Here is a 65,862-nt window from a genome sequence, read left to right as displayed (position 1 = left end):
ACCTAAGCAGTAGCAGCTTCCGCATTTGCAGGTGGAGGCTAAATGAAGAAAAATCACAGAAAGTCAGAAAAATATACAAATTTTGTAACATAATATTTATAGAGCATGCAGACGGCTGTAAAAACAAGTGCTACATACCTAGTTTCCTTCCTTAATTGAAACGTGGTTATTCTTCATTATACATGAGATCAACCACCCTGGGAGTCGAACCCAGGATCTTGTGTGGTAGTCAGACTCTCTTTTAAAATGCAAATATGTTGGATATTTGGTCAATCAGACGATCCTGGTCCATTGTTTCCAGAGGAAGACAATCTGGCAGCTTCTCATTCGACATTTTACTCGCGATGTAGGAAAACGAGATCACAAACTCTTCGTGATGCTATCTTCTCGCGTTTACAGAAGTTTACCACCGCTCCGACAACAAATCCTACTTCAAACTGACAGATATCAACTGTCCACCAAATCAACAGATGAACCGACCGCTTCGATGTTTCTCCGAATTTTCAGAAAGTGGCCTTTCTCCTCCTTTGCAGGGCAGGTCATTGGCAGGAGGGTTGAGTGAATGTGAGAAGAACCGCTATGTCATTCATTCCCGCGCCGAAAAAGGGACAATCAATAGAATTCTGTTCTTGAAATTTGAAACGCATGGGGATATCTTTCCTGAACCATAAAATAATTAACCCAGAAAGTTCTAGCCACCCGTTGCTAAATCTTCCTGTTTGTGTCATTTTTTCGGCATCCATGGTGCCAGTGCAGGGCCAGATGAAGAGAAAGTGCGGGTTTTGGATGGATCCTGGATCTGGTGTGCAGCAGGGAGGAAAAGTGCATTTTCAATAGGTCTCAGACTTCCCTGACCGGGCCGGACCACAAAACCATTAACTGCATCCCCTCTCAATACATCTGTTTATGTTCAACAAGCAAGAAACAGGGAAATAGGAAAGAAATGCCTTGCTCTACTGAAAATTGAAGAAGTGTTTCAAACTGCAAGCAAAATTTACTGAAGAATTAGTTTGCAATATTTGTCATCAAAGTAAAATTTCCAGCAAATACAGAACAGTTTCCCGGGGCCACGTGGACGTTTGCCGGGGCCAGTGCCCCCGCGTGCCCCCCCTAACGACGTCCCTGAGTTGTTTGAATGTCAACGATCTCTTTTTCATCTCGTTTGCAAGCGTTCAATTATGCTCCTGTCCCTGCCATATGCCACACTTTCCCATTGCCTGCGATATATTTGGCTTCAAAATTCCCCGTTCATGGGGAAATTACATGCTGGGAAAAATTGGTTTGCAGAACTGATCGGATGATCCTTAAGATAGGCCTGTCAATTGAACTATATACAGGGTGTCGCAAGACAACTTCAACAACGCTTGCGTGCTGGTAGATATTATAAAAACAAGTAACTTTTCCTAGTAAACTTTACCTCGAAAGCGCTTAGTTTCGTCGCTTAAAATCTATCCTGTATGTATGCAACCCAACACACCAAACAAGCGCTCTGACATAACTTCCAGGGGCGTGCGGCAGGGTTGCCACAAGGGTCACTTGGCAGTTTTACCTGAGCAAAATACGAATGAATAATGATACTTGCGATGTTCTGAGAAGTATTTACAGTACCTACTTACAAACTTACCAAGGCAATGGTTTTCAATAAGTTGAGACTGAAATTCAAAAACGCTCATTACAAAAAGTCTCCATCGTGTTTCGAGTGTCATGTAATATGAATAATTCCAAGAGAGGCTTGCGACAGATGTTAATGAAATCGATGAATGAGCAAATGCTAACGTTATATGCTAGCCGCCTGGTTTCGCAAAACAGATCATCGAGTCTCCACTTTGCACTACACAGTACTATTTGATGTAATTGTGGCATGTTAGATAAAGATAAGAAATAACTCAGGATGGGGAGTATCAAGTGAAGTGTTCATTAAAACTAGAAAGAAAATGTCCTAATTAAATACTTTATGGGGACTATGACATGAACTTGAGGAGGGATGCTTGATTAGCTTTTGGGGGGATGCATCATTGTTTTCTGGGGGGAGGGGAATTGCGCCATTGGCACTGGGGGGTATGGAGTTCAAACCTAGGACTTCCAGCCTCGCAGCGGTTACGTTTACCACCTACACCCAGTGGTCGGAGCTGTATATACTTGGTGAGTCTGTTAAAAGAGGCCCCGTGGAAAATGTGCTCCTTGCATGTCAGCAACCCTGGTACACCGAAGAGAAGAGCGGGGTAGAGAACAGTCCAGGATATCGGTGCCAAGCAGTTTCGACAACATGACATAGAGGGGGGTTAAACAGAAAGTGTCCAGTAGTGACCTTGAGACAGGCAGCGTGCAGGTCAGTTGAGTGCAGTTGAGCGGCGAGGAAAGTTGCGAGTGTGGTTAGGTGGGTCAGCATGGTGTTAATGGTGCAGCAGAGTATCTTTGTTGTCGAGAGCGAGACGTACGCACGGCTCGGTTCTTGGAAACAGTGTGCACATTTGTTTACAACGGAGTTTGCGGTGAATGGAGTTCCAGCGAAGGCCCCAACCAAATCAGTAATGCAAAAACTGATTGCAAAATGTCAGGAAACCGGATCCATGCTGAATAGGCCAAAAGTGCGTCCAAAGACTGTCCGCACTGAGGCAAAGGTGGGCGACGCAGGGCAGCTAATGATACACAGTCCACTAAAATCATCTTGGCTTTTGGCACAACAGTTACAGGTGTCCCAGTCAACCGCTATGCGGATCGTGAAGCAGAACTTGAACTTGCACGCATTCAAAGTTACCGTGATGCATCAGGTGCGGGATGTGGAGAAGGCAGCTCGCGTGCAGTTTTGTGAGTGGTTTCTGTCCAATATTGCTCCGGAGGTGCTGCAGGATGGTTACTTGTTCATTTCCGATGAAGCATGGTTCCATCTGTCAGGCTACATAAACTCCCAGAACACGCGACACTGGTCACGTGACAATCCACACTTGTTCATGGAGGTTCCACTGCATGCCCAGAATCTCGGTGTCTGGTGTGCCGTGTCATCATGCCGCATCATCTCCGTGTTCTTGCATGAGACTGTGAACTCGGTAACATCAGTAACATATTCAACTTGTTTGTTGAACAACTGATTGAGGATGAGTGAAGGAACGCTTACTTTCAGCAGGATGGAGCCACGGTGCATACAGCATGTGCAACGATCACGTGCATTTAGTCAGTGTTCCTGCCTGATCGCGTCATCAGCCGTGGCACGAACCAACCTTGGCCACCTCGTTCTCCAGATTTATCACCCTGTGATTTCTTCTTGTGGGGAGCTCTAAAGGGACAGGTGTATAGCAACAACCCTCACACACTTGAAGAACTCCAGAACAACATTATCACAGCTATCCAGGCCATCCCGCAGGAGTCCTCGCCTGTGCTTTATAGAACATGTGGTATCGTCTGCACACGTGCCTCGAGGTCAACGGAGGACATTTCCAGCACCTCTTCTAGGTAGGTTGTTGTCATACTGTATTGTATTTACAGAAAAGATGTTTCATTCATTTACGCCTATGTCAAGTTGTCTAAACTGCTTGGCACCGATATCCTGGACTGTTCTCTACCCCGCTCTTCTCTTTGGTTTTGCCAGGGTTGCCTACATGCAAGGAGCACATTTTCCATGGGGCCTCTTTTAACAGACTCACCCAGTATATTTAACCTGTATGCAGAGGGCTGCACAACGGCCAGAATCGCTTACTAGGCCCGCCTGGCTGGGTTTTGACCCGTCAGGCATCGAAAGCCCACGGGTAACTGGAAGGCCTTGCAAGACGAAGCTCGCTATCTTCAGCGAACGCTCTTTCCGGTTTTGAACATTCTCCAGATACATGAGTCACGCAGTCACCGTTGCCAACTTTTAGATTCTAAACTGATCTAGGAGCACTTAAAATGTTCGTCACTTTTATTCCTTGGTAGAAAACATTTGTATCACTCACACCCAGTGGCGGCGGTTGGGTTCCAAAACTAAAGGGTTAAGGTGCCAAGTGGGGGGGGGGGGGAGCAAGGACAGTTTAATTTCCCTTGATACATGAGATTAGCGTGGTGCAAAAGTGTCAAAACGTCGGGAGGGAGGCAACTGCACTCTCTCGGTCCCGACCCTAATTGCCGCCACTGCTGACACCTGTAAAGGAGTACGAACTATAAGTTTGGCAAAAAGTGCTATAGTCTATATTTTGGAAGTTTGTTTTACTGGTGGTTGTTCTACATTATACTTTTTGGGGGGTGCTCCGCTATGGGCCAGTGGTAGTGTCGTCGCCTTGTAATCAAGGGGTCCCGGGTTCGATACCCAGTGGAGGCACATGTTGTTTCGGATCCCACTTTAAACTATAGGTCCAGTCCCGATTAGCCTTATTGTGCATAAATTGACCAAATAAATGAATCAATCAAACAAACAGATTTTCTCTCAGATGTAATTTTGCCAATTCAATATCCGAATTAGTTGCTCAAGATCCCCCTCCCCCTGAACACTAAGGCACGATGTTCCATAAAATGGAACATGAAATCCGAATTTGCATTATAAAAGGTTTTTGAATATTGTCAATCGTCGTTCGCTCGTATCAACCTCATGGGACACGAGGCCCCTACATGCGCAAGGCCCAGGGTGGTCGCCCACTTCACCCACCCCTTGCTACGCCAATGATTATACAACCTCAAGGCACCTGCACCTAGCAGAAATTCAAATATTTCCATGCGTAGTGAAATATAATGGCCGTTGGCAACACTGACAGCAGTGCTCGCGTCTACTTGCAACAACTACATCGAGTCTCACGGGTCTTCCTAAGACCCGGGTAATAGAAAAGCCTGGCAGGCATCGATGCCTGTGCACAACTGTGACGTGAAGCTCGCTTGCGCGATGTCGAACACCTGGGCTTGACGTGCGTGTTGCATACTATTGTAGGCGCGCCTCTTCGCCGACGGGTTTTTCCCGGGTCTTGTGCAGGTCTCTACCTGTATGCGGTCTCGTAAAACACGTATGCAACATTTTTCCTAAGGAGGGGCAAGCAAGGTAATTTTTTTCAGGAGTTTTAAAACCAGGCCCGTAACTAGAATTGATCTCCGGAGGGGAGGGCTCATGGGTTATCAGGGGGGCTTTTTAAACAAAGTTCATTTTTCAAAAGTTTAACAGTGTTAAATGAAGATAAATTAAGTGTGTGTATGTGTTGGGGGCGGGGTGTCATTATATTACATAAAATTTAGAAATATACAAAAACTACATTTCTATATATCTTTTAAAACATCTCTTGAATTGTTAATTGACTGCTAATGAAATCATCCCTTACTATAGTGGAACCACAAGCAAAGAAACCTGCACAGACCCGCGACTCCTGTGCATCGTACACCTGCGTGGAGGGGAAAAGGAGTGCTTCCTTATGGCCCGAGCTGAACGGAGGAAGGGAAAGCTGCCTGGGGACTTTTTGTCCAAGATTTTTTTCCTTGTGGTCGCTCTATACACACTCCATACTACTTTTGATGATACAGATATTTATAATCACACAAGAAAAATGCATAGGGCCTACTGTACATTCCACCCCCGGTAGAAGCAATGAAACTCCCCTTCGTTCCCAAAACTTGGGATCCATTGACCTTTGACACAAATGCGGAGGGAATTTGCATGATGACATCAAAGTCACAGATTTCTGTCTAAAAGGGAGGTCGCAGCAAGGGCAGCAAAGTACAGATAAAGAATGTAATAGCTGCTGTTCACGATATGTGAATTTATCCTTCATCAAAGTTGTCAGCAAAATAATGTGGTCTACATTTTCACTCTTCACTGCAAACAAATTATAACTAACTAACTAACTCTCTAGCCTTCTTAAACCCGAAGGTTCATGACTGTAGCAACACAGGCCTTCCATCTGTCCCTATCTTGAGCAAGATCTATATACTCTTTTCCATTCCTATCAATTTCCTTTAGGTCCATCTCAACGTTGTCCCTCCACCATCTGGTTTCCCAACAAGAATCCTGTGAACTCCTCTTTCCTCTCCCATTCGTGCCACATGGCCTGCCCACCTAAGTCTTCTTGATTTAATTATTCTAATAATATCTGGACATGAATACAAATTATGTAGTTCTAAATTATGTAACCTTCTCCACTCACCTGTCTCCCCATCCCTCTTAGGTCCAAAGATTTTCCTAAGGACCTTATTTTCAAATACTCTCAATTTATGTTCCTCTTTCAATGTAAGGGACCAAGTTTCACATCCATATAATACTACAGACAAAATTACTGTTTTGTATATTTTAACTTTTAGTTTCTTAGATATTAAACGAGAAGACAAAAGTTTATGAAGAGAGAAGTGACATGCATTTCCTGAATTAAGCCTACTTTTTTTTTCCTCTTTAATATAATTTTCATTGGTTAATATTACACCCACCTTCGTGTCAGAGTGTTTTGCACAGCACGCCAAGACGCCAGAGGTTTCCGGTTCGAATCCCGGCCAACGCATGTTCTTTGTGAGTGTCTCTTCATCAATATCACTCATATTCATATTTGCAATTAGCCAAAAGTGTTAGAAAGTGAAGTAAAATAAACCAAATCAATCAATAGTTGTATCATCCACAACAATGAAGTCTACTGTTGTTCTAGAGGCGCTTGTGATTCAGGTAGGTTTTTTTAATTACTTGCGTCATGCCGAAAATACTGTTTTGCTACACATGTGTTACGTGTGGAGCAAAATACTCTGAATGGTGTACGGTGTTTCTGACTTGTGAATCTAATTAAAAATGGTATAAAACACCAGTGCTCCAAGCATTTATTGCACACTGAGGCATCTTATTTTCTAGATAAAACAAGCATGGATCATGTTTTATCAGAACCCGTCTGACTTAATGTAATAAACACAATGAGAATTTAAATAGACAATACATATGTTGGCTAATTCCATAAGTAAACTCTTAAGCAAAAAAAGAAGGCCCTTCCTTCTAACTTGGCGTTCCCATCCGAAATGCTCAATCGAAGCCACTGGTAAGCATATATTTAGTTTTCTCTTTGTTAACTTCCAGACCTATCTCTTTAGCAGTTTTGAAAAATATTAACATTATTCTTAATTGTATTTATATCATCCCCTAATAAGTCTACATCATCTGCATATGCTAACAACTGAGTCATACCATTTAATTTTAGTCCTTCTTTAGTTTCTTTTACCTTCCTAACAGCATATTCTAAGGCAAATTAAAGAGCAATGGAGATAATGCATCTCCTTGTTTTAACCAATCATGAATTGTAAATTTGTCAGACACATTAATACCCACAAGAATTTTACTTTCTGTTTCACTGGTGCATACTTTTATCATACTAACAAGCTTCTTAGGTATTCCTAACTCGACTAATATATTATATAATTTATCTCTTTTGACCGAATCATATGCTTTTTTGAAATCAATGAATAGCTGATGGACATTTTGATTATATTCCCACTTTTTTCAAGTGTCTGTCTGATGTGAAAAATTTGATCTGTAGTTGATCTGTTACCTTTAAATTCACATTGATAATCACCTATAATTTCATTAGCATATGGGGTTAGTCTTGTTAAAAGAATGTTAGATAATATTTTATATGTTGTTGAGAGTAGAGAAATTCCACGGTAATTATTGAAGTTCATTTTATCACCTTTCTTAAACACAAGAACAATTATGGATTCTTTCCAATGTTGAGGGATTTCTTCTTTATTCCATATTAAACAAATTAATTTATAAATTTGACATATTAACGAATTTCCACCATATTTAATTAACTCAGCTGGTATTAAATCAATGGCAGGTGCTTTGTTATTCTTTAGCCTTTTAATCTTTAACTTCAGTCAAGTTAGGTTCTGGAACTAAAGGTTCTGCTGTGTGGACTTCATTTACTTCTGATTTATCTCCTACATGAATATTTAAAAGGTCATTAAAGTACAAGGGTCGTTCAAGGTTGACCGGGACTTTTATTTCTGCAGAGGAGATAGGTAGCAGAAGAAACACCAAACTATGTCAGTTTTTCAAAGTATTCTCCGTGCGCGCCGAGGCACCGTTGCCATCGTTCTGGCAGCTCCCGAATTCCTTTGCCGTAGAAAGAACTTGGTTGTTGTCGTAGTCAGTGGAGGACATCGCTCCGCAGTGCTTCGTCTGTCATGAATTTCTTCCCTCACAGATGGTATTTAAGGGGTGAAAACAAATGATAATCACTGGGGGCTAAATCCAGACTGTAGGGGGATGGCCAGAACTTCCCAGCGCATGTCGGCCAGAGTTGTTGTTGTCACATTGGCCGTGTGAGGGCGGGCATTGTCATGGAGAAGAATGACATTTCCAGACAACATCCCAGGTCTTTTCTTGCGAATGGACTTTCGTACAGCACCACTCAACAATGTGGATTAATACTGGGCATTAATCGTGCTCCCTTTGTCCAGAAAATCCACATGGATAACGCCATTCATGTCCCAGAAGACACTTGCCATGATCTTTCCAGCGGACGGCTGCGTTTTGCTTTTCTTGGGGGGCGGGGAACCTTTATGCCGCCACTCCATGCTGCGTCTTTTGGTCTCTGGGGTTGAATTGTGCAACCATGTTTCATCACACGTGATGATGGATTGCAACAATTCATCACCTTCTGCTCGAAACCGATTCAGAAGCTGTTCACAGACCGTCCTGCGTGTCCACTTCTGATCGAATGTCAGCTGGCGGGGAACCCACCTTGCCCAGATTTTGTGGAAGCGTAAGTGGTCGTGAATGATTGTCTCAACACTCCCGACACTGATATTCACCTCAGCAGCAATATCCCGCACTGTTACTCGCCGGTTCTAAAGAATCATTTGCTCAACACGTGCGATATTCACTGGTGTGACTGCAGTTGGGCGAATGTGTCCATGCGCTTCATTTGTCACCAGCTCCCGTCCTTCGCGAAACTGCTCACACCATTCGTACACTCTTGTCCGCGACATCGTTTGTTCACCATACTGTGCTTGCAATCGTCTGAAAACCTCAGCTGGTTTCACTTTCTCCTTCACGAGAAATTTGATTACACACCGCTGCTCCACAGCCATAGACACGCTGCTTGCCGCCATGTTCACTGCAACTGCTGTGCATGCGCGAAATACTTCATGCCGGGCGCTAGTTACTCGCGAAGGAATACATTACGTCACCCGCACGTTTCATCATGATCCGGCTATTCATAGATTTTTTACGTACGAAAATCCCGGTCAACCTTGAACGACCCTTGTAGTTCTTCCATCTATTTAGAATATCACTTGGGTCAGCTAGAAAATCACAGCCTTTATCTTTTATCAAGTTTACTTTAGGTTGCCACCCCTTTCTAAATTCATTTACACCTTTATATAAATCTCTGATATTTTTGTTTTTGCTGTTTGTTTCAATTTCGTTAATTTTGCTTTTCAAGTAATCTCTTTTTTTACTTCTAAACTTGTGGTTAACTTCTCGCAAACAAATTATACAAAATAGTTTTACCTAATGTTAAGTGGGATGACGGCAGTTCCGGGGGTGGGCTCAGCCACCCTCCCCGGTTAAAAAGAGGCACATATTCTACCGTAATAGTGTTTCCCAAAAAAAAAAACATTCGGTTTGAAGTTTCATGTTCCTGCAACACCCATTCAATAATTGACACATGTTACTGTGACGGAAATGAAATTATATGTATAAAATATATAATTTCGGTTGATTTTCATTTTCCAGGTGTGCACGCCTCCCTCACCTTCTGGACGTCCATGTAAATGCTGGGACACTTATGACATCGGAACAAGGTCCATACTCCTTCTTGGAATTGGCATTGATTATTTCAAGGTACAAAATAGCACAAAGTTTGTAATTTTAATTTATAATTACAGAAATGAAGTTCAGTTAGTTAGTATTTGAACAGAATAACCAAAGCAAAAACTGCGTTAATTCAAAAAATTGAGTGTACAATCCCCGGCAATAGAAATCACACACCTACGTAAAGGGGGACAATATATTTCATGCTTCTGGTCAGTCGCTACTGCTCAATTGACTGCTTTTGTGACTATGGCTTTTAGGCATTTCAAAACAGAAGAAGAGCTAATGAAGATAATTTTTTTAAAAGGGCATACTAGAGGAAAGAACATATATTCAAAGATTAAGACATACATTTCCTCAGAGAATATTTGTATGTGTAAAATGGTGGGTTTGAACAGTTGGAGCTTCAGGCATGGTTTGGCTAGATAAAGGACTCGTGGCATTGTTCTACAAATGTAAAATCTTTCTCCGCCCCAGTGTTTTATACCACTGCATTATTCAAGTACCGTGTGGTGTGGTGTGGTGGATATAACAAAAAAGTTGAAAACTTAATTGTCAATTGCAGGGAAAGGATAAGGACTTGGGACAAATGATTTCCAATGTGTAGGCACTTTCGAGGAAGCTTTAGTTGTGGGAAATGAATGTTACCCAAGGTGTAAATTTCCTGTTTGAAAGACCGAGCTGGAAAAACAGGGGCCATCACAGCCCTACTGCTGATACTAATAAATTTTCAATATGTTTCACGCATCATTTTGAAGAACAGAGACTGCAGTGGCGTCGCTAGGCCATCTGCTTTGGGGGGCTGCAACCAGATACATGACTTACTACTATTGTAAATATTTTTAATGTTTGAAAATAGCAAAGTGATTAATAAGACAATAATATATAACAAGCATAAGGAATTAAAACTAACATAGACTTACTGCATTAATTTTTATGAAAACAGATGGATATTCTTGTCCTGTTTTTCTAATGCTGATGAACTATGTCTTTATGTATCAGCTGTACTCTGCAGTTCGAACTTCTTGCAAAATTATCAATAACACAATCCACACACAATTCATGACACTCTTCCTTTTCTATGGCCAGTATTGCAAGTGAGGAAAGTCTGTCTTGGCCCATACTATTACGCAAAAATGTCTTGATTCTCTTCAAACAGCAAAACTCCTCTCACACGATGCTGATGTCACAGGAATTGACACTGAAATTTGCAACATTCTGCATAAGTTCGGAAACATGTCTTTGGGAATGGCATTCATTAAATGTACTATGGATGTGATGGTGTATGTCAAGTTCTTCAGGTAATTTTTTGTATCTATAGGTATGTTCCTGCATTAACAATTGTTCAAATATGTTTTCTCGAAATACTGTATGTAATAATAGCTAAAAGTTGGGGGGGATTGGGGAAGCCCCCCAAAAAGGGCCTAGCGACGCCACTGAGAGACTGGCAGCAGAAATGAAACTCTTAGCTTTCCCAAGTGATTTGTTATTGAAATCTGTCAAGTTCAAGTGCAATTTGGCTTTTGTGTCCAAAGAAAAGTTCCTTGTTTGGTTGGGATTGTACCACTAGTGAAGATGTTATTCTGCTCTAGTTGTGTGAGATTTCTTTATTTCCAACATGAAGGTAACTGAAAACAGGTTCAGAAACACTAAAAAAACTGCATTTCCTGTGATGACTTATGTAGTCAACAAAAAAGTGTATGAAATTGTCATTCTTCTTAGTACCATGGTATGAACCAAAGAGACAATGATTATAAGCAGTAACTTTTATGATTTTGCTGCATTTTGTGAGAAAAATGTTTACATGTTTTAAACCCCTTTTATGTTGCAAATTGTATGGAAATTAAAAGGAAATATTTGTATTAAAAGCTTTTATAAACCAAGAATTAATCATTAAATATCAATACACCTTGGTAGCATGTAATGTTCTATAAAATCTGAGTAGTAGCTCAATGGGTCTGGGAGTTTGGAGACCTCCTGCTTTATGAGAACCTTCTTCAAGCACTGCCATTGGGTGCTCGCTTCTCCAGAAAAGTTCTACAGTATTTGGTAGTGATGTGATGTGTCCATCAAGATCTATCAATGGACTTTGAGACTACCATGATGGCCAGGGAGCGAAATCCTGGGGGACAGGGATAACACCAAGAAGTAAATCATGTATTGATCAAGTAATAGTTAACCAAGATTTTTTGAACATTCCACAAATATTTTACCTTTAGCCTTGTCCAATCATGAAGCAGTTTTCATAAGTTCCCATATACCAGAGAATATAAAACAAAAAAATGCAAAACATATCACTACTGTAGAAAGAATAAAATTCACCAAGGAAAATATAGGAAACTTTGTATATTCCTTAAAGAAAGAAAACTGGACTGATGTGCTCACGGAGGAAAATTTAAATACAAAAGTAAGCCTATTCACAAAGACAATAAAATATAATTTTGAAGTAGCATTTCCATACAAGACATACAAACAACCCCTTAATCAAACCAACTCAACTTCCTGGATAACTAAAGGGATAAAAAAAAAATCCTGTGAAACAAAAAGAAAATTATATAAAGAAATCCAGAAAAACAAGAATCCCATACTTAAAGACCACTACAAAAAATATGTAAATATCCTCAGGAAGATAATAAACAATGCGAATAAATTAGCCATTGCAGATAAAATCTGCAAATCTGCACATAAATCAAAGAAACTATGGGAAATAGTTAATGATGAAACCGGTAAGAAAAAAAAGAACGTGAATGAAAAATAGAAATCATGTCCGATGGAGAGAAAATAAGCAATCCCCTTGATGAAGCACAAATTTTTAATACATATTTTGTGAACATTCCCAATACCGTAAATAAAAATGCAGTAATCTCTACACCTACATTAAGAACATATTAAGCAGTCCCCAAAACACAAACACTATGTTTCTCACCCCAGTAACTGAGGGAGAAGTCGAGAAAGTAAATATAAATTTTAAAAATAAGTGTTCATCAGGGTCAGATGAATTTTCAAGTTCTCTACTCAAAAAATGTGTGAATAGTATTTTACAACCACTAGCAAGTATTTGTAACACATCTTTAGAAACAGGTATTTTTCCTAGTGAGTACAAAATAGCAAAAGTGAGACCACTATTCAAGAAAAGTACCAAAGAGGAATGATCAAACTATAGGCCAATATATCTTTTGTCAGTTTTCTCTAAAGTAATAGAGAAAATTATGCTAAATAGATTAGTAACTTTCTTATAAAAATACAAAATTTTATCCAAACATCAATTTGAATACCAAAACAATAAATCAACATCAGAAGCTTTTTTCGAATTTACAAATAACATACTAAAATCGACAGACAAAAAAATGCATGTGTATTTATTATTTCTAGATTTTTACCAAAGCATTTGATTTGGTACAGCATGACATTTTACTAGATAAAATGGACCATTATGGAATCAGGGGTTTAGCAAAAAAAAATGGTTCACTTCTTATTTAAAAGACAGATGTCAGTATGTAGTATTAACAAAATCAAATCAGTCAAATTGTTCCTCAAAACAGGTGTACCGCAAGGTTCAATTGTAGGACAAGTTTTATTTTTACTTTACATAAATGGTCTTCCAGAAACTTTATCAGTCTCTCAAACAATACTTTTTGCGGATGATACAAATATCATAGTAAAAAGCCTGGAACATGAGCAACTTCAAAATAATAACGTTTTAACGACGACACAACTAAACACCTGGCTAAACAACAACAAGCTTTCCCTAAATGTTAATAAAACAGTTCTAATAAATTTTAATCCAGTAAAACAAACAAAAAAACTTAAATGTAATTATTAACAATGAAGTCATCAAAGAAAGCAATGCAATAAAATTCTTAGGAGTATGGATAGACACAAACCTGTCGTGGGACATCCAATTAGTATTTTAACTCAAAAGTGTAGCAGGCTCTGCTACATGATGAAAGTTCTGAGAAATGTCTTATCTTTAAATGATTTAAGGACAATATATTTTGGACAGATTCAGCCTGTACTTACATATGGTATCTCTTTCTGGGGCAGTTCACCCAAAATGCAGAAAATCTTCATTTGGCAGAAACGGATATTAAAATTTATGGAAAATGTAACAAGCTCAACGAAACAAATTTTCAGTTAATTTCAAATATTACCTCTTCCATGTTTGTACATATTAGAAACATTGTACTTTATTCATACAAATTCTGAAATCTTCTCAAAAAATCTGGACATATACAAACAGCACTCGTATGCATAACTCCCTCCACCTATCTACTGGCCGCACATCCAAAACACATAATGGTCTAGGATTTCAAGGTGTAAAACTTCATAACAAACTGCCAAAGGAATTCAAGAATCATAATCCAACTAAATTTAAAATGACAGTAAAGAGCTTGCTAATGAAGTATTTGTTTTATAGCACAGAGTAGTACTTAGATCATATTTTTCATTAATAGACAAAACCTTTGATTTTTCTTCTCATTAATAAACATAACCTTGATTTTTCTTCTATTTTTTATGTTATTTTATACTCCTTTATACTTTTTAATATGCATAAGTGTGTGTTAATTCCTTTGTACTCAAAATTATACATGTAATTGACCTATCCCATATCATAGTGCTATTTGTACTTATATGATCAAGTGGATGTAAATAAATCAAACTATCACACAAGAATGCAAGATTAATATAAGAATGAAATCTAATGGATTTATATTAATAGAAAGCAGAAACTAAACAGAAACCATTTCAACTGTTACATAATAAAACTATTTCAACTGTTTTGCAATTTATTTAAATCTTTAAGCATCTAGTAAAGGAATTAGTTTGCTACTTTATAAATATCTGATATACATAAAAGTAACAAATTAATTACTTTATATGCATTCAATAATAATGTATTTTTACTTTTATATTTAATAGCATTTAATATTATATATATTTATTTATTTGCGCAAGCTTGTAGATTAAGATCTTCCTCCCCCCACCAGACTTCAATGATTTTGCACTCTGACCATGACATTGTGGATCAAACCACAATAAACTAATGTAGCTCTGTATTTCACTGTAGTCCAGGTGGCAAGCCTGTTATGAGGTTCCTTTCATATAAATTCTGGCAGATGTGGGAAAGACTGTGGTATTGGGCTCATCAGAGAACAATGCACTTTCTAAAGTTCAAGATCTGCACTAATGAAATCAAAGGGAACATTTGACACCGACACTGGTGAATGAGGGTTTGGTTATAGCAACTAAACCATGAAGATTGACACAGTAAAGCTCCCGATAAACAGTTTTGGTGCAAACAGGTGAATCATCGAACATAATCAATTCTTCAGCAATTACAACATCTTTTGGGGGTAGAGGGATGTATCTCGCACTACGTTGTGTGGATCACAGTATTTCATGATGTACAATTCTGCTACACCAACAAACTTCACGCTAGATACTACTGGTCACTGTGAAATAAATTAAGGTCGACGTGGCACTTAGGGCAATATATTCAATTTGTATATATGAACCTCCAGATGGTCCAGAGGTAACGTCATTGCATTGCAATCAAGGGCTCCTGGGTTTCATAGCTGGTGGAGATATGGTGGTTCAGATCCCATTTTAAACTGTAGGTTCAGTCCCAATTACCCTTTCTGTGCATAAAGTGGACTTAAAACAAAAGCTTAAAGACTCCTGTATAATATAATATCCATGATGATATCAGTAAGGAACATGCATGTACAGAAATGTCATATGGAAGCAATTTTTACTTATTTTTAGTAATTAGTGCTGTACAGTGGCAGCAACTGGGTTCCAAAACCAGGGGGGGGGGGGGGGCAAGGAGCCAAAACTGGGGGGAGAAGGAAACATTATTTTGGTAGTTAAGGTTTAGCATAGTGTGGGGGCAAAAGTGGTCCCCTAATCACCGCCACTGCACAGTGATCCCGAATGCCAAAAAACCTGGCAAAAATCTAGAGCTCGCTATTTCACCCCGAAATCAATAGAAATGTGTAATATTAGCACTTTTAAGGTAAAATGAACACTTTGCGTCCACATAATTGACATGAAATTGATTATTTACATTATTTATAAAAAAGTATGACTTATGACCTATTTCAATAAACACTTAGAAGCACAGTAATACTAAGGAAGGCACTTGAAGACTGAAATACATTCCCAGAAATAGATTAAATAATAATAATATGACATTGATAATAATTATATTATTATTATTGTGAAAAGTATCATTAAAATACATTTACCCACAATAAATGTTTAATGCCAAGAAAACAAAAACTTCCTATCAAATCACTTTCCAAATAAATTAATGTATTTTAAGTCATTAAATAATAATTATTCACTATGCTGATGCCTTTCCTTCTCCTTCCTCCTTGAAATACACTTTGGTTATGAATGTAAGTTCCTTGGACGTACTTTCCCAGCAAAGTCTTCACTTTATTGCTCTTTACTTCTCTCCCTACTTTCTTCAAAACTGACACTCTGCTTTTCTGTAGAAGAAAAAGCAACTACAAACACCTCATTCTTTTCAATCCAACTGAAATTATATTTAAAGCAACTTATCTTCTAATCAGCAACAATTTACATATCTTTACAATACTTTGCTGCAGAACCGTGACACATCAACGTTAATCTCCTTAACACAGTCTTCAGATATTGTCGCTATTTATGGAATCTAACATGAATGAAATTAATGTTTAATTTAATCATTCCTATCTTCACCAGATTTTTCACGGAGGACGTTTTATGGACTTCCATAACAAACCACAGCTAACACGTAAGGATGCACGTATGGGTAAAAATTATCTAGAGGAAATTTGGAAATATATTTTTAAAATCATTTCCAATTAGTGCCTTAGGCCACCCTTCTTAGTATCTTTCCAGTGAACCCTTTTGAATGTCGGAACCTTAGATCAGTATTGGTTCCCGGCGGCACCCGTGGCAGAGTGGTTAGCACATCGTGCTATGATGCCAGGGGTCCCAGGTTCTAATCCCAACCTGGGCATGGATGTTTGTGAGTGTTCATTCATCAATTTAATCATATCATCACGCCAAATGTGGAACAAAAAGCGAAGTAATATAAAGCACATCAATCAATCAGTATTGGTTCCGCTCACAGGGCCTTAGAAACAAGACATGGTAAATTTCACCCACATGCGTGCTCATACACTTCAGTTTGGTTTTCCAAGATGTTCTTCTTTTTCATTTTTATCAATTATGTAATACATTAAAGATGATCAAAATTAATACAATTAATTTAACCAATAAAGACATTGTTATTAAAATGCTTTATAACAATTACAATTTGGACTTAGGGAGTGAATTTGCTTGTCAGTAATATTTACCCAACGCACGTACTTGCAAAGAGCTGGCATCCTGGCAGGTTCATTAATTACACACCAGAGCTTCAGTCGCATTACACTGAAAGGGTGAAAGTTCGTATTTTGGAGGGTGTACATCCATTGAAAGCCAAAATTATTAATTTAAATTAAAAAGAGAGGTACATATTATTACGTAAGATGAATTACAGTATATTAAATTAAAATGAGTCTTTGTGAAAAAATGTAGGGAGTATCGTTGATGAATTTATTTATTTATTTTCTTTGGCGGGGGTTAGAGAATTTTTGGGTGTTATTACACTGCACTGCTCCTATGTGTATTGAGCATTGGCTGCTGCAAAATTGGGGAATTTTCACTTCACAGCACCCACACACATGTTCACGTTTGATGCAAGGCTGCAAAATGACACATGAACAGTAGAGCACGCATTCACAAAGAAGCTAAATTAGCCAAAAATAGCAAAACTTTTCTCCAGTGTCGGTTTCACGATACTTTAAATTATCCCTTGCTTTAGAAATCATCATGGGAAATAGCGGTGAAAGCTATCTTAAGTCAAGACAACTTTTATATTTGCAAGTCAAAACTAAAAAAAAACATTATATTTTATTTTAATTCAAATATGTTTTCTTTTTCTGTGCATTAGTGATAAGTTATGAGTCTATCTAGCACAATTATATTGTTCGGCAAAAAAAATTGCTACAACAAGTTTTAAAAACAAGTACAAAATATAGTATGAAGATTCCACTTTCACAAACAGTCACTTGTGGGGTCCAAAAATAAGAACAAATAATCAATTTAGAGAGGAACTTCTGTGGCAATTTTATGCACCATTTAGTTGTTTAGGGAACTGTTCAGGTTTCATCCCCTTGCTGAAAAGTAAGAATTTATATTTTTCCCGACTTTTTTGGCATTCTGGATAAATGTGCCCTGGTGCTGTATTTACAGGTTTTTGTGCGAGAGCTAGTCCAGGAATCGACAAATGGGGAAAATACATGCAGAAATTAATGTGTAGTTCCAAGTACCATTAATTCCTACATAATTCATGGAAATCAAAGAATTCCCAGTGAACAGACACCCTGTTTGGCTTACATCCTACTTCCCGACGCCTTCAAATACAGAAGAAAAAAAATGAAAACCTCCTACCTTATTAGTTCCCTGCACCCCATTTTTGGGGCAGTTCATTATACACGATGGGGCTTGCCAAAATTAAACAAGCTGTACAAACAGCATTATCCCTAGAATGTCGAGCTCCAGAAATTCACAACTTTAAATTATCTATTCCATGTTGCCCCCTACAATGATGATGGTTTCTGTATCTTTCAGCAACTTCCTGAGGAAAGTGCCAGTGTAGATAGCTGCTAAGCAATTTTCTTCTTTAGTTTTTCTCAACAACCTGTTCAGGAAATATGCAGTCTTGAAATGCAGCTCGACTATTTCCACTCATTATGTGTGTAGTATCTTGATAAATTATTTCTGGTGGATCTACTTTGACCATGATTCCTTCATGAATATTAATAAAATTTAACCTCATCAAAAATTGTGAGAAATATATTTTTCATGAATGGACATCCTTCCTAATCAAGCCATGTGCTCAATTTTTTTCATATTTTTCTCTTACAGATGATTTTCATGATTCCAAGTCAAGATGCCAGAGCCTCATTAGTCTGCAAAACAGTCCAGGGAGGAGAGAGTTTGACAATTGTGTGCCTTACGAAAGAGTCGTCCTTAAAAACATCCCTCTTGTTCATTTTAATTTTAATTTATAAATTAAATTAAAATATAAATTCTGATACAACTATTCATTCAAAATGTCACAAATCCATATTAATAAAATTAATTGAAAGGTCAAATATTTATTATACTGTCATGGGTCTTCCAGACTCAGCCGAACTGTTTTTGTTTAGATGTTCTGTTTGAATGTAAAGGGAACACACAGGTTACTCACCATAACTTTATTTTCACAGCTAAATAATTACAATCACATCATTCTCATATTTATGTACAATATACATCCTAAAAAATGTATAAGATTATGTCTACTACAATAAGTTATTTTCTGTACCACATTTGCACAGTTTTCATTCTTTTCACTTTCTTTTGAAGTTGCAGAACTCCATACAAAAGTGCCTCGGCTGTTGGTGGACAACCTTGAAAATAAAAAAAATATGCAAGTTTAATGCTCAATCTACAATCAAAGACAATTAGAGCAATTTCATCTCAATCTCATGACAACTCACAGTTTCTCTCATTGTCAATAAACTGAGCAACCAACAGATTCAGGAATGTTTAAATTTCAGATGTCTAGCCTTCAGAGATGAACTATTTTCATGTAGAACTTATAGAATGATCATATTGATAAAATATCAAAGTTATTACCTCAGGACAGGCTCAGAGTTTAAGGGAAATCAAACCTGGCCAGTGTACAAAGACAAGGCTCTGACTTGTGCATCACTCCTGATCTGAAAATCTGACAGAAAACAAGCCACTTGCAGTGTCACCTGCACCCAGTTTACTCTCCAGACATGGAACCAGCAGATATTTTCTCTTTCCCAGATTGATGAAAACCTTGAACGGAATTACAGATGAGATAGGAAAATCTAAAAAGGGGTTGTGCCATTCCAGAAAAATCCGAAGCTGTATGTTGACAGAAGAAGGGACTACATCGAAGGGAACAAGGTGGGAAAAAGTTGTTGTAGTAAAAGTTCAGTGTTTGTATTATCTTATCTAGTTAGGCCCGTCATTTAATGAAAATACAAATGATGCTTTTGTAAAAAAAAATTGCAATTAACTAAGGGTGGAGATAAGTAACATACACAAATTACCAAGGTTACATTCTTACATTACATGAAAAATTAATTTGTTATGAATCAATGAGAGTGACAACAAGAAATTCAAGTACAATGAGGTTTTCTTTTGTTTGTTTTGAGTAGTTTATGCACAAATAGGCTAATGGGACTGTATCTACATCTTATAAATGTATTAGGTGCTTCCACAGGGTACTGAACCTTGGATCACTTGTTAACAAAGCAACATTGTTACCACTACACCATTGAGGAGGCCTTAGAAACAGTGCGAACATAAATACACGAATTAATACTTATCAAAACAAACAAGGAATTAAAGATACAAAAAAGCTTCAAATTAAATTGTATCCTGGCATGTAGCATTTACAAAGAAATGAACACAGCACTGCTCTCTCATAAGAGCTGATTAAAACATTGCCACCAATCTGTTGCACTGTTCCACATATTAACATGAACTTAAAAAAGGGAATCCAAATAAACAAGACACAGCGGCACACCTCGTAGCAAATGACTCACATGACACATACACCAGAAACACATAGTCATGAAATAATCAAACTTCCGCACAGGATAAGGCATCAAGAGACTACCTACAAAACCTAAATTTATGGAGATGAGAAGATTTATGAGGTATTGTTGTAATTAAAGTTATGAGAATTATATTCTTGGACTTACCAGGCACATAAATATCCACAGGTATTATCCTATCACAGCCTCTGACCACAGAATAAGAATAGTGATAGTAGCCACCTCCATTTGCACAGCTTCCCATAGATATCACCCAACGTGGCTCAGGCATCTACAAAACAAATACTGTAGTAAAATACCGAGAAAAATATATAATAAAATGCTCTGTGTACGTCTTGATTATTTGTGATGTCTTGCTAATCAGGAGAGAATCTATAGTTTAAAGTGAGATCCAAACAAGTATGTGTCTATACTAGGTATCGAACCTGCAACACCTTGATTGCAAGGTGACTACGTTTCCACTATGTCAATGATTGTGATGTCATTCTGGTGCTCTACATCAATACATACAGAAGCCATATGCACAAAGAAATAACACATAATAACTACACATGAGGTATTGCCAATATATTGGTATCAGAAAATATAAGATTCAAATTATTTATTAAAACGACCAATTTCTTGAGAAGACACAAAATACCGACTAACTTTTGTCTTGAGTTAAAACTGGGTATTATGAAATGTGCACCTATTATTAATTCCATGATGAATAAATAGCTGTTACATCATTATTGTGATTATCTCATGTGTAAATTTACAGATATTTTAAAGCAAAACACTGATACTGTATAACTGATATGGAATAACATTCACAATGAATCTGAAGACCATTACACTGTTACAATGCTTAAATAACACTACCAGCAAGATACAGGATCACCTAAACCTTAACAACATCTACTCTTGCATGGCTGCTAAAGCACAACTTTATAGTACACATATTCGAATACTGAACTTTTGGAAGCCTAGCAATATCATTGTAATAGTATGTAACTAAGTGTGAGGAATTCATTCCAAAGCAACAAATAAGGTGAAAACGTATGGATAAAGAAAGATGGAATTTTACCTCAGGAAGGATTGGTAGATTGGTGATAGGTTTCCACATGTGTCGAAGATTACTTTTCACCGAATTCTTCTATAGTAACTGTTCTTACAAGTTTTTAATACCACACGAGTTAGCAATGATTCCAACTCAACAGCCTGAAATAATTTTTAAAAACTGCTTCATGAAAATATAAATAACAAATAAAAATGTGATGCACACTTTCATTCACACTAAATTAGATCACAAGGATGGGATTACGACAGGGCCGCAAACACAATTTTTTTCGAGGGGGGGGGGAGTGCCAGGAGTACCAGGATGATAAATGTGCCAATAATAATAATAATAATAGCTGGCCCCTGTGGCAGAGTAGTTAGCACATTGTGCTATGATGCCAGGGGTCCCGGGTTCGAATCCTGGCCTGGGCATGGATGTTTGTCAGTGTCCATTCATCAATCTCATACCCATCTTCGAAAATTAGCCAAAAGTGGAACAAGAAGCAAATTAATAATAATAATAATGTCATAACTATTATTATTATTATTGTCATTTCTTCTGGTATTTTTTCAACACGTTCAATTTCACATTAGCTAACAAGCACACAAACTGTATTTTTGAAAGACAAAAATGACGAATATAATTCCTTTTGTACATATGACATGTGTAACTTTTATGTAAAACGTATGTTTTACACATATGCAACATGGAGCAACGTAAAATAAGAAAATACGCATGAAAAATGGTAACACAAAATTGTGCACGTTTTCAATGTTTCTTTAATACATATGTATTATTTAAATACATTACATAATCAATTCATCCACCTCATAAACCAACAGCAAGACTGATATAAATTGTCTCTCACATGTGTGTGCTCCATTTCCTCCAAACGATTGTTCATACTTTTAAAACAAAACTGTTTATGAACGACAGTCTGAAGTACACATTTGGTCTTACTTCTCTCTCTCTAGTAATTTACAATGCATTATAGAAAAATTTCAGATCGAATTTTTGCAAACTTAAAACAATATTGTTTTAATAGGGTGTAAATAATTTCACGGGGTGCCATGGCATTCTCTCTTTTACAATTTCTTTTGTTTAGATCATTGGTGCCCAAGTCTGACTCCTGCCGCCTTCTAGCTATGGCTCCATGATGAGACTGTAAGAAAAGCACAGAATGCGAGCGATGCAAGCAAGAAAATTTTACGAAATATATTTTTATTTACATAAAATTTGAAATCGAGGGGGTCAATTGCCTATCTGTGCCCCAGCTGGTACTCTTGGCACTCTGTAAGAAAAATGCAAGAAACATATGAAAACTAATTCCATCTCGAGTATCTTTTTGTCCTGCTACTCTTAGATTCTGTTAGCCTTGCTTTTCTTCATTTCAATGTTTGCCTCCCCCCCCCCCACTAGAATTGGCTTCCCTCCAAGGTTAACATTCTCTCTTTTACAACTTTTTTCATTTACATCGTTTGGCACCACCTAGCTACGGCACGGAACTTGATAACAGTAAGAAAAGGAGGAATTGCGAGCGAAGCGAGGAAGAAAATTTTATAAAATTGATTTTTATTTGCATAAAATTTGAAATTGATGGGGCAATATTCCCTCTGTGCCCCCTGAAGGTGCCTGCCCTTGGTCGTAAAAGTTTACCCCCTTCCCCACTAAATTGATTTCCTTCCAAGGTTGGGGGGGGGGGGCAATGCCACCCTCTGGTTGCGCCACTTGATTACGATAATAATAACAGAATATAATAACTAATTATTTCAGTACTGTACCAAACTGTGTGCAATGTAAAATAATAATAATGAACAGCTGTGGTGGATATTTGCTCATATGGTGGATCGAGTGGAAAAGTCTCCCCAAGGATCTAATAACTTTGGAATGCAATGGATCAAAATTTATTAGTTTATAGCAGTTATAACTTAAAATAATAATAATTATTATTATTATTTCTAGTTTTATCACTGGCCTGGCACCGCAAGAAAATTTCTGGTGATGTCCATGCTGGCTACCTTTAATCCCCACCCACCCTCCATCCTGTACGATGGCTACAATGCTTTTCTTACACATTTTTATTTTATTCTTTTCCCCAAGAAATGACTCCCTATTTTCAGTGTGACTTAGCATGGTTGGAATATACCACTGCTACATAATACATTTTTTGTTAACTTTGGTCTATTGTACATGCCATATACAAATGTTTGTGTAAAAATTTGATTTTCTTCTTCTTTTTAAACTTTCATGATTGGGAAGCAAAAATAGAAATTCAGAAACGTGTTGTGACTTTTGACACTTGGGGTGGCACGCCCAAGGGGTGTTAGCGTTGATGGGTGTCAACGCCCTTCCCTTTAGGGCCCAGTATTCCTAAAAAAAAAGAACATCAAAAGTGGGAATATATTGCAAATTGAGGAATGACTACTAATAAAAGTAGATGTAACTCCGCCCTTTCCAAAATCAAAAAAACATTTGATTTGACTACAAAGCCAGGAATCGCAACATGGCCATGGGTGTTGTTTGTGTGTCCTTTCATCAACTTTATCATATCATCTTCACTATTAGACATAAGTGGTATAAAAGCGAAGTAAAATAAACCAAATCAAACAATTAGTTAATGATTTGATTTGATTTTTGTTTCTTAGCGTAGCTTCTTCCAACATTTGGTTAATCATGAAGATATACAATAAAATTGATGAAGGGGGACACACAAAGAAACTCCTTGCCCAGGGCTGGGTTCCAACCCGGACACCATGCTGTCATAGCATGCTGTGATAACCACTCCCCCAAGGACGTTTGCTGATAACAAAGACAAGAGAAAAACTGTAAACAATCAGATACGTGGGTATCAGTAAAGCAAACTGCATTTTTCCTCAGTGGAATTTTTCAATTGGATTTTTGAAACACCATCTTTATATATGATTAATGTTTTTTGAAAGAAAAAAATGCTTTACTAGATTTCCCTAATTCCTCCATCTCACGATGTCGTTACTGAAGGATCCGGGTTTGAGGCCTCACCTGTGCATGAGTGTTTCTCTTGTATCGACCCTTCACCTGTTCAATTGAAATTACATTCATCCTCATGGCAGAAATTAGGTAAAGAGATGGACGAGCAACATTTAAAAAATACAAATAATTTCTTCCCAGTGCATCTGCAGGGCACTGCAAAATCAGGAGTGCGGAGTTCTCTGTTCATGATTGTCCCTCATGACTTCCATAAGCTCATTAGCTACTTTTTATGGTGAATAAATAAAATCGATATAGAAAAAAATGGGATAAGATGTGGCAAAAATTCAATATATTAAAGGGGGATAAACTGGTAACAAAATACATTCTTTCTTTGTAGATCCTTCTTAAGTTCTGGGATACAGTTTTCATTCCAAATTATTTCATTATTCACTGCAGAGTACAACACAGGAACAAGAATTCGGCTTCGTCATGGGTTTGAATTCCGGCTTGGACATGGATGTTCTTTCCGAGATCCCTTCATCAATTTCATCATATCATCACTCATTTTTGCGATAACCAAATGTGGCAGAAAAGCGAAGTAAAATACACTAAACAAACAACAACAATAAGAACGCATGTTCTCTTGCCCAAATAAATACATCCGTATTTATGACCGTTTAGCTAACCACCTTCTCTTTATTATTATTTGGAGGCCAAGAGAATAGTATATTTAAATAAAACACTACTTAGATGAGAGGAAGAGAGAGAGCGTGAGCAAATATTTGTTATTTAATCATTATATCTCCATATTTAAAAAAAATAAAATAAAGCATAACATTTACAAGTATTTTTGTCTGCACATAATACATTCCAATTTCATAAACAATAAAAATATATTCTTACATCCCACACTATACATACATATTATACAACGTGCATAAAGTTGTGGTGTAAATACAGAGAATGTTAAGTACTGCAGAAATTCTCCCCCCCCCCCCCCCCGAGGTCTTTAAGAGGATTTACAAAAGAATCATAGGGAAACCAAACCCCTATCTGTTCCTATTAGAGATAAGACTAGGGTACCCTAAACCAAGACCTTTCAACCAATGCAGCGGGGGGAAAGGGAGGTAGAGGCACAAATCTTCCCTTTCCCTTCCAGTGGCTGTCTCTACCTGGAACTAGTGAGGTGGATGAAAAGTCAGCTAGAATGGTTCCTTACGGCTTTGCCCACTGATCTCACAGAGGGACGAGAAACGCGTGAAAAAATAAGTGTTGTATGTGAACTGTGGCTTCAACAAGACAATAAATATTGTGATTTGAAAATAACTAGAGATTTCATGGTGGTTGCGGTAAACGCGGTTTAAAATTACTTACGTGAAATTTAGAAGATTTTGTACTTCCGCGTTGCACAATTTAATAGTTTGATTGAACTATTAAATTGTGCAACGCGGAAGTACGAAATCTTCTAAATTTCATGTAAGTAACTAGAGATGTGAGATTCATTGATCTATCTCTGATAAGACTAGCTACTCCTCAGTACACGTCACTGCATAAATTTCAACTTCACCAAGTGTCCTGTCATTCTGCAAAAATATAAAACTGATTACATGTCTAAATACACTTTGTTCCAGGAGTCTGTGGAGCAAATTAATGAAAGCAAGTCGTCTGCGCAAGTAAGACTCAAGAGGGCTTGACCAATGAAAGCATGAGTGGACAAGTGAGTTCACAGAAAGAAAAAAATGCAGCTGCAACTGACAGCCGTTTGCAGCAGCATGCACTGCTTTGCTCCACCCACTCACTTTCTCCCCCTTTCTGCCATTATGCTCGGCCTTGCTCCACAGATTCCCAAGACAGAGTATACTTCTCTTGCTACAATTCTTTTGTACATTGTACAAGTTTGAAAAGCGTGCACTTGAAAAGTCCCTATTGTTCTGAGAGGCTCTCACCTGCTAATGGTTAAAACAAGCAAGATGAGGGAAACATTTGGAACTTATACAAAAGGAACAAGTATGCCTAAAAAAACGTCAAATGCATTTAAACAAATATATACCTGATCATAAATCTTCCGAAGAGCTGGTGCCATTTTGTTAGTGAGCGTACCAGCAACAATTATACAATCAGCTTGTCTGGGTGAGGCTCGAAACACTACACCAAACCTATCCATGTCATATCGTGGGGCAGCAATGTGCATCATCTCGACTGCACAGCAGGCCAAACCAAAAGTCAGGGGCCATATTGAACCCTGAAAGTAAATAAAGCTCTCCATGAGGAATTATCTCACATACGTTAGGAAACATGAGCTTCAAGAAAATTCTTTAACACTCAGCACTTACAAAGAACAAACTGTACACAATCTAGTATAAAGTGTGTTTTAAAAGTCTTGCAGGATTCTAAAAAGCTATAACTTTAAAGTAATAGGTTTATTACAACGAAATATTATTGTTTTTTTTTTTTTACACAGACAGGGTGGCTACTCAGGACCATGATAAAATTCAAGTATTCGGTTTTCAAAGTGAACTTTCCACAATTCAAGAGTACAAGCAGACGATTTCTCTATTTCAACCTTATGTATTATCGAATCTCGCCACACATATATTATCAATATAAAGGGTCTGTGTAATTCCAATGTATCCAAAAATTCTAATTCCATTCAATTAAGCAGTATATATATTTAAAATATGTAATTTAAGGTGCTGAGTTTACATTTGCCATTTCACACACTCAGACTCGAAATATATCTACAAACATAAGTGACAAATGTTGCGGGATATACAGATCTACTAAAATTGTTCATTGTACATGAATTTCAAACTCAAATTTACCTAATCAACTTCAAGATACCTTGCAATAATCTTCTGTCTCTCATACAGATTGTTCTGCAAAGGACACTAACAAAGTAAACGGATGGGAGAATTCTGCTTTATTTTCCATGCAGATTTCATTTCCTTCTTCGATAAAAATAGAAGCTAAACTGTAAAAAAAAATGCTTCAGGGCATTTATAAATATGTATAAATTCAATAGGATTTGGATTAATAAAAGTTGCCACAGAGAAAAGTTCACGCAGAATTCCCAGAGCCAATAATTCAGGCATAATTCCGAGAATTCCCGGTGAGTAGCAACCTTGACACAAAAATTTACAACTTTGTTCTGCCCACACTGCTGAAAGGCGTGTGTGCAGGTGATCATGTGCGATTCCAAGATGATGTCGATGGCTCAGTGCATGTTATGGCTTGCCTAGTTAAAATTTTGTGATTTGGTGCAGAGAAGGTTCCAAACAACGTTTGGAAAAACATGTCCAGGGGAGACAAGTATCCAGAGATAGTATGAAAAGTTTAAGGCTAAGGGAAGAGTAGCAGATTTGCCACATAGTGGGAGGCCAAGAACGAGTGACGATGTGGTGGATGCAGCGCAAGAGAGTGTGCAACGGAGTCCAATGAAATCTCTTAAAGAAAGATCTTTGGAACTGGGAGTGGTGAGGTCTGCGTTACACAGTATCTTATGCAAGAAACTGAAAGGCAGGCCTTACAAGTTGAGATTTGTGCACGATCTTATAGTAGAGGACTGTGACACGAGGAAGCAATTTTGTGAATTAATGTTAACTCAATTTAATGGTTTATAGTGGAGATGACCATCAGTTTCTCATTATGTTCCATGTTTCAAGAAAAGTGAATAGATTTCTTAATTATTTTTTCTTTGGGGGTGTTTGAGAATCTACATGAGTTCAAGACACATAAGCGGGATAACCCAAGTCCAATGTGTGGTGCACACATCACCTTGTGATTACTGGTTGTGGGGACATGTCAAGACCCGGATGTATGAACAGAAACTTAACAGATCTTGGTGACCTAAAATTTAAGATACGTGATATGATTCACAACATTCCAGACGAGCACCATCAGAATCCAATTCTTGGATTCAAAAGAAGATTGTAAGTGTGTTTGGACGTGAATGGTGCCCAGCTGTAGATCTGATGATGAACCAAGCCACATCAAACATTAATTTTAAAGTTTCTTCCATGTAACAAACAATATTTCATTACTTTAAAAGTTATAGGTTTTTAGAATCCTGCACGACATTTAAAACACACTATTTGCTTAGTGTATAATTTTCCCTGCTCTCTCCAAACCTAGTATTAGAGTAAGTACAGGTAAAAGCAAAATTAATATGAAATGCTAAGGAAGCTCTACCTGCCCAGAATACAAGGTTCACTATTCATATTTTGAGCCTTGGCAACACTGATTGAAGTTAGGAGCTATTTGACGTTTGCACCGAATCGTCTGGCATTATTGACCATAACATACTTCAAATGTTTTGTCAATAGCTTGATTTGTGTTGTTTATGTTGCCTTGGAGATTGCGCGACAACAATAAAATGGAATTAACTCGTGAACATTTTCGTGCGATGATTTTTAACGATTTTCGACGTGGATTATCAAGACAACAGTGCATCGATCAACTTACTTCCACATTTGGTGATGAAGCCCCATCCTTTGCCACTGTGAAATGCTGGTATAATGAATTTAATCGTGGCCGCCATTCGCTCACCGACGAGATTCGCGAAGGTTGTCCAAAATCAGTTGTTGTTCAAGAAAACATTGATGCTGTGCAAAACCTAATACTGCAAGACCGTCATGTGACATACTGTTACATGTAAGATTGAGGCAACCATAGGCATTAGTTCCACCAGCATATATAAAATATTACATGATCATTTAGCTGTGAGAAAGGTATGTTCTCGTTGGATCCCACACAATTTGACAAAAACTCAAAAAGACGCTCGCGTCAATTGGTGCAAACAAATGCTCAATAAATACAATCGTGGTGCTTCAAAAGACGTATATAAGATTGTAACAGGTGACGAATCATGGATATATGCATATGAGCCGGAACGTAAACAGCAGTCGACTGTATGGGTGTTTCAAGATGAACCCAATCCAACAAAAGTTGTTCGCGCTCGAAGCACATCGAAACAAATAGTTGCCTGTTTTTTCGGGAAAACTGGTCATGTGGCAACTGCCTTTAGAGGAACGTAGAACGGTCAACTCTGAATGGTACACAACAATTTGTTTGCCAGAGGTCTTCGGTCAAATACGGAAAACAAACAAACGCTGTCGGATCATTCTTCATCAAGACAATGCCAGCTGTCACACATCTCGTCTAACAACCGACTTTATGAACAGTCAAAAAATCGAATTGATGGGTCATCTGCCGTACAGTCCTGATTTGGCACCCAATGACTTCTTCTTGTTCCCGAATGTCAAGAATAAATTGCATGGACAACGATTTTTGTCGGCGGAAGATGCCGTTGATGCGTTCAAAAACCATATTATGGAGGTGTCTCAAGAAGATTGGAAAAACTGCTTTGACAAATGGTTCGAACGAATGCAAAAGTGTATTGACCATAAAGGAGAATACTTCGAAAAACAATAAAGCAGTTTTCAATGCCAAATTCCTGTTTTTTCATTATTAGGCTCAAAATATAAATAGTGACCCTCGTACTAGATAAGGCAGAGTTTTCGCCACCACTAAATAACTCTCCCAGTTAATCCACTCATGTTGACCGGTTTCCCTAAAAATCAAACACATCCTGTGTTTAGGGACTAAATATGTACACGATAGATGCAGTTACAATCTCTGAAATGTTGGTGTTTATAAAAAACCAGTAAAGTGATTAAAAGTAAAAACAATTAATTATGAATAATAACTACAGGTAATGTAGCTCTTATAGTCTTATTAGAAAATTACTCGTTTTGTATAAATGCTTCATACTTTTGCAAATATTTTGGTAGTTTATATGTGGTACACTTGACACGTCCTTTCTCCTTGGACCAATATTTATTGTTATTGATTACCTTCATCTTCTACAAATATTTATTGTTTATAATTATTTTTCTCGTAAAAATGTTTATTGTTATTAATCTTAATTTCTGTAATTTACCCATCACTGATAATGTCAGGATAGTGACTGACCTGTATATACTTATCTTGTTAAGGGCTGCTACCATGAAAATTACGATTGTGTTTGGTCTTGTATTTGGAGTTCCGGCTTGGAGTTTCTTGAATAGAGTGATCAAGTTGAATTATCAGAAGTTAAATTTGTTTGAGTGAAATGGATCTTATGTTGGGCACATAAGTATTTAGTTTGCAAAGAAGTAAAATATACTTCCTTTCTCTTAGTGAGAACTTAACTTTGATTTTCATTTGACAAACTAATAGAGATATATTACCCAATACCCTGAGGGGCATCACGTGAATGCTTTCGAGTCTTCATGTGAACTAATTATTTGGTCCCTTAGTTAAACCGTGTTCTTGTGACTAAAAGAACGTGTCACACTTATCTGATAATATGACTGATTGATTGATTTGCTTTGTTTTACTTTGCCTTTTGTTACACTTTTGGCTAATTTGCGAAGATTGGGATGAGTGACGGTATGATGAAATTGATGAATGGACACTCACAAACATCCATGCTCAGGCTGAGACAACCTGAGACCCGTGGTGATGTTTGCATGATGTGCTAACCACTCCACCACAGGGGCAGGATAATATGAATTTACATCAGTAAAAATTGCTATAAATACATTTTCCTAAGCAGCCTGCATTGTAAAAAATATTGAATAAAAAGGCATGCATTCTTGTTTGCAAATAGTCATGGACCTGTGTCCTAGTTGTTACAATAACATTAATCATAATACATAAAAAAATACTTCTTGTCCTTGTAAGCAATATTTATAAAAAAAATAATCGCTAGCATTCTCTCTACAAATTTCAGTTAATTGCTTGTTTCTTCTTTCTTTCAGATGATGGTAATTTGAGAAATATTAACCCACATCATAATGATATTGGACAGTTGTTTCCAGTTTTTATACACCAAAATATCTTTAACAATGTCTGGGCTGCCTTTGTATTTGCATGTTTTTACATACCAAGCTCCACATTTCAAAGATAGGATAAACTATAGGCAGACAATAAAAATAGTTTTTCTTTTAAAGTTCTTACCTTTCTTGACTTCTTTACATATTTCATCAAATGCACACCAATTTCAATATTTATTCAAAGGTTCTTAATGCTCAAACACACACACACTGAAATAATATTAATGACAATAAGTCATGTTTTCCATAACAATGAAAAATAAATTTTCAACTATCTTAACATTGAAATGTTTTATATTTTCCTTTCTTCTCGATTGGTACTCACCTTTCTACCCCAGTTCATTAGATCATCTAGTCTTGCAACAGCATATTCTGCCCAGTTGCTTGTATCTTGAAATGGAGAATAACCCTTCCTGCGCACAATTTCTGTAAAGTCATAAATTAATTTAGCAAACTTCAAATGAGAATTTAGCATTAACTACTTCTATACCAAAACCATAAAAGTCAATGACCATTCTACTCAGATCAAATACATTTTCAGTTATTAGCTATGATTGTTACATAAATATTAACAAATTAAAATTGTCTGAATTTAATGTGTAATTCAAGTTAACTAAGCTCTTACTGTTCCTTCTGTAATATTATTTATTATTATTATTATTTATTATTTCCATAGGGTTACAATTAAGCCATACAACATTTCATTTTGAACAAAATTAATACAAATAATGACTTGATGCCCTATATAGTAAAAAAAAATATGCAAAAGCTACATCTAAGGAAAATGTGATGAATTTACATTAGTATATATAGTGTTCTATAGTAGCAATGAAATAAAGAAAGTTTGAGAGTTATACACATTTAGAAGAAAAGAAAATTTAAAGGTGTGTGAGTTTGGATATGAGTGTGTATGGAATTGCTGTTCGAAGTACAGGGATGAAAATTTTAAAATATATGTGTGTGGGTGGGGATGGTGAGGAAAGGGGGGGGGGGGGTAAGCACTGAAAATAATATTACTGGAGTTAGAATTTATAGACATGTGAACGTAGAAGATGACAGAACTGCGCTTTGCTGGTACTGAGTTTGATCTTTGTCGGGAGTGAATTCCAGGTTACCGCTGCTAAGTACGAGAAAGACTTCTGACCAAATCTGCTTTTGTTGGGTTTGGGGATTACAAGGTCTCTAGGTAAGGACGATCTGGTGTTTCGGGTGCTGAACTCTGAGCAGAGCTTAATCCTATGATGCAATGGAGATGATTTGTTATGTATGCTATGGAATACCTTATTCAAGTAGATGTAATGTATTCTCGAAGTGACTGTAGGTATATTGTAAATCTTGTGCAATTGTTGGGAATTATATTCTTGGGGGTGCATGTGTATGATTCTTAAGCAATTGTTTTGGATAGTTTCAAGTTTCTTCAGATGAGTTATGTTACCGCCAAAAATAAGACTAGCACCATAATCGAATACGGGACGAATAAATGAAAGGTAGAAATGTCTACTCAGACTTCTATTAAGATATTTACGAATTTTTCGAAATATGTAAATATGGTGATAGATTCTACGAATATAGTTATTTATTTGATAATTAAAATTTAGCTGATGGTCGATAATGATTCCGAGATATTTTAAATGATTGCTCAAAGGTACTCTGGCGTCATTAAGGGTAATATCTATCGTGTTAGCCGGGATTCCCTTACCGGTGTGAAGCACCATGGCCTTCCTCTTTGCAACGTTAAGTTTCAGGTTGTTCATGTTGTACCACGTTAATACTTTGGGGAATGAGTTTTCCATTTTCTCCTTTACATCCTGGTACATATCTCCAACATGGACGAGAAGGCAGTCATCTGCGTACAGAGTAATCGATAAATCTGAATTTATTAGTGTGATATCGTCAATAAATAGGTTGAATGATTTTAGGCCAAGTATAGAGCCTTGTGGAATGCCTGCAGACACTGACTGCTCCGTGGAAAGTGAACATCCTACTTTCGTTGATATTTTTCTATTTGCGAGAAAACTTTCCATCCAGAGAATTGTTTTGCTATTGAAACCAAATCTGTTCTTTAATTTTTCTATTAGCAAATTGTGATCAACGGTATCGAAGGCTTTGCATACGTCCAGGGAAATTAATCCAACTAGGGAATTGCTTTTTTTGTCCAGTGTCTCGTGCCATTCATTAATTAAACTAAGTAATAACAATTCCGAGGATACATCCTTCCTGAATCCATACTGTCGATCAGACATCACATTGTTGGCTTCCAGGAAAGTTGTCAGTTGCTTCTCTATTACTTTTTCCATAACTCGGCTTAATGTTGAGGTTAAGGAAATCGGCCTGTAGTTACACGCTAGGGTAGGAGATCCAGATTTGTGAATTGGGGTTATTATGCATTGCTTCCAGCTCGTTGGAAATTGGCCACGTTTGAAGGACGTGTTTATTATGTCTGCGAGGGGCTCCGCTATAAGTGGGGCCAAAACCACCAGAACGCTGTTGGGAATGCCGTCCGAACCTCCTGCCTTTTTTACGTTTAATTTATTTACAATTGCCAAAACTTCATCGACCGTAACAGATTTTAATGTGAACTCTTCAATTTGTTGGACAACAGCTGAATTGGGGTCTTTTCTTAGAATAGTTATGTTCGAATTGCGAGGATTAATGTGCGCCGATGCTTTGCATATATTAGAAAAATTAATATTTAAGTAATGAGCTATGTCGGACGGGCTCGTTAGGAGGACATTGTCGACTAGTAAATGATTAATTGTAGTTTTTTATTCTCTACCCGTGATCTCATTGATAACCTTCCATTTGCAGTTGTTATTGCTAGTGGTCTAGTTCACCATATCTCTGTAGTAATTTACTTTTGCCTGCCTAGTAATTGTTGTTTCCTTGGTGTTACAAAAGTACATCTTTTTCCAGGAGATGCAAGTGATTTGTTTTGTATATTTTTTTTTTTTATCTTCTGTTGATTTCCAGCACTTTCTGGTCAATTGTGATGATGAAGAAGAGTGTTGATTGGATTGAATGAACTGATAAAGGGATATTCACAAAGGAACACCCATACACAGGCTAGATCTCAACACCAAACTTTAGGAGACAGTGGTGATATTATGTATCTACCCAAACTGCAACAAAGTTCTATTGCAGCCAGGTCACATAATAACTTTACACAATGGCAGATATACTGTTTGGCAGTTACACTATGCATATAATGTGTGCTACAATCGTTGTGTGAGAACTAGTGGGACATACCTCCAATTTATCATATTTGCAGGAGAGGAAATAACATATTCTTAGGATAATTGTCTAACTCTTAAAAAGAGTCAGTAAATTGGAGATACGTGATTCCACCACACTGCTAAGGATTAGAAGTGGAGATATATTGATCTCACTCCAAATAGAGCTCTTCAGAGGCAACACGTTAAACAAAATTGGAAACTGCATTTTTGGAGTTACGTTCCTCTGGTTCTCATACAATGAATTCTATCACAAATCATAGGAATTACCTTTTGTTTCAGGTTGAGCAGAAGCAGCTCTTCTCAAATTCACTAAATTTATAGTTCCAGCTCGCAGCAGAGATGAAAGAGGTGCAGTAATCAGATGGCTCTGAGTAAGAGCAGGCTTTACTGTTAAATGAAAATCACCATTAGCTTCAGCTCAAAACAGACAAGTGTTACAACACTGAGAATCTCGCATATATACCATAAATGCTATCAGAGATAAAGTAAATCACTGAAGAATTGAAGGACAAATGTAAACTTGTTTCAGGTTGAAAAGAAACACAATTTCAGAGAACACATTAAAATAATTTACCACATTTGACTCGCTTTAAACCATCAATAAATTTACAATAAATATAATTATTGTATAAAATAAAGTAACTCAAACATGAAGGACTAAAAACTTATGAAACCAGATTAGAAACGAAGCTATCGTTAAAGAGTGGAAAATTTATTTGAGTGTGCATGTATTGGGTTTTACGAGGAAAATTTTATTATTTTTTAATTAAATGGAACACACTTTGGAATCAAATATCCCTGTCATTTGTGATCTCCATGCCCTGAAACACACCAAGATCTATTGATTTAAAAAAATCAATGTCATTCTCAAGCAGGACAATCAGCCAAGGGCCTCTTCTTATCTTCATATGACAGATTTCAATCCTTGAATATTTATTTATATTGCAATACATTTTTCTGGATATCAAGGGATGAATCTGTCCAGTCCCACACTTAACAATGCACATGCTTGGGCATAAAGCACTCTACCACCTACACTTTTTTCTTATTGGATATACCTATATACTGTTTGTAGGAAATGTGTGTCAACTATAGACTGTATTCCGACAAGGGTTAGTTGGGAGAACAGCATACACTGAACCTCACCCACTAAATAGATATATTATTATTATTAACAAATGCAAAAAATATATTTTGCTATAAAATAATATGGGATAAAATATATCATGACTAGGGGCAGATTTTTTTCCTTAGAGAAAATTAATATGCTTTAAACAGATTCATTCATTTCCCTTGACTGGGAATACTCTGGTAAAGTTTCATAATGCATAGTTGAGCTTAATGTGCATTATTTTTTGCAATCATTGATTTCAAGTGTGCGCCTTCCATTTTATTGTCCTGTGTGTCAAGAGTAACCTACATCGCCCAAGTTGAATCAAGGTCATCCAGTAACTGGAAACTACAGTTGTAGTAAAGAACCCCCCCCCCCCTCCCACCAACCAGCAACATCTGAAAAAGAAATGAGTCATAGTTCCAGGCTCGAGTGATAGCAGGGTGGTAGTATTAGTAGGTTAGCTCTTGACACGTTATCTTCATAAAATCTGAGTGGCTGTCTGAGTGATACTTGTTTGAGTTGGGGATAAAGAGTGAATTTCTCTTCTGGTCGCAAATGTTCAACTAATGGGGGGGCGCTACATAAACATGCTTATGTTTCCACAGAATTTACTGGAACCTCCTCTCACAACCTGAAAATATTGGAAGTACTACAGTGTGTGATATTCAGTGTTAAGAATGAAGTAAATGTAAAAAAAAGCACGTGACTTGTAAAGCTCGGACTTGATTCCTTACTTCTGAGATTGAAAAATACTTTAGTATCTTCTGGAACAGGTGCCATCGGAAATAATCAATGCCATGTGCATCTGTTTACATCCACTCCATGCTTACTGTAGAAGGACGATAGTTAAAAATTTGGGTAAATATTTATTATAGCACAAACACATTTCTTCATTTTTACAGAAGAAACTACCTACGATGAGTTTCTATAGCATTGTATAAGTTCCTTAAGGATGAAAAACTGACCAAAAACAATTTTTTTAAACTATGTTTGCCTAACCTAACCGAACCTAACACTGCGTGAATGGTGAGTGTGGCTATCTTTTTTTTCTGTTTATGGTATGCAGTGTTTCTAGTTTTAACCATTCAAGATAGCCACACTGACCATTCACGATAGCCCCACAAACCATTCACGTAGTGTTAGGTTAGGTTTGGTTAGGCAAACATAGTTAAACAAATAAATACATAGTAAAAAAAAATCATTTTTGGTCAGTTTTTTATCCTTAAGGAACTTGTACAATGCTATAGAAACTCATTTCCATAAGTAGTTTCTTCTGTAAAAATGAAGAAATGTGTTTGTGCTATAGTAAACATTTCATCAATACATAAGAGACGATGATGTGGTTACTTCTAATGCTACAGTTATTTAATGTCAAGTCTACTATGAGCCACGTATGCTATGAAGTAACTTGCGAACAAGCAGCCAATTAGGCCTACCGTCACTCTCTGTTTGAGCAAGAAGCTGCAACCTTAGAATCCCTCCTCTCTAAGCAGCCAGCGGGAAAACAGGATTTTGACAAAATAATTGCTCTGAGCTGTGAATAGGGGCAGGGAAATAACGTGGCCGGGGTTTGAATTCTTCGAATTTCTGGTAATTGTTTGGACTTCAGAATACAATCATTTATCCAAAATTGAAAAAAATAGACATCTTTTCGGTCTGTTGTCCATGTATTCCCTAGAAAAGAACACAGATTTCATGGCTTTATAAACTCTGTGCAACAATGTATTCAACAATATTTTTTGACTGCCTAAGACTAGTTGTTGTGGATATCTGTGGAACATTATTAATTGCTATTATAAATTTTGCATGTAAAATGTAATGAAAATTTTACTTTCATTGTTGTTTACCTGTTAAGATCTAGTGCATGATGATCCTGTTATTTGAGGCAAAATAATAATAATAATAAGTTCTAACAACTAGTCATTTCCTGCTTTGTAAACAATCTTTATCCATAGAAATACAAATAACACAAATGCAATATTTTTCACTATCCATGTTTAGCAATTATATTAGTGAACTACGCTCGAAGTATGTGCCTACAAGCGGAAATTGCTTCAAATCTTCGAAGTATGCACGCAGTGGTATGCCCCAGAAATTGAGAGGATATTGGTGCAATCATAAAGCATATGACAATTTTTTAAAATTTATAGTGCATATTTTGGCATTTTTAGTGCATATAAATCTGCCCCTAATCATGACATATCATGTAACAAACACTAAGCATCATCTCAAATATTTCTGAATATGTGGAGTCTCTCGTGATCATGGCCTACTCTAAATGCTCTACCATGTAGCTCATCTATACAAATAATTTGGGGTCACCAATAGTGTAGTGACTTATGTTCTTGCCTTGTAATCAAGGAATTGTGTGCTTGATTCCGAATGGAGGCACAATGCATAGTGGCTTGGATCACTCTTCAAACTTTAAGTCCAATTGGTTCATCTGAGCATAACGTGGACTTTAACAAAGTTGCAGAAATGAGAAGAGAATTGAACCTGTAGTAAAAAGGGGATGCTGAAAATACTAAATATGACCTCCCCAACTTACACACAGAAGCATTGTTATGACAAGAAGTAAATGTAATTGCAATAATTGTAAGTTAGGTAGGTCAGAGAGGTACTCCTTGCAATTTCTTTGCATGCAGAATATTGTTGTGCAAACAGAAGAAACATTAGCTTGACACATGACTTGCATGCAAAAACAGTATCACACAAACCACTTGCTACTTCACTACAATAATCACGGCAAGTTTGTATACAACATAATCTTCATAAAACATACAAAGTATTCCCCTTTCTGGCCCAAGTTCCTTTTGTTTTATTCCGATTTCATCATGCTACGAATGCAATTTTTACATGGTTCGATTTCGTTGTATGTCTGTTAAGACATACTGCAGAGCTATAGCGATTACTTAAGATTTTGTTCAATACATGCTTTCGTGGTTAGCTTAGGGAGGTTAGGTTTGGTTCTCTTAGCATTAAAATAAAGTCTGCAAATACATTCTACTAAGGTAGTTCTCTTAGCATTAAAATAAAGTCTGTAAATACATTCTACTAAGCAGCCATTCTTTTATAACATACACCTCATAGCGAAAATTGAAAACTGTTTAAAATATCATATAAACTGCATAGCTAAGCAGCAAATAATCCAGAATAACTATTTCAAGCATTTATTTCTTATTTCATTTTATTTTTCATCACATTTCCTTACATTGAAGTTGGAACACTGAGATGTGATCAGTTGTTAGTTAAAATCAGCTGCTTTGTAAACAGCTGAACATAATCAAATCATCCAGTGAGCTGTTCTTCTGAGTTATATGAAGAAATATTGATGTCTGGAGTATTGTTTACACTCAAGAGTTATTGATTTATGTAAGTATTAAGCTGTTTATTTGTTTATTAAGAAGGGGAAGAACAAATGTGACGTCTGTTACAAAAAACATGAATAAGTTTATATCACACCAACCCTAATAATGTGATGTAAGTGACTCTTGGTAGAAGTGGGGGTATGTGTATTGTTTATTGATTTCTAGTGTTTTCTGTTTTGTATAAAATAGCATTACCTGTGAAAATCCTGTAACGGACGTGACAAACTTTAGTGTAACGGACGTGACAAAAAAAATACTATATTTCTTGCTTGTTTTTCATATTTATTTTCCTCTCATTTAATTACTTTTAGAGCAGGGTCCATATTTCTGGCCTGATTTTCATATTTCTGTAACAGTAGAACTAAATTTTCTTTATTTATGTAATTCAAAATTTATTTGTTGATGGGAGATAAGATTTAATTCAGTTTTCAGACCATACAAGATAGGACTAAAATGTCTCATAAAATAGGTAGGCCTACCTAACCTAAAAAATATTTCTATAAATTAAAATGCAATTATATACTCAAAACTATAAGTTGTTTAATAAATAAGGATACAAGAACTAATGAGGCTGAATTAACAACACTCAGATATAAACACCATGTGCAACTAATAGCAGAGCTTCAGATTCCATTATGCTACAAAGAAATAAAACTTTCCACATACTTCAAAATGGTATTAAACTGTTAATGAAAAGCAATAGTACCTATTTTTAACATGTTTTGATAATAAAACAACCTTTTATTATGTTTAAAATCTATTTGAAACAAAACCAGCTGGAGCTGAGCAACTTCAAGATGTTTTTTCACAATTCTAACAGAAACTTATTAGCAAAGGCATGACAATAATATAAATGTTCAACATTGCAACAAATGTTTATGTTAAATGTTACTTTTAGGTTGTTTGGCCCTAAATTTATTTTTAGGTTATTTGGCTCTAAATTTATTGTTTTGTTTCAGATTATGGCTCCCACTCCCAACAAGACAAGAATGGCTAAATGTAGAGAAGAGAGAAAAAAGAATCAAGAGCAATGAAAGGCTTATTTGGAGAAAGATAAATTGAGGAAGAGGAAAGTAAGAGAGAAGGAAAAAAATGAATTGACCAAAGATAAAAAACTGTTAGCTGAAAAAAGGCAGAAAGATAAAGAACGACAGCGGTTGTATAGAGCAAGAAAGAAGGTGATTCAAAATGGTGGTCAGAGTGAGCTCGGTTCATACAAAAGTCCAAGAACAAATGGCAAAGCAGTAAAGAGAATAAAAAATGCATTACCTAACAGTCCTACTAAGAAGGTTGCAATATTTAGAAAACTGGTAAGAGAAGACTTAGGTTCAGAATTAAAAAAGGATATTGTGAATGCTAAGAAAACTGGACCAAGAAAGATTCAATCAGATTGTCTTAAAAGGGTGAATGAGTTTCTCCAGTGCAATGAAATAAGTCGTCAAGCATCTGGGAAAAGAGACGTGAAATCAGTGAAAGACCCTATCACTGGTAAATGCAGTTTATACCAACTGAGACACATGGTAATGGGTATTGGCGAGGCCTATGAAGAATATAAACTGCTGTATCCACATGACCAAATTTCAAAAAGTAAGTTTTATAGCTTACGTCCAAAACATGTGCTCCCGGTTAGTGATATGCCTCACACAGTGTGTGTTTGCATTAAGCATGCAAATTTTTATGACTGAAACACTGTCTAAGGTAGCAGCCTGTTTTCCCAAAAACTAACAAGGAAGTGTTGAATGAAGTATGTTGAGACACAGAAAAGTGATAATTTACGACCTGTGCTGAGAAAAACATAAATAGTCTATAGACCAAGTGTCCACAAAGGTGTAATGTCTTTTTTGTTACTCAACGTGCTTATTAAATCAGAATTAGTCCATAACTAGCAGAATGTAGCCTAATCTCTTTTCCAGACCTGTTTCTTTTATATTAATTAATGTTAATTCACTAGAATTGTAGTATTAAACTTTTGCAACTATGTATAACTATATTATTGTTATGTACAAGATTGTATTACATAATATTAGTGGTTTTTTTTTCAAATAAAAACTGTCATTATAAATGATGCACTTTTTTGTCACGTCCGTTACAAATCCTTTGTCACGTCCGTTACAAAGTTAAAACATTTTTCAATAAGACATCGAAACTTTTAACAGGTCATACTTTATAGTCTTAAAAGAGCATATATTAACTTTACTATATTTACCAGTTAATTACCAATTAACAGAAACTATGGAAAACCCAACCCTATGTTCATTACAGGGTGTTTTTCACGTCACGTCCGTTACACCTCTTTCATATCAGATAAAATCAAATACAGTTGAGTATTTGGCATGACAATTTTTGTGACTGTACATTTCAGTGAGTACAACCTTTCTCAATAATTAAAATGGATACAAATCTTAATTAGTGTATTTTTTAATACTTTCACGTTGTGTACGTGTCACATCCGTTACAAAAGAATGGCTGTAAGGTAGTTCTCTTAGCATTAAAATAAAGTCTGTAAATACATTCTACTAAGGTTCCGATTTACATCTACGATATTTACTGTCGCTTGTCGACGGAGAATATCTTGTCCATGGGAAGTGCGCATGCTTGCGTAACCTAATTTTTAAGTTGTATTTTTCAACATGAATAAATTTTTTCTCGAGTCCAAACAGTGCTCATTACTTTAAGGAAGGTTCAAATTTCATGTGACAATGATTTCCCAAATTATACGATAATTAGTCTTTGTGCTAGAAGAAATAATAAAACAATCGGAACCATTACCCACTTTCTTATCAGGGAGTATGCAGGTCACCAGCAGACTTACTAATGATCTGACTGTGAATCAACGAAACTGTTGGCTCATGTTACTATGTCTTTTGTGTACCAAATAAAGCTTAATTTTTGCTGGTTGTATGTAAAGGATAATAAATACAGTGTTTTGAAGATTGAAAATAAGTGTGAAATTAACTTAATACGACTCTTAGCTACCAATGTAAGAGACTCCTAAATTTATGTACAAAGAAACAAACTGTTTCTCACTTATTGGTGTCCATCCAAAGTATACACTTCCCCCCATAATTATAAACACCACAGGCTAATGATGATTTTAGAATAAGGGTAATGGTTCCAATTGTTTTATTATTATTATTTTTCAAATTCTCCTAGCAGAAAAAAATGTGAACCTTCCTCAAAGTAATGAGCACTGTTTAGATTCGAAAAAAGTTAGTTGTATTGGAAAAAAAAGGTATAAATTGACAATACCGGAAGTATCTCAGATTACTTTCAAATTCGGCATACTCACTAATTTTGGCCTCGTAATCACGAATCTGCAGTTAAAAATTGGCGGTCACATCTAGAAATTGCAAAATTACCTTGTCAATTACCGCTATGATTCTTCATACACTAACATGCAAACGATATGAAGATGTCTTCCTTTCCGCACAACAGTCTTTCTACCAACGTTGCTCAAGTGCAGGTTCGTCTTTGTGTCCGCATTGTTAATGTGTGTGCTTTGCACGTTTGCATTCTGCGTGGTGATTGCTTCATTGCGTTTGCGGTGCGTGAATAAGAACAGGTTCCAAAAACTTGTAGTTAGTGTAAAATACGTTTATCCCCAGTAATAATTAAGTGCATCATTCAAAACCGTGCTTGCAGACAGCCGACATCTCTTCAGGTAAGTACCTTTTTCTTTTTACACTTTCTGTTCACGATAGCCGCACTTACCATTCACGGGTAGCCCCACGAACCATTCACGATAGGCCCACAAACCATTCACTTCAGCCCCAAAAATCATGCACAGGTAGCCCCACAAACCATTCAAATCAGCTCCAAAAACCATGCACAGGTAGCCCCATAAAACATTCACGTTAACTCCAAAAACCATGCATGGGTAGCCCCATGAACCATTCATGATAGCACCACGAATCATTCACGGGGACGAGGTTAGGTTAGGTTCCATTAGCACTCATTTCACCCCTAAATATGTGCTTCATCATCGAAAAATTTCCTCAGTACGTTCAATTACGCATATCCGGACAACATCGGTTTTTATCGATTTCCTCCTCCAGGTAATATTTCCTCGCTTTGGGATTTACGTTGTTGAATTCCTTATACAATAACCTTTCCAACGATATGACACGTATTCCTTAGGAAAAGGACGTAAAGTAGAGCCTTACCGAGCGTTGATTTGCATGTGAGGAAATGGCATCTTGCATAAAGGTGGAAAACATGTTTGCCCCACGAACCATTCACGACAAGGTTAGGTTAGGCAAGCATAGTTAAAATGGGGCTGTTTACCCACTGTACCCCCTCGAGAATTACGTCGAATTTTCTTTTAATCGACAGACTTCAATGTTTTACGAAATGTAAAAGTGGTTCCAGCTTTTGGAAAGCACAAATAACGGAGATACTTGATCCCAAAGAATGGCCCACGTAAGTTAAAACCGGCAATTTCACAGTATTTTCGCCGCTTTTTGTTAGTAAAAACTGCTTGTATGCACACTAAAATAGTGAAAGAACACGTCGAAAATAACTATTAGTACCAATCCTAATCTAACTACGTAAAATTATAGCTGCTGTTGTGGAAAGTCGTTTTGGGTGCTAGCTATATTCACTTGCGCGAAGCCTTCGGGCTGTTCTGCTACACGGTAAAGTAAGACGCTAAGGTAACAGACGTACTTTACTTCACAAGAACACATTTCCGAGAGCTAAAATCAACTGAAAACGTTCATGAACAAGAAAATGTTCATAAACCATGTAAAATATTTCACTCTCTCCAGGGGGTATAGAGGGTCAAAGGTACCAAAAAAAAACACAGAGAAGTACGTTATCATGAAATTGTTATTCATTTCATATTGCAGTAATTATTGTCACGACGATTAACTTAGAAGCAGACGTTAAATAGCAAATGAAATTAGAATTGTGCTATTTCAGAATCAGAATAGTGAAATTATTTTCAGGTAATTACATCTGGACGTTAAATACGGAGTAAGCAAATATCTAGCTACCAAGATCAATTATATTATCACTACGAAAAACCCTTACATGGAATCATTCTTATATCTTGTGATGGCAATCCACAATCAACAAAACTTTTCTTGTTTTTCGTGGTTGTGCTGAATGTGAAGTTCACATTACAGACAGTGTTGCTAACTCAAACAAATTAACTCTAGGATGCATATTTTTTTGTTATGTTGTAAATGATTAAATTTATTGTACACATTAGTCACAAAATCCATGTTAATTGGTACTTCGTAGTACAAGATAAAGCGAAACACAAAACATTTTCTTCACTACAGTGAAATTAAAATTGGTTGCCCGCTAAGAAATGCAAATTTCAAGACGACTCCATTTTGCATTGCGCAGCTGGCAACTCTGATACTCGACCGGACGGCGAAATTTCTTTTTCCACATAGGACAGGACTAGCACCGGAAGTGATGATCATAGACATACTACTACAAGATGTTACAGCTGCGGGTTAAAAATGGTTGACAGTATGGCGGCACTGGAAGGTCGTTTCCTCGCGACCACCGACGGCAGCACCGTTGGGGAAAAGACAGAAGACGAACGCCATGCGCAAGGACTCGCAGATTGCTCGAAACGACAAAACACTATCGTGTTCCGTACCATTAGCGTTCCGATACTTTCTAACCGCGTTCAGCCGATTCGCGCGTATAATAAATTATACGCGCAAATTGACTAAACGTAGTTAGAAGTGGCGGAAATTAATTATATGCAATGTTTTCGTTTAAGTACAAACTTTTCGCATTAAAATTGATTTCTATCACAAAAATAAAAGTATACGAAAATTATATGGAAAACGTACTATTACCAAAACTTCCTGAAATTGCACTCTTACTTTAAGCGGAAATATATAATTTCCTCTAAAGGCATTTTTAAAAACATTCTTCATCATACGAAAATGACAGTCTTAAAATAGGTGACTTTTTTTTCTTGGGTGGAGAAATGGAATGAAATAAGAATACAATAATTCAGAACGATTTATGTCATGCTAATCCATATTTGCAAAAAAAAAAAAAAAAAAAAAAAAACCCTGACTGATCCTTCCGCTATACAGGATTGTATTGCAAGATATTACACCGATCAATAAAACATTTTGTTTACCACATATTAAAACGACAAAAATAACTGCCTACAGCAACTACGCTCCATTCGACAATAAAAATTTCAATACTGTCAGGGATCAGTTCACATACCTTATGGCCATGGACGTCCGAAAGGGGGGCGGGGAACGCCCTTCCCCCTGGATAATGAATGTCTGACAAAAGGTATATATTTCACACATAATTTTATTTGTCAGTAATTTATGTTAATTATTATAAGGGCGTTGAAGAACATGATAATTTCAGACTGAAGCAGTGTTTTTTGAAGGGACATCACTATTATGGGGGAAAATATGACTCCTTTGCCCCCTGGAAAAAAAAATTGCCTTACTTGCCCCTCCCTGGAAAAAATCCTGTGGACGCCCATGCTTATGGCACTGATTAGAAATAGGTTAGTCTGCACAGAAACGATATAATAATTACCAAGAGAATGCTCGGAAGTTTTCTCAAAAATCAAATCAATAAAAAGTACTAGGTTGAATGCTACGAAAAGGTTCAGCCTCTTAACACAAATTTACTGTCATGACACTGACCATTAAGTTGAAGTGAAATTTCATACCTTATTGTAGCAAGTGCAGCAGCACCTACTATACATATATGCTTTTTACACTGAAAGAAAAGTATGAAAATATACTTTGGAAAATTAATAGTTGTTCCTTCTTTCAGCATTTAAAGCAATTGAAAGAATGAAACCTCCTAATATTGAAAATTAATATTTCTACTTTAAAAAAACAGAAAATATTAACAAAAATAATATCTACACACACACACACATATATATATATATATATATAAAATGATATCTACAATATCTCTTACATAAAACAGCTTATTTAAAAACCAAATACTCATCATTTACTAAATAGCTGAACATGAATGAAGAAATGTTGATTTATTTCCCTCCACGATGAACTTTGTGCCAGCTGATACGAGACTTAAACAGAGAAGTGCCATATTTATTACACTTCCCACGTCCAAGTCCCATACCGGACTTTGCATTTGTATCTCTTCTATCTTGATGTGTGCATAAAACACGCACACAGGTGGATAATTCCTAGAAATTAAATAAATGCTCTACAGTGCCGTACAGTAGGATTCATTTTCTTGCATTTTCATCTTCAAATACTATGTACTGGGAATTGCCCAATGGGTAACATAGTTTCCCTGGTGACACTAACATTTCAGTAGCCAACATGCTAGAATGCTCACCACATAAATGAGAGTACACTTTGAAAAAATAAAGTTGACCGACGCTATGGCAAACAAACAAAAATAATGTACTTAATGTACTCACTTTAAGAAATGCATGACTTAATTATCAACTTTGGCTGCTTTTTCCTAAGGACATACGAGCACCATTACAAAAATGAAAAATTCATATTGGACCTTGCTACTCCATACCTCCTTTCTGTAGTTATTACGCATAGTTTTATAACATGAGCAACTAGTATTTAATGAAGTACAGTGTGCAGCAGACTACTTACTTTCATACATCTCACTGGACTTGATTAATCTGTTATATCAGTAACTACTGTACTGCGTGTATCATGATACATGCATGTTACTGAACACAAAAATGTTCATCAAAATGAAATCCTAATTAAGGGGCCTCGCGCAATCGTCATGTAAACAAATGAAGATCAGATACCGAAGCGTGTTGTTTGTTGTTGTCTTATTCTGTATATCAATTGAATATATGTTAATTATAAAGAAGTGTGTGAATAATTTGTCGGATTGATATCATTTTCAGGTGAAATCCTTTTACAAACTCCCGAAAGTTAGTAGACAGTTGAATCAATAATGATAATAATGCAATAACTGGAGTATAAAATTATATTGAAAACTGCAAGATACAAACTCGCCGAAAGTGAGTAGACAAGACAGTTGAATCAATAATGCAATAACTAGAGTATAAAATTATGATACTGAAAAATGGAAGAGGAGCTGTGACGAAAGAAATGTCTGTAAGAGAAACCTTAGCATTGGCGTAATGATTGTTTAGTGCAAGATTCCAGCAATATGCAACATGCTAATATGGGTATGTACTGCGAGGCAGTGATTTATCAGCACAAACCCCACATTTTTTCACAAATGCCCATTTTACAGTTACTTTGGCTGTAAATTTACCCCTACACCCCTTTAAATGCAATGTTAGACCTAGCCAGATTAATATTTCTCAATAAACCTCTTCTGTGAGGGGTTGTAATTAATGCACTGTTTTTTTTACATTAAATAGTTAATGATATTTTAGTGCAAGCTTCTTGAAACATGTTGATATGGGTGTGTTATGTGAGGCAGTGATATATCCGTATAACCCCCACATTTTTTCATAAATACCCAATTTATAGTGATTTTGGGGCCCAAGTTCCTTTTGTTTTATTGCGATTTCATCATGCTACGTATGTAATTTTTACATGGTTCGATTTCGATTTACGTCTGTTAACACATACTGTGGAGTTTGGCACCCTTGACCCTGTGTACACCCTCTATAGAATGTGAAAGGTTTTGCATGGTATATGAATATTTTGTTGTTTGTGAACGTTTTCAGTTGATTTTAGCTCGCGAAAATGTGCCACTGTGAAATAAAGTGTTTCTTTACCAATAAGAGCCTGAAAGTTTTGCGCAATTGAATGTAGCACCCAAAACGACATTATACAACAGCAAGTATAATTTTACATAGTTAGGTTAGGTTTGATACCAATAGTTATTATCGACTTGTTCTTTTGCTATTTGAGTGTGCATACAAAGGGTTTTAATAATAACAAGCGGCGGAAGCACTCCAAAATGGCAGGTTTTTGCTTTTGCTGGTCATACTTTATGATCGAATATCTCAGTTATTTGTGTTTTCAGCACGCTGCAACTAATTTTATATTATGCAAAACATCAAAATCTGTCGATTAATATAAATGTCAATGTTATTCAGGAGGGGTATGGTGGGTAAACGGCCCCATGTGCTTGACACCAGTCATTCGTGTATCAAAATGTTTGAAGATTTTGTTCAATAAGCTTCTACAGGTGCCATGATTGCCAAAATACTGCAATTTAAAGGTGTTGAAAAAATTGCACATTTTGCACTCATACTTTCGTAGTTAGGTGGGTCAGGTTTAGTTCTTTAAGCATTTTCACATGGAATGACCCTGTTTAGAATTTGATGATAAATTACAGAACACAAAGTTAAAATGCCATTACGTCCATGATGAAAAGGACCAAAATATATACTTTAGGAAATGAGTTCATGTTAATGCTAGTATAAATTCTGCTTTTGGTAACAGTTAGATATAGTGAAAACAGAATTCTTCAAATTTACAGGAGAAATGATGGGAAAGTACTTACGGAATTGAGTTCCTGTGGACTTTTGGAAGCTGGGAATAGTGTTCTTTCAATTCGTGCAACTTATTCGGCCGGTAAATAATGTCATTTTCGACATTAATGTATCTCCGTTGCACGATAGCTCGTGCCACCATTACCATCGACTACGTGAATCAAATGTTCCGTGCATTCGAATATGTAACCCCCTGTCAGTGTAGCAACCACGCAGTCGTTTTACAAGATGACGTATGAGCGAGTTTTTTTTTTCCATTTTAATTTTCTATTTTTGCCTAACCGAACTGAACCTAACCTAACCTTCTGTGAATGGTTTGTGGATCAGTGTTAGCCTAAAAACTATCTTTTTTCGGTTAATAAGTGTTAGTGTAGCAACCACACTGTAGTTTTACAAGATGACGTGTGAGCGGTTTTTTCCCCCAATTTAATTTTCTATTTTTGCCTAACCTAACTTAACCTTCCATGAATGGTTTGTGGATCAATTTTCGCTTAAAAACCTTTTGTGAATAGTTTGTGCGGCATTTTTCGGTTCATAAGTTTGGAAACACTGCATATCAGCTGACGATAGACAACGTGAGTCAAGATTTGCCCGCCATATTGTGTGTAACGAAAGCGAATTAGCAACGACCAATAAATACTTGTAATCTGAAAAATTACACTTTTTTCAGTGAAAAAAAACATAATCCCAAGTTGAAAAATGTTCCGCTATGCATATAAGGTAAGTACAAATGTAAATTATTCGGAGTTAAATGTGTTTTCACTATATCTAACTGGTACCCTGCTTTTTATACAGTAACGCACAGGTTTCTGAAAATTTGATCTAGTGTACCAGATATAGGCCTATGTAATAGATGTAATATATGTAATAGAAGAAAAACACTAATGAAGGCATGCAAGTAAATAAAAGAAAATGGAAATCCAACAACTTCAAATTTTCTGCTTTTTTAAAATTTTTCATAAAATTCAATCTTTACCTACAATTGGACATAGGTTTCCCTGTAGCAAGATAAATTTCCCTTCACATAACAACATTGTCTCTGCCAAGCACCCTGAAGCCTCATGTTTTTAAATAACCACTCTCCTACTTTCTTTTCGTCTCCCTTACCTACAATCTGGGAGGAAACCTGGTCATCAGAAGGGTGTGATGGAGGCCAGTTTTTAAGTTTTTGTAAATAATTTACTTAAATTCTGGTTTAGAAGCTTGTTTTCGTAGCTTGCAGAATATATAATGAGCAATAAACCATACTTTAAATGAAATACAATATGAAAAAAGTTGGTTTACTAGCTGTAATCGTGGTAATTGGAGAATGTGCCACTGTAATTTACATACACAGATATGGACATCCGAAAGGAGCCAAGGAAAATGACTGTCCACTTAAAAACTACATATTTCACACATAATTTCATTTCGGTCACGGTAATTCATGTTATTTATTATAAATTCATTGAAGAAACATGAAAATTTCAGACTGAAATAGTGTTTTTTGAGGGGTAAAAATATTCCTGCCCACCCCCCTCGAAAAGATCCTGGAGATGTCCATGTACACAGAAGTAAGACAACTTATATTAAAATTTATTTATATAAAAAGGCTACGCAATACCAAATTCAAAAAGTTACATATATTTTCAACCAGATATGATGCATCATATACATAGCTTAAACAGTTTTTAAATATCAGTAAAGTAAAGTGCTCCCCTGTGTTATGCACCATGCCATGATGGCGTATAGGGGGTGTGAGGTTAGGTCCCCACAATTTCTTGATCACAGCCGAAGGTGGAGGTGATGTGATCAGCACCATGCCCCTGGCTGCCTTTACCCCCCCCCCCTGAGTTTTCTCTAGGTACCAACTTTATACGATGCTGGGTGGGTACCGGAGCTGCTTGAACAGGTGGAAAAATTCCTGGTTCTCCCCCGCCGGTGATCGAACCCGGATCTCTCACATGGTAGTCAGACGCCTTAATGACTGAGCTACCGCAACTACATTTAAATATCAGTAAAGAAATTATATGGGTCATTCCTTGTCAGACCAATTTCAGAAAGTCTTGGATATTAGGTTTCTCTGAGAAATAGTTCTAAAGCTATAGCCTGTGGAAGAAGGTGGTGCACAACAAAAATTGTGACCCATATTTGATCAATAAGTATTGTAGCTAACTGCAAGGTTCAATAACTTTGGAACTATTGATCAATCACAGCTTGTTTAGCAAATACAAAGTCAAAATATGTGTTAAAAGGTCTTGCATGCCATAACAGGCATATTTTGTGTGCATAAAGTTACAACTGTGATCCACCCAGGAACATGGTATTAATAGTAACACTGATGTCGGCTGAATAGACACACATTAGATTATTTCAATATCTATCACATGTGGCTGAATGTACTAGAAATGGAAGAATCACTGGAAACTGTCGTATTTTCAAAGTTGATGCTCCGATCCCATCAATTTTTCTCGCAGATATCATCCTATTTTTTCAACTTTAAACATTAATTTATATGTACCCTTGAAATTTAACATTAATACATGAATTATGGAATATTCAAAGAGAGTATCAGGCCGTGTCCAAAAGATGCAAGACCATACTTGAAGCGAGTATACTTCGAGAATAATCTTGCAGTGTGGTCTTGAAGGTGTTGACTGGAAGTGTAAATCTTTCAAACTGCACTTCGACTGCAGTGCCAAATACGATCAGTAGATATAACCGAGAACACGTTGCTTTTCCACATTTTAAACACTTGTGTTTCACCACAGAAATCACATAGCAAATGTTCTTATACATACATTTCCACACATTTGAAGAACTGCAACAAACAACTTGCTGGCTTTCTACCTCTGCAATTTCTAACAAATGAACAACAACTCCACTTGTCATGTGACCAAGCCTGTAACTTGGCGTGCTCTTTAAAATCTCTGTGTACGCCACTTGCGGCTCCACCTTGAATAACACACAATAGGTTATAAATGATGGTATTTTCCCTCAGGTTTTTTATCACCCTGTCTCTGAACCGCCCATTCCAATTCTTCCATCAGGCATTAGTACACGCTCCGAGCTACCCACATATAAAATTGGTGGGAAATTGAAGGGGGGGGGGGGTATTGCACGAAATTCGCTATTGAAGTAAGTAATTTAGTCTTCTAAAAATTACATGGAACTATACGTAAAAATACATGGTTATTAATACATTCATCTGAAACCTTATTTGAATGAAAGCTTGCACCATTTTTAACAAAAGAAAAGAAACTTGAAGTTTCTACAACAAACCTGAGGGAAGATACCATCATTTATAACCTAATGCGTGTCATTCAAAGTGGATCTGCAAGTGGCGTACACGGAGATTTTAGAAAGTGCGTTAACTTCTGAACCCCTAGACCAATCTAAAAAAATATTGTTTTTGTAATCAGCATTAAAAATTGTATAAGTATACTGAATTTAGTCAAAATTGGGGATGGTGGGTGACATGACCTGGATGAATTGACATCCAATGACCCCGAAGCAAGTGTCACTTGTTACTTGGCCTGTACTATTTTCTCAGGGAACTTTCAGACCAAAGCAACAAGTGACATGTGTCAGTCACTTGGAAGCAGACTCTCAGTAAACCATTCAACCTTTTAAAACAAAGTGTGACAACGACCTAAACATGTCACTTGCATGTTGCTCGGACTACACTGTTTTCTCAATGGTATGCACGGTGAATGTTTTGCTTTATACTGAATGAGACTGTGTCGCTCGTCATCTGTGACTTCAGTCTGAAATCTCCTTCAATGGCGCACATCATTTCACCTCGGTCTTGCTTGTGCATGCATGGTGGATGTTTGCTTACAGACTGAAGGGGCCCATGTCAGCTGTCATGGCCCCCCACTGTCATGTGTTGCTTTGGTCTGAATATTCTCTAAACTTAACAAGATTGTTAGCTACATCATCAGACATTAAGATTTAATTTAGCCTGTAAATCACAGAGAACAAATTGCTAGTACTATTGTTGTAAAAAGGCCGGCTTTTTGATAGAAGTTTCCTTTTATAATCACGAATGGGCCTCTGGAGTGGAATAAATTATTAATGTTGCCTTGTAACAAGAAGATCGAACCTCAGTGGTCAGAGTGCCTCGGATCTCATTTCAATCTGTAGGTCCAGTCCAGAGTTGTAAAATAGGATTTTTTTGCTTGACATTTGCAACCAGTCTTATTTGCTTCTGCTTCAGTTTTAGTGCCAGTGTTTTTCAACTGCTGGGCCGCAAAAATCCATTGCACCCAGGGATTGACAACAAATTTAAATCTAATTTTATATTTTACAGCAAGTCTATACATAATTGAACCATGATTATGCCAGAGTTGATATATAAATATTAATTAAGGGTGCATATTAATTTCCATATAAACTTTAAAGATCAGAAATGTATTTATCAGTGAAATTGTTGGGATCAGGGCATCGACTTGTAAGAAATAAATTTACTGGGCTGAGGTCTCACAAATATTGAGAATTTTGCAACAAGCAGCGAAAATACACCACTAGTTGCTCTGTGACCAGGTTTAGCAGCCATTTATCCAAATTATGCATGATGTACTGGAAAGCCAGAATACAAATATACATATTTTACTGAACACAAAATTTAATGTAAAGAGATTTGATACTAGACTTTCTAAAGGTAGAGCAGTATTTTCTTTTTTGCTTCATGTACGTGTTCGTATAACAAATTCAAACATTGTAAATAGTATCTTACTGATCATACTATTAGGTTATATTAAAAAAAAAAAACATACAAAACTACTCTAATTACATGAATATGTTTATACTACATAGATTTATTTAATAAGCCAACCAAAATATGAAGATAACACTCGGTAGGAACCGTTTCAACAATGTTTATGTCTATCTACGAATTTCATATTGTAAATTGTATTTTATATTATGAAATGAGTGTCCACTTTACAGTAGGGAGCTAAACGAAAACAATGAAACAGGAAAAATACTGCCAACTCCTGTATTTTCATTGATTTGACACACTTTTGTGAAAAAAGCTGCAGAAAGCCATTTTTTCCCCGACCATTTCCAATTCTAATTCTGCATGGATTTTTCTCTGTGCACGTGAAAATAGCAACTCTTGTGAATCAAAATTCCATTGAATTTATACATGTCTATAAATTCACTGAGGCACGTTTTTCACAGTTCAGCTTTATTTTTATCAAAGAAGGAAAAGAAAGCTGCGTGGAAAATAGAACAGAATTCTCTCAATCTGTTTACTTTGTTAGTATCCTTTGCAGAACAATCTATCTGACAGATGGAAGATTATTGCAAGATAAAATATCTCGAAGTTGATGTTAAATTGAGTTCGAAATTTTTATACAATTAGCAATCTTTAATAGATTAGTATATGCCGTAACATTTGCGATTTATGTTTGTAGATGCATTTCGAGTCTTAGTATGTTAAATGGCAAACGTAAACTCTGCACCATAAATTAAATATTTTTTTAAGTATGTACACCATTTAATTGAATTAGAATTTTTGGATCCATTGGAATGACTCAGACCCTTTATATTGTTACTATATCTGTGTGTGGGTGGAGAGAGACGGTACTAATATCTAGGATTGAAAGAGAGAGAACATCTATCTGCATGTACCCTTGAATTTTTGGAAAATTCGCCTTTAAAACTGGGAATTATACTTGAATATTACCATGGTCCTAAAGTTGCCATCCTGCAAGATCACTTAAACAAAAAAACAAATGTATTTTTGTTTAGTATCACTTTTCTGTCACTTTTGTCTATTCATGATGAAGAGAATGAGTGATGATATGGTGAAGAGACAGTCATAAAGAACACCCATATCCAGACTGGGATTCGAAACCTGGGACACCCGCCATCTTAGCACACTGTGGTCACCCGCTGTCACAGAGGTCAACTAAACAAATAATGAATACTATTTAGGAACAACACAGGAATAGAATTATCCAAAGGCACCCAGAAAATTCAATAGTGGTTCTTTGCAAACATTTTTTGTCAGACAACAAAGAACAAGGAAAAGCATGTTATGGTGAATAATGCAATGGCTAAATGTAATGAAGACAACAGTATTGAGCCATGAGAGATAACACAGGTCAATATAAAAGAAGTAAAATAGAGGTTTGTGGTAAGGGATGGAGTTCAATCCAAACTTAACAATTGTAATGTGGTACAAAGATGTCCGCAGGATTTTTTCTCAGGGAGACTCAAAGTCTGACTACCATGCTCAAGGTCCCGGGTTCGATCCCCGGCCGGTTCAAATCCGGGAACTTTTCTAACGATGGAAGCGGCCCCGGCGCCCACCCAGCGTCGAATAACATGGGTACCTGGGGGAAACCCTGGGGGGTAAAGGCGGTCAGGGGCGTGATGCTGATCACATCATCCCCACTCATGACCGGATCAAGAAAGTGTGGGGCGTTACCCCCACACCCCCTATACGCCTTCATGGCGTGGTGCTAAGCACAGGGGAGCACTTTACCTTTTTTTACTCAAAGTAAGATTTCATATCTTGACCCTCAGTTACAGAAGTTGTTACCTTTTCTTGTTATTATTATTTTACAAATTATAAAATTGAAATTGAGTGAAAATACCTTGGCGCTGTTGACAAATTCCAACTTGAGTCCACTATTTAAAAAGAATTTGGATTCGCCTTGCTTCCTTTCCATAAATATCTATCACTTTGATGATGAACAATTCTTTATCATTTTGAAATTTTTCATGATGCATTGATATCAAGCAGAGAGCACTTAATCTGCTCTCCATCGTAGCACCAACGATCAATGTTTTTATGCATCAAAGGTTACTGTATAAAAGAAAAGTAATTCAAAGTGACAGCATGTGAATTGCCAACTTGGGGAAATGATTTTCGACTTTTTGAGATCCCGACAAATCAAGAAATTCCAAAGGATTGTGTTGGGAAATGGTTATTTCTTGGTATTTTTTCTGCTAAAAGTGTCTAAATTTTTTGAAATTAATGTTTTTTTATTCCAGAAATGCAAAAACAATCACTTAAGAGGGAGGGGGATAGTGTGTAGAATTCAAGATTTTCAAGATTTTCATCTTCGTCAAGATGGGGGAGGATTTTCTCTTTATCGTTAAACAAATAGACATGTGTGCCAATTGTAGCGAAAATAGTCGCATACTCACAGCCAATGACTCCAGCTCCTACAGTTCACAAATTTTGTAAGTTTCCCAAAACATGATTGGGGAGGGAAATCCTATCATACGGAACTGATAAAATTTGCCATTTCTGGACCAGTTGCGGGATGGGGAACTTGCAAAATTTGTGAACATGGTGAAAATCTTGAATTTTACACATGTTCTCATCACAAATTTTTATCCTTGGACACCCCTAGTTATGGCAGTCAAATGTTCTTTCCTTACTTTGTTCGACATGGCAGTAATTGCTATAACTTACAGTTTGCAAGTCACAAAAAAATATTACTCCCTCTGTCCATAATTATTGTCCGGTACAACTTTGTTTGTTGTCTCGTAATAATTGCCCGATATTCAAACTGTGACATTGATGTAGGCAGAAGAACATGAAACAAGGGAATGAGTCATACAACTTTACTACTCAAGGATCAGTACAAATTGTACTTTTCATCTGCCTCTTCGGCTGTCATTCCTGTACTACCATTTTGGTATACCGGACTATAATTATGGGACAGAGGGAGTAGTATTTATCATAAAATGTCACCACTTGAATTACATGGTATTTTCTCATATCTTAGCTTTTAACAAGTCAGAATATTTTAATAGTTTAGTAAAACAACATTGCAATTATGCTATTTTAGTTATGGTAAGGGCTGGATCCTGTATAACGTGACAGGTGCAAAATAGCCTAGGTGCTGACGCACCCAAAATTTTAAGTTCAAATTCAAATAAATGTATCTCCAGAGTTTTTTACTCCTTAAACCACTCTATTCTTGTGAACAAATTGTTGCGATTGCTGTACAGAAATCTGAACAATTTGATTGAGTTGGTGTTTTAAGTCCACTTTATGCATATTAAGGCTAATTGGGACGACCTGCAGCTTAAAGTGGGATCCGAACCACTATGTGCCTCCACCGGGTATCGAACCTGGGACCTCTTGATTACAAGGTGACAATGCCATCGGGGAGGCCAGAAATCTGAACAAGAATTCATAAAAACAGTAGGACGGAGCCATGTTGGTATCGATAAGTATCTTTTGAATTTTCTCCACTGTTGTCAATGATCTTGAGTGACTAGACGAGCAGCCAAGAGAAACAACTCTTTAGTCAAGATATGTCATTTTCAAAGGTTCATTCACCTTTGTGACTTGGGGGTCCAACACAAGAAGTTCCACATAGATTTTCGAGAAATGCTGTACCCTTTTGGAAAGCAGATGACAAGAACCAAGGCAGAACTGATGTGCTGCACCCAAATGTGACATCGAAGGCATGTAACTGCCTAGTGGTCAATGCTATGTGGAAAAATGAAACAAATCATCCATTGCCAATTCTTGCTTGCAAACTCTTGGGTAAGAACGTGGACATTTTCAAAACCACCATTATCATCATGCTGGGCCGATTCCAGAGTTCTTGGGAAAGGAATGAATGTCACTGTGTGGAGGGAGGGATGTGGATTCCTACCCTTCTGTGTAAGTCTTTTGTGGGACTGCTGACTGACTGCAGCGACTTGTTTTTGTTGCATATGACAGAAAAGAATGGGCAGCAGGGGCACAAACAGAGCTGGTCAAATTAGCATTATTATTTTTCCATATTTGTATATATTTCTATGCCATTTTCCTCCCTCTCCAGGTTAACCCAAACAACAAGAATCTTGATTACATCAAATTGAAGTAGGGACGCTCATAATAATCCACTGCAACACTTTAAAAAGGCTTGCAAACTTTCAAAAACTTCTTCTTTTTGCATCCTGTGTGTCTAGAAAGAAGTTCACATAAAATGTCACAAGACATTTTAAAGTGCTATAATGCTACATGAGAACAATTTAGGAGTTATTTAATGTGATGTGATGAGTTGTCATAACTCAGTAACTAGACTTTCTTATTTTAAACTGCTGCAATTATATAATCACACAGCCCTCCATTTTGGGGGAAAAAATTGGATGGTTTCAAATCAGTAGGCGATTCTGAAAGTATAATAGTATTTTGAGTGCAGATCACAGAAATGGCATCCATTTTTTTCCCCATCATGTCAGGATTTTTCAAAATTTCACAATTAAAATTCTCACATTCACCATTCCATTACACTTATTACAGACTGCAATAAACTAAATTTAAACATGGGAAATTTCGGTTGTTTACAAACCAATAGGCTATTCTGGAAGTATTTTGAATGCTGATGGAGGATATGACAAATTTCTTCCCATCATGTCAGATTTTTCTCCATGTCATTAGGTTCAATTAAGCGCCACCGTATTATAACATTCTGTTTTCAACACCTTCCCAAACACTCAATGTGTAATGAGAAGAAAGTAACACATGCCAATAATATTTTCTCTTTCGAACAGTTCTTCATGTTATGAATTGGGTATAATATCACATCTTTTTTATTTGGAGTTCTTCATCTTGTTTCATTTATACATACGTGTATACATCTCTCTCTCTCTCTCTGTGTGTGTGTGTGGTGAGAGAGAGAGAGAGATGAAGGAATTGGGAGCATAAAAATTGAAATCTCCATTTGTTAAAGCATAGCTCTGAAACTCATTGGTTGAAAGCTCATTCACCCCAATTTCTACCGGATGCAGAGTCTAGTAATAAGAAATTTCCACTCGGCTCTGCACAGTCAGCAAGGCAATGGCCCTTACCAGCAGTGATTGCACCTCCACTATAACTTTCCACCAGCATCAAGGGATACCCCTGGTGAATATCTTCAGGTGCAAAGTCCACCACATCTCAAAGGAATTCTGAAGTATAAAAATAAACCTGGAGGTGGTAAATAGACACCATCGACGCTGATTGACAAGATCACATCATCACGAGGTCGCAACAAGCGTGCGGTACGATTGCAGCAGTCTGGACTACAGAGAGCCAGAAGCCAAGAAGCCAGCCCAAGTCCTTAGAAGTAGCGGTCCAGCAATAAGCCACCAAAACTCCTGCCGCCTCCTATCGCTGTCAACATCTAAGCCAGCAGTCTCCAGCATCTCCCGCCATCTCCAGTGCACCCATCTCTGCCCAACTGTCGCCGACGCCAATAGCCGAGGGCCAAATCATCACGCAAGTGGTGAGTATCATTCAACCGACTAAGGCTCCCAACATCCTTAGTCCACACCATTCAGGGTAGAGGTGGTCAAGGGTGACCCAAACTGAAATCTTATGTTTATTTAATTGAGCTACGTCCCGGCATGACTCGATCCCATAATTAACCAGATGCCACACACTCACACTCTTCAGATTGACCCTGCAAAGAAATAGTCGAATCTCATTAAAGAACGTTACAGGAGGTAACATATTTTTTGCTATTTTAATGTTTCAAAGGTATTATACTAAAATTCTGTGCAAAGAAGCTGTTTAACAACACCTGGTACGAGTATTTTTTTGGTATACTCAATCTAAAATTTTGTGTCAAGACATTCTTCTGAGGACGACAACTACCATCTTTCTTTAGATGACTCATGCACTGTAAGTAGACTTCTGTCACAATATCTTCTCAACTTTCTAAACCCAATCCTTAGACTTATTTATGCACAACCATAATTCCTATTTTCTATATAAGGAAGGGGGAACACTAAAATTTTGTTGAAATTCAGTTGAAATAGCCATGCTTACGAAGGGGTTGTGGTTCTTTGCATGAACAACATGAGTATGATGATAAAATGCAGTTATGTGCCCAGTTTCTTCATTTACTGTGGCTTCAATTCTTGCTGGACAGTTTACACGTTCGATTGCTAGTTGACGAACATACCACTGTTTTATGCATCCATCCTGAAATGTTTTTTGTCCTGATCTGTTGAAATACTTGGTTCTATTCAGTTCCTGTTTCCACTTCAAAAATTCTACAAGAATTGTATATGCTTGCAGTTGTAAGAAATGTAATCAGTGCATTAAAATCTCATGGTAATAGAAGAACCATCACATCAGATAATAAATACTTGCAGTAGTGGAGTGTCAATAGAGATGGGAGACAGTGTCTATCTCAAACTTTTCATTAGTAAATGCAAATAAAATATATATTGATTTCTTTAAATGCTGTATCTGGCAAAAGGATGAGTGTAGCGAGTTCATAATCTGACAGTAAAAACAGAACACTAATCCAAAACAAACCGAACCATACCTCGTCGGAGGCTGCAGCAGGAATGGGATGAGTACTGATGGATGATGTCTGGTTTCTATTTAGACAGGTTTCTATTTGCTATGCAGAAGTAAACTAGCTGATTGGAAGAATTTATTTAATTACAAGTATCGACACCATCATTCTTGACCGATCCTCTATTGCTTGACCAGAAGTTTTGTGGAATGAACAAATGATGTGATTGATTATTCAGTTTGTGTCCTTGATTTCTTTGTTTTGAGCTTCCTCCATTGTTTGTGAATCCACTAGGTTTGGAAAACAATGTGTATCTTTTCTTGTTAGGCACAGTGCCAATCATTATTGACTTCAGTAGTAAACATGGTATCCCCCAGCTAGCAAAATTTTCCCAAAGCATCCTTCAACAGTCCCATTGTCACCATGTCAAACCATAAGAGCATCTCCCACAGGGTGTTTACCACAATAACATCCAAAATTCTTGACTTTTCCATGACTTTACATTTTCTTGACCCTCATTTTTTTCTTAACATTTATTTAATTGTCCTCTAATTAGGTGTAGTAAAGAAAATATATATTTTTATTCAATGAAAAACCCCTACCGCAAGGCCAGTTAAGATGAAAATTGAAGCTCTACTTTAAAAAGAGATTTAGACTTGCTTTAATTATTAATACATGTAAAACTTAATGCTTCAGACTTCATCCTGGATGGGGAATGGCCACATTACTTTAATAGTTTTACAAAACTTCACACATAGAAGAATGTAATTCTTGAGAAACAGAGTGAACAAATCTTTACCACAACTCAATACAATTTATCAAATCCCAGTACAATGTACATTCACTATACTGTAAAAAAAAATTAGCAACAATTCTTGACCACAAGCATAATTTTGTGACTTTTTCTTGACTTTCTTGGCCTACTTGCTTGACTTCCTTCACATTCCTAACTGATAGACACCCTGCCCCAGATACAATTTTCAACTTCAGGTGCTAGTTTAATGCAAATATTACATCAAACTGCAAGTTACACCTGCAGGCTTCATTGCCAACAATTTTGTCTGGCCTTCACTACATGCATATTTATCATATTGGCAGGGCCTCCCTGATGGTGTAGTGGTAACCATCTTGTAATCAAGGTGTCCCAGGTTTGATACCCAGTGGAGGTACATACTGGTTCAAATTTCACATTAAACAGTAGATTCAGTCGCGATTAGCCTTACTGTGAATAAAGTGGGCTTAAACTCAAACTCTTAGTGGGTATTGTCGATGTTAGATACAAGCCTTTTGATCATATAAGCAAATAGGGTGGGTGTTCCTGAAGTCAGCCTCCTCCAGTAGTCAGCCACATCACAAAAAAATGTACATTTATAAGGCCGCCACTAAACCTTGTCTCTATACTTGGTAACAGACTTGTAAAACCATATTCCAGTAGTCAGCCAGCCTTTGTGTGAAAGGCGGTGGCATCTGGTGAAGGAGGAATGAACCATCCAGTGGAGCTGTTTGTGTTACTGATGCAAACACGTGTTTTTTTCTAACAAAAAAAATAACAACAGCAACTGTGATAACAAATAGGTAACAAGGTTATTTAGTGAAGAATTACCAAATATTTTGTTTGTAGTTGTGTTAGAAGGAATAAGGATTTGTTTCAAAGACGTTTTAAGCTGTATATTAATGTCTGTACGTCGACAGGGGGGAGGCTGAGTACAGGGTTGTGAATTCTGGCTTCCTGCCAGTGGTCAGCCTCCAGGGGCTGACTACTGGATTTAACCTTGGTTGGCTCGTTGGGACTATTTTACCATGTTCTGGACATAGAACAGTAATCCCTGTAACATGGTTCTGTTTAAAATGCTATGAGACAAATCCTTCCAGTGGGCAGCCCCCATATCATGAAAGTGGCTGACTACTGGTGCCAGCTTATCCTGTAGTCAGCCCCCTCTGCTGAAGAAGGAAAATCACATGCATTTAAAAATTCTAGCTATTATAAAGTACCTCTTTCACCTGATGCAATAATTGCATTGATAAGCAGGTTGTTTATTTGGTATGAGCACATATTAAAATAAGAAAAATACATTGAAATTGTAAGCAAGTTGTGGTCATATTATGATTAGCCTACAGGTAACTAAATGACGGGAGTAGGTCAACAATAATTTACTTTTCATGCTTTTCCATTGATTCACATGTTGTAAAGCAGAGCAGGCCCGTAGCCAGGGTGTAGGGGAGTAGGGCAGGCCTTACCGACTGAGCCACCAAGGCCGTAGACTACACAAACTGTGTGCAGAATGCTTTGGAGCAGATGTCTTTGAGCACAAACTTACAAGAAGGTAATACTAATATTCAAGTGACACCAACAAGGGATGAATGTGAAGTTGCAATTATTGTAATTAAACACTTCCAAGCTAGACTTGAGAGAAGAGGCATTGATGTGGCAGCAGTTGTTGAAAAAATCATCAGTGCAACAGTGACTTCAGGAGAAAATGAAACTACATGCGTTTCAACAGACTCTCTTGCCCCTACCTGTGTTCAGTCAGAAATGCATCCACCAGATGATGCAGACAGCCTTTCTGCTGATAATCAGATTCATTCTGACTTGGGAAATCTTACGCCTGGAATGTATCAAGGAACTAACTACCAGTGGACTTCTGGAGCCTACTTTTGATCTGACACATAGTGAATCAGGAATAGGTAGTTACTCTTCTAACAGTTTCTCCACCAACAACCAGTTCCCTTTCCCCAGTAGCTAATTCTTCAGGTGGAGCAGTACAGTGCCTACCACTAACTGTTTCTTTCTCAGCAGAAACGACAGGACATTTTCAAGCAACAGTTTCCCCACCAGAAACAAGACTTCCTCCATCAGCAGCAACCACTGGGGTGCATTAATCTCTCTCTCCACCTTCGACAACAGTGTGTCCATTAGACACAGCTCCTCCATCACCAACAGTCCCTTCACCAGGAGGATTTGACAGCCATCTGTTTTGGCCTGGTCTTATAAGAAGAAAGGAACCGAAGGGCAGAAAAAAGGAAAAAAATCCACACGCAATATTGTCAGAGGCATGGAGAAAACATGTGGCAGAAAAGTTAGAAATAATGAAGAAAACTGAAGAAGAAAAGACCATGCGGAGAATCAGTAGCGAAGCGTGGTCTTAAGAGGAAGGAAAGCAATGCAGTACTCCGAAAAATGGGGGGGGGGGGGTTATATAAATTATACAGTCCATTGCCCCAGTTTTTCTAGGAAAGAAAGGATATTTTAAATAATAATAATATATCCATGAACTCCTCTCTCAACGGCCATACTGCTAAGTTCAAAATTCTTGTCACGTTATTGATAATAAAATACTTGCTATTACTTACAGCTTCCCGTACGAAATTTGAAATATTCATGTTTGTTTCACAAAAGAGAACACTCACTTCAACCACTCGTTCTTCCCACATAAATGGAAAATATTCCGAAAAGCTCAGAAGCTAACAGAAAAGTGATGTCAACCTCGTTGTAAAAATTAATGTTCACGGGGGAGTAATAGAACTGACTTGAAGCTTAAAATTAATTAAGCTTTCGAATAATAGGCCATTACAATAGGAAGAACATGAGCTGTTTCTTCTTTTTAATAATGTATTATATTAATAAAAATAATATTTCGAGTTGGATAGCATTTATGACTTAACGTTTTTGCTATTTGCAGGTCTCAGAAGAGTTTCATTGCTTTTTTTTTTACATACGTTTTATCGAAAAAAAAACATCAGTTCATTGTTTGTATGAAAACTTACGATAAATATAGTGTAAATTATTTGGTAGTTGTCAACACTGGCGTGCGTTGTAATTTGAGACGAGAAGTGTGAAGCGGACAACAGCCAGCTGTTCTGCAGATTCCAGCGCTCCCCAGTGCCCTGAACGTCGACATTATTGACACGTTTTACAAATCTTGAAACTCAAAGTAATGCTTTAAAGTTTATCTACATGGAATTTGGAACAGTTATAATAATTTATTTCAATAATTCTGTGTTTATAATAAAGCAAATATACATCTTCGAGATCATGTTAGCACATATGTTTTCTGATAGTAGTGTCTGCTTTCTGCTTGGCTCGTGTGTTTTCGAGAGAAGCCGAAAAGCTCCGAAAAGCAGAGCTTTTATTAGTGGTTTGGGGACCGTACCTTCACCAGCATCTAGCCTTCGCCATATGATACTTGAGAAGCGTTGGTTTCCCGCGCAGTGGCTGCAAGCAGAGAGTTTGGTGCTTGCCAACGGGCTGCTGAGAGAGTTTGCGGCCGTAAAATTTCGCGAAATCGAGTGCGATAGAAACTAAATAAGGCACTCAACATTAAATACATTAAATACTATTTTAATAGTGCAAGCAGTGCTTGCATTGCTTGTACTATATCTTCGCCACTGCGGAGAATGGCAAGAGAAAACTGGAAAGTTCAAAGACAAAACCTCAAAAGAGACACCGACCTGGCCCATCTAAGAGTACCACTGGAGAAAGGAAAGACAGTCATGAAAAATGTGCAGTGTGTGATGAAGATTTAATAAGTGATGTCAAAGATGATGATCTTAAAAACATTGGTTGTGATTACTGCATTCGCTGGTTCCACCTGAAATGTACAGAGCTGTGTAACTTGCCTTATAGAGATGTAACTCTGAAAGTGTTTGCCTGGCCAGAGTGTGCTTAGTTGGGCCAAATAATGAATGGTTCTCACAAAAGTATTTTTTCTTTCATAAAACCTATACTAGGGCCTATCTTTAATGTTAAAGAAACAACAGTCTGTGTGAAGTCAGGTGTTCTTAATGTCACCCACAAGTATACCTATTTAATGTTACTAGGCATACATAATGTTACTTGCATGATAAGTTAACCTTCATTTTTAAATATACACTGTCTTAAAATGTTTTATGCATAAAAAAACAGCTCTGTGAAACAATATCTGACCTTGGGCAACCTAGATTATCTTTGTGCAGTTGCAGGCTGACTACTAGTGTTGACCATGGCTGACTTCTGAATTTCAGTGGCTGAGTACTGGGATTTTTGCTCTCTTTACAATGTGAGCTTAATTGCTATATTTTGTGGTTTATTTGTGCTATAATAAATACTGCAGTCATAAAACTGAAATTCTCCATTTTATTTGCATCCTGATTACTAGAAAATGTACTGGGATTTCTATTCACACGAAATCACTGAAATAAAAAATTATCTTAAAGGGCTGACTACTGGCGAAATCACCCTATCAGGAAGTAGTTTGGCCCCAAGCAATATCATTAGCTCAGGAGCTTGACAGTCAACATGTTAAAGGATCCCACATTCAATTTGCAATGGAGATACATTACTCAGTGGTTCAGATCCAAAGAGGCCTGAAAACAAAAATTTGGAGACCTTGTATTATTCTGTAATACTGTTTACCATCAAATCGAACATGGCCTCATCACGAATATTTGTTTTAATTGTTTTTACTAATATGCATTTTAACTTAGTGGGTCCATACACATGGTTTAAATTCATGTAGCAATAAAACTAATACATTGTGCGAGAGATTTGCATCCTTCAAGACTCTTATTCGTTTCTCAGACAGTGTATCCACATAAAGTTATTGTGTTAAAATGATAACATAGGTTCCCTTGAGTTTGTTCTGAATAATAATCCACATTTTTGAGAGATCTTAGGGAGAATTCACACCATTTCATCATTTCGAAGTGACACCAAACTGACAAGTGATGGGAGACACTTGTAACTTGATGATTTCACCAATGAAATGTAGCCTGCAATGGTGCTATGGCTTGGAAATCTCCCTCAGTCTCATCTTAATGGACTTAATCACAGTACACCCAATCTGATTAATTTATCATTGCACAACAACTATTCCCCACAGTACCAGACAGTGTTTGCTTCATCTCTACTTGTGGATATTTACCTTCTGTTATTGAAGGCTTTGTAATTTTTCAAGTGTACGCGAATGTCTATAATCATATACAGGGGCATATCCAGAAATAGAATCTTAGGGGGGATCCAGCCAGGGGTGCCCATTCCCAATGGCATGCCTCCCCCCCACCCTACATCAAGTATTTAATGATGACAGCATATCTATTATTATTATTAATAATAAAATTTACTACATACGAAGTGAATCATGTTTTGCTTAAAATCATGTTTCACACACTAACAAATAGTGTTTAATAGAACGAAGAAGAAAAAACAGTTTTGCGGATAAAGTGATTATTA

General features: G+C 36.9%; 1 protein-coding gene across 1 annotated transcript; it reads right to left on the bottom strand.

Moving 5' to 3' along the window:
- Positions 1-19,013: 19,013 nt before the first annotated feature.
- LOC145995136 (NADH-quinone oxidoreductase subunit B 2-like) lies at positions 19,014-44,130 on the bottom strand. Its single transcript, XM_083131676.1, has 6 exons — positions 44,022-44,130; positions 34,776-34,895; positions 31,601-31,701; positions 26,451-26,642; positions 20,560-20,683; positions 19,014-19,227 (listed from the first exon to the last, which is right to left on the bottom strand). The coding sequence occupies exons 1-6, from the start codon at positions 44,029-44,031 to the stop codon at positions 19,130-19,132; spliced, it is 645 nt and encodes a 214-aa protein (XP_082987802.1). The 5' UTR covers positions 44,032-44,130; the 3' UTR covers positions 19,014-19,129.
- Positions 44,131-65,862: the final 21,732 nt, after the last annotated feature.

Source organism: Lepisma saccharinum, chromosome 11 (genome assembly GCF_977018435.1).
Source record: "Lepisma saccharinum chromosome 11, izLepSacc3.1, whole genome shotgun sequence".
Taxonomy (NCBI): Eukaryota; Metazoa; Arthropoda; class Insecta; order Zygentoma; family Lepismatidae; genus Lepisma; species Lepisma saccharinum.
Note: the sequence above shows the minus strand (reverse complement) of the source record. Positions and strands in the feature narration are given on the sequence as shown.

What these genes read in the sequence shown, in the direction of transcription:
- LOC145995136 (XM_083131676.1), bottom strand. An exon ending in TAATGAACTGGGGTAGAAAG is followed by an intron (nt 26,643 to 31,600) that starts GTGAGTACCAAT and finishes ATTTACTTTCAG; the next exon opens with GGTTCAATATGGCCCCTGAC. An exon ending in TGTGGATATTTATGTGCCTG is followed by an intron (nt 19,228 to 20,559) that starts GTAAGTCCAAGA and finishes TTTATTTTCAAG; the next exon opens with GTTGTCCACCAACAGCCGAG.